General features: G+C 41.4%; 4 protein-coding genes across 4 annotated transcripts; all 4 read right to left on the bottom strand.

The window, feature by feature from the left end:
- Positions 1-6,807: 6,807 nt before the first annotated feature.
- slc35f1 (solute carrier family 35 member F1) lies at positions 6,808-19,058 on the bottom strand. Its single transcript, XM_084378087.1, has 8 exons — positions 18,723-19,058; positions 16,320-16,495; positions 12,184-12,311; positions 11,137-11,296; positions 10,854-11,010; positions 9,586-9,638; positions 8,846-9,000; positions 6,808-7,807 (listed from the first exon to the last, which is right to left on the bottom strand). Exons 1-8 carry the CDS (start codon positions 18,815-18,817, stop codon positions 7,574-7,576), a joined length of 1,158 nt encoding a protein of 385 aa, XP_084234213.1. The 5' UTR covers positions 18,818-19,058; the 3' UTR covers positions 6,808-7,573.
- A 3,623-nt stretch (positions 19,059-22,681) lies between these two features.
- nus1 (NUS1 dehydrodolichyl diphosphate synthase subunit) lies at positions 22,682-29,687 on the bottom strand. Its single transcript, XM_084377653.1, has 5 exons — positions 29,142-29,687; positions 27,707-27,835; positions 25,605-25,757; positions 24,139-24,238; positions 22,682-23,935 (listed from the first exon to the last, which is right to left on the bottom strand). The coding sequence occupies exons 1-5, from the start codon at positions 29,539-29,541 to the stop codon at positions 23,845-23,847; spliced, it is 873 nt and encodes a 290-aa protein (XP_084233779.1). The 5' UTR covers positions 29,542-29,687; the 3' UTR covers positions 22,682-23,844.
- Positions 29,688-33,393: 3,706 nt separating this feature from the next.
- Positions 33,394-45,588, bottom strand: serinc1 (serine incorporator 1). The gene is made up of 10 exons (XM_084377539.1): positions 45,433-45,588; positions 42,909-43,070; positions 41,520-41,713; positions 40,630-40,709; positions 40,178-40,315; positions 39,678-39,847; positions 38,507-38,597; positions 36,579-36,720; positions 36,165-36,389; positions 33,394-34,571 (listed from the first exon to the last, which is right to left on the bottom strand). The coding sequence occupies exons 1-10, from the start codon at positions 45,469-45,471 to the stop codon at positions 34,433-34,435; spliced, it is 1,380 nt and encodes a 459-aa protein (XP_084233665.1). The 5' UTR covers positions 45,472-45,588; the 3' UTR covers positions 33,394-34,432.
- Positions 45,589-46,979: 1,391 nt separating this feature from the next.
- Positions 46,980-64,372, bottom strand: hsf2 (heat shock transcription factor 2). Its single transcript, XM_084377128.1, has 12 exons — positions 64,188-64,372; positions 63,448-63,556; positions 60,693-60,820; positions 59,414-59,538; positions 58,783-58,858; positions 58,168-58,229; positions 57,373-57,451; positions 55,883-56,016; positions 53,901-54,179; positions 52,664-52,766; positions 50,404-50,470; positions 46,980-49,940 (listed from the first exon to the last, which is right to left on the bottom strand). The coding sequence occupies exons 1-12, from the start codon at positions 64,278-64,280 to the stop codon at positions 49,621-49,623; spliced, it is 1,575 nt and encodes a 524-aa protein (XP_084233254.1). The 5' UTR covers positions 64,281-64,372; the 3' UTR covers positions 46,980-49,620.
- Positions 64,373-72,089: the final 7,717 nt, after the last annotated feature.

Here is a 72,089-nt window from a genome sequence, read left to right as displayed (position 1 = left end):
ATGTTTCTTCATGGAGATTAATGTTCATGAAATAAAATAGAAAATGAATGAAGGGCTAATATAAATGTTCAATAATTGTGCCATGAAACAAGAGTAAAACAATCTGTGGAGGGCAGCAGCAGCAACACACAGAGGGACAGAGCAGCTGATGCTATAACAAGGCACATACGCATCTTAAATTATGTGAGATTTGATATTTCTTAAACCACCAAAAACCTGTTGAACTCTTATATACCAACTTATAGCCAACTTCCTGTCCACTTATAGCAGCTTAAAAAAGTAACCATTATGGGAGATAACATTAAACACCACTGAACATTTCACATTATCATATTTAGATTAGTGATCATCATGTAGTTATACTAAGAGCAGATAGCTTTCACCAGCAGTACTAAAGTTAGAAAGCTTAGATGCTCTTACAGCTGATAGGCCGTATAAACACATAAGAAGACAGATTGCATTCACTAGCACTGGCAGCACACTGGCTCAGTTGACAGCAGTCAGGTTTTACCATGAATCAAGGATTCCATCTAGTGGCCAATGATGACATTTTCAGAAATGTTTTTCAGCTCCTCCTGTGATGAACTGCTAAAGGGGTCATAACTCTCATTAAGGGGAGATAATCCTGTTACTACAACCCAGATTCAAGACGTTGGAAAACAATACAACATTTTCAACCTGTACTCAATTGTATGAAGTACAAAGACAAGATATTTAATGTTCAAACTGATAAAACATTGTTTTGTATATATGCTTACTGCTAATTGGCAACTAATTATGTCATATTGGGTATGAAAGGGAAATCCTCCAAAGGCTCAGTCCTTTACAAACAAGGACAGGATGAGATTCAACACTTAGCAAAATGCTAAACAGTTTAAGAGCAATATTTTTCAACACAAGTGGAAGAACTTTAAGGATTTCACAATCTAAAAACCATAACATCATTAAAAGATTCAGAGAATGTGTAGAACTTTCTGCACATAAAGGCCAAAATCAGCAATAATAATCACAGGATACCTGTGATCCTCAGTGCCTCAGGCAGCACTGCATTAAATTGGACATGTTTGTGTAGGATAACACCACATTAGCTCTGAAATATTTCAGAAAACCATTGTTGGCAAGTATAGTTTGCCAACAATGCATCTACAAATGCAAGATTCTGCCAGAAAAAATGAGACATATCAACAACATCCAGAAACACTGCCAACTTCTCATGTGTGTGAGGCATGATTTAACTAACATCAGTTTAGCTATGTGGCAGTGTCCTCAGGCAGATTTGACAATGTATAGATGAGTTAAAAATACAACTATTCAGTAAATGATAAAAGGACTGCATTTAGTGTTTTAGTCAACATCACATTCACCCATTCACACACACATTCATACACTGGTGGCAGAGGCTGCCATGCAAGGTGCCGACCTGTTCGCCAAGAGCGATACAGCTTCCAAACCAGAGTGCCCCACGGTATTTCTATACTCACACACACTCACAAACACAATTGGAACAGCCATCGGGAACAAATTAGGGCTCAGTATCTTGCACAAGGATACTTCAACGTGCAGCTGGGGGATCCAGGGATTGAACCACCAACCTTCTGATTAGTGACCCCGCTCTACCTCCTGAGCCATAGCCGGCACCAATACATATTGAAGAATCTATATTTTACACAAATGGGAAAATATCTCAAAAGTACATTGGAGGTCCACAGTAGAGCATGGGTCCCCAACCTAATGACCTAATAACCCAAACCTGGTCGAGTTTGGTCACTTCATATGACATGGTGCTTTCAAGTTCTTTATGTGAAAATATAACGTTAAAATAAATAAAGACTGTAAAGATGACTGATGAGTGATATTAGATGATAGCTGATAAGAAGTGATAGAACTACTGTCTGTGTTAGTTGCTAGATGTCCCTTAAAGCTATTGGATTTGTTATTTACAGGACAATGCGTTTAACGCAACACAGAGGCTATTTGTTATATGTATTATTTGCCCCTTCATTGGTTACTACTTGGTTGGTTACTACTTGGTTTGGACAGAGCTGCACTCTATTCCACACCTGGTCGGTGTAGAATGATGATGGTCCACTTGGCACGTGTTCACTTTACATTTCAAACTTCAACACTAGTCACAAACCTGTTGGGCTGGGTGTTCTGACAAAGACACTTTATTTTATTATAAGTAACACTTTAGTTAGTACATTGACAATGATCCAATGCACTACATCAACCAGAATACAAAAGCCAATGAAAAGAGCAGAGTAATGAAAGTCCTTTGTAAATAATTCAGACAGGGAATCATAAGCAGTCATAAACTGAACAAAGAACCAGACCAAACCAACTATACAGTTTTATCGTAGGTCCAGTCCATTTCTCATGTAAATCAAAGGGCAACAGGAAAATACATCGCTTGCAACATTACGTTTGAACAGTGCTTCAATTAGGACTCATACAGTAAATACAGACAAACATTACATGAGGCCATATAATGCTCTCAGTCTGCACACGGTGTCTGTCTGGCTTCACTGTGTTGGTGTTGTTCCTTAAACATCATAATTAATGTTGTTCCAGGACTGTCATTACAACTGACCAATCACACTGTCATGATGTCATCGCTCTGTGACTAGTGTTGGTGTTGTTCCAAACCTATCATTTGTAATTACAAAAAAAGTTATGTCTGGTTAGAAAACAAAAAATACTTGGTAGGCAAACATGGTTTGTGTTATAATAGACAATTTCAAAAAGGTTTAACACATGTTACAAAGGAGAATTTCTCTAATGTACGTATTTTGCAACATCAGTTATGATGTCCCAGGAACAATGGCCAAACGGCTATTAGCTCATGCTGCAAACTGAGCAGGAAAGACCAGCCAAGGTTTTACCCACTTATCTATTGGAATTTGGATGGTAAGGCATCCCAGTACTGTCTCTTGAAAACAAACACTAAAGACATGGCATGTCACTGCATGTGGTTCTGTTCACAGCAGTGCTTTCAGACAGGATTGTGTTGTAAGACTTGGCTGTACACATTGAAACAGCGAAACAATAAGAAAATGAATAAAGCTTGTCTTTCTTCTTCCTTTTCAACTGACAAACAGCAAAAATGTGGAGAGGGCAGGTTAAAGTTGGCCAATTTTTACTGATTTTGTGCTATCAATAAGGAAAAAATAGATAGAAGTCCAATAAAAACATCAACCCTTATATCAGAATGTTACCTATCAAATGAAATCATAAGAATACATCGATGACAAAGGGCCCTGGAAATATGACTTTAAAAAAAGGTTTCCTGTGGCTGAACTTGGTACAGATTGGGGTACATTTATCTGAATCTGAGTATGAGTAAGTTGAGTGATGTGGGGGAACAACAACTAATCGGAATCTTTAAATTCATCCTCAGCATAATTTTAATAAATAATCTACCTCTTTCAAAAAGAGTAATTGAATCATAAATTTTCCTTTTCCAAGAAGCTAACTTGAACATCACAGAACCAACCAAACAGAGCTTAATATTAAGAATCTTTTGATGTTGCCACTGGTGAAACAATCTGTAAGAGCAGCCGTAGTTAAAGCAGCTACAGGGAGTTCTTCCTGATGTCTCTTTATGACATACACAAGCAAATGAGACCATCTGTCAGATGATTGGCTATTTCTATGCAGTTAGTCTTAATTCCTGTCAGCGCTCTGCAAAATCAGACAAAACAATTTATAACATGCAGACCAGAAGAGTCTGCTTACGTTTTCCCAGGGAATTTTTGCAGTGTGTAGTACAATAGCCAGGAGAAATTTATTTCTGATGGCAGAACAGCGACAGCATACAGTCAAAAACACAAATAATCAGTCATTCAATAGATGGAGAGGATTGTGGAATTTGAAAGGATTCGAAAAATTATCCTGAAAAAGGATCCTTTCATTCAAGACAGGAAGGTAATATACTAATGTATACAGTCCATGGATGGATGGGGACAGTGGACATTAGGGTGATACAACTGGCTATAACATAACATTTTATGTTGGCCTAGCTACCAAGCTGTTACTGTTATTGGCCCATTATTATGAAGACGTTCACACTCCCATCTAGTCAAATATGAGAAATTGGTCAGCGGCCTTAAGCTTCAAACTATGATGCTCTACTCCTCAAGCGTCAGTTTTGCATGCAAAGGGATCTGTGGTCAAGTTAGCAGTAATACATAATATACAAAAAACATGTATACATAAGTAACATACTGTATTAATAAAAGTGGCCGATTCCAGTCCCTGGCAGGTCGATTGGTGCGTCTCTAGATTTATACATTGGCAAAGTACCAACATGATTAACACACACTTTTAGTGTGACACAACAGTCGTTATCCCCGACAGGCAGACGATGTACTTTTACAAGCAAAAACATTTGTTTTTTGAAAATAAATGATAACTATTTCTGCCATGTGCCTCTATCCATCACAGCTAGACAGAGATGTTGGCTACGTTTTTTCAATATATGGTCACATGACAATAAATGTGCACAGTTGCCTAGAAACAGGAGATGGCTCATCTTACTCCACTCCCCTGTTGCAGTTTCTGCCAGTATGAGGGTGGAATACAGAGGGTGTATCACACAGCACATATTAAACCTCCATCCTGTCACTTCCTGATCAGTGGTGTTGTTTGATTGAATAAGTTGGATTATCATTAGTGTGGTATCCATTGTTTATAAGTTTGGCCCTTAGTAGAGTCTGAATGTCTGATGGTCAGACCAAGTCTTATGAAGCTTTGGGGATTTCTGAAGCGTCAGAGCTTAAAACTCAGTAAACACAGTGACCTCTTGTGGCTCGTAAAACTTATAGCAGCTCTTTAAAACTGGGGCCTACGCACCACCACACTTATCTATAATGGTTGTAGTCTCATGTGTGCAATGTGTTGGAGAAGTTTTAATGGATCTGCATGCTTTTGTGCTGCATTCAATTTGGATGTTCAATATTTTACATTAAAATAATTATTCATTGTCCAACTGGCCTAGATATAATATAGTTTCTGACATGAACCATCAATGTACATTTTTGGTGTATTTGCAATGCGACACTGGTCATATTTTTAAGCCTCCTGGTCATGGTTGATATTTAGGCCATCTGACATCTCATATAAGTGGCAATGTGATGGGACTGGAATGACATTTGCCTACTTTATTTATTAGATCATTACTTGGTATCACAAGGAAATGCCACTATGATTATTTCTCTAATGTACATAAATTAACTGCATACAGTTTGGTCAAAAAGTCTGAGACCACTAGATAAATACTTCTACTTTGCTTTTTTTTTTTATGTAATGCTATTTTCATTACGAATGATAATATCAGCTTAACAATATGAGCTAAACATTCTTTCTAAATGTCCATGAATGTCAGACTATCTCAGTATTTGGTTCGCCCCTCTTCTGCTTTCATGACAGCATTGCACTGGCTGCATGGACTCCACAAGTTAGTGTTAAACCTGCTGACTCATGTTATCCCAGCCTGATTTGACAGTGTTCCACAAAGCTTCTGTGCTCAGCTTTCTCAGTCTTCAAGTGCCCCATACATGGTGAATGTGGTTGAGGACAGGGGACTGTGGAGGACAGTCCAGGATAGTCAGGACTCCTTGGTCTTCTTTGGTCTTCAGTAGTTGTGTCAAAGCTTTGAGGTTTTGGCTCATTATCCTGCTGCAGGATGAACCCTTCTCCACAAAGATCAAACCAGAGGGTGGGGCATGTCTCTGAAGAATGGAGTGGTGCTTCTCCCTGGTCAGGGTAGAGTCAGTTCTGTGCAGGAGTCTGAAAACATCTTCCACCACTATGTTTCACTGTGGCGTTGAAACACTGTGGTATCATTCTCTGTCCTGTTCGTCTCCCTATATACATCCTTCTGTTACTGACACTAATCAATCACTGTGATTCATCGGTAAATAGACTTTTTTCATCATCCACTGTGAAATTCTGGCATTTCTGAGCCCACCTCAAGTGTCTGTCCTTGTTTCCCTCCTGAGAAGTGGTTTAGAAACTGCTGCTCGCCCTCTGAGACACTACAAGTCAGCCTTCTTTGACAGAACGACTGCTGATTGGACTCTTGTGTTGTTTATTTAGTCAATTCTGTATCTGTGCTTTTTTTTTATCTCTCAGGGAACTAAGCTTGATATATTGATCTTCTGATGCTCTGCCTGATTGTCCAGCTTCTGCAAATAATCTCTTTTGAGTTTCATGCACTGCCCCCTGAGAAACGTTTAGTCTCTCCATGATTTGAAGCTGAGAAAGCCCCTCTTTGCTTCGAATAACAATTTGACTTCTGACACTGTGATTTACTTTCTGAATCATAAAGTTTCTGATTATTTCCAGGTTTACATGACAATATCAGAGAATTTCAATGTGCTGTCAAACCTTTGGACCTCCCTGTAGTTAAGCTGTAAAACTTTCAAAACTATCAAACTGAACGAAGCGCTTTCCAAAGCAGCAGTTGTGTTTGAAGCTTCGGACGTCATCAGTGATGTGATATTCTTCATTTGACACAAGCTCTGGAACAGTGGATTCAAACAGTGTGCTTCACAGGAGTGAAACAAGCTTCAGTAACATCTGCCCATCTCTAGTTAGAAGTACTCTAAACATGATGTGATTAACCTTCTCCCAGCCTGAGGAGGAGCAAATCTAACAAACGTGTGTGAAAATCCAGTCTTAAACATACAGTGTGCATCCTGACTTCAATCATTTTTTCTTTACAGGAAGAACAAATACAGGGTCACAGCCACGAGTCAAACTCCCGCAAAGGCAGCTCCCTCCCACCACTCCACCAGACTCCAAACATAATGTCTCTAATTTTCTTTTATTATTATTCAGATCTTTCATCAGTTCATGTATGTTTTTCTGTAGATTCTATTTCTCAGGATGAAGGTGTTAATGTTGGTCTTAAGCCTTCATAACTCTGTCATAATGACATTCTGGAGGATTAATACTGATTGTTTTTTTGTTTTTTTTGGTGTAAAAATAGTCACAGAAATTTTAAATGCATTTAAATTCTCCTACTACAATGTATTATTTGACTCCAGTCTGTGTCTCACTTACCAAGCCTGTCACTGAATTTGAGCAGGTGGATTTAGAAACACTGTAGAAATGAAATGAATACAACTTTAGCATATAAACAGGTATGAAGCACAGACATTCTTTACAGATAGAAAAAGAAAGCAAGAGATGTAATAAAATTACAATACCTCACACAAATGATCATTTTCAGTCCCTTCTGTCTGCTCACAGTCTTTGTTCACAGTGAACCCAACATTTTCACTCATGATGCTGTTTGTTTTAAGTACATTTTCTTCATTCATTTTTCAGGTACATATTTGGGTACGTGAATTTGTCTTAATTTTTTTTTCACTGAAGGGTTGGAGGCTCTGTCTATTGATACAGGCCATAAATCAAAACCTAAACCTACTTGGGTGATCAGCCAGCTGCCCTGTACAGACTGGGTCCCATCAGCTCTGTTTCTCTGTATACAACTGTGGGTAGAATCTGGAGGCTGCAGCTGACTCACTGATCCACCTGGCCGACAGACAGAAGTCCCTACCACATCATCTTAGGCTACACGTACAGGAAGCTCCTCCCCTGCCTCAGGGCCCAGGCTGGTGTAGGTGACAGAGGGCTCCAGGACGCCAGGACTAAGTGGCGGCTGGTCGGTGGCCGCCTGGCCGCCTGTGTTCCTGAACTGCTTGTAGACTCTCGGGTCCTGGGCCACATAGGTAGACGAGGAGGAGTAAAGGACCAGGCCCAAGATAATAATGAGGAAAGACAACAGGTAGAGGCCCGAGAACTGCAACACAGAGACAGACAGACTTAAACCTAACAGCTGAAATCCTATCTAAATATAAATGAATATAAATCACTATGCCCCTCGTGTAGTGGTGATGTCAGTGTTCCCCAGGGATCTATTCTAGGTACACCGTATATTCATTGACAGACAGGAGGTGGGTTGGTATTGCTGGATCGGCTTTGGGTTCTCCAGGGTTCTGTCCTGGGTCCGATGTTGTTTGATTTGTATTTACTTTCCTTCATTTATGTATATATATATATATATATATATATATATATATATATACATATATATATAAATGGCAAAACTTACACTTCCAAGTGTGAATTTGGTACTGCAGTGAAGCCATTGGATGACGGCATCATAGTGTGTGTCTGTCTATTAGCCAACCTAAAATTAACTTCACTGCCGTGAACTCCGTATCAATCCATCCTTCAGCCTGAGTTTTAAAGTGCATCCTGCTTTTTACATTGCTGGCCCTCATTAAGCAAGCAGCTCAAAGTAAAATGGATGGCAGACAAAGAGAATTCAAATAAAGCACATTATTCATAATATGCTAAAACATTTCTGATGCTAATGATGGTATTCCTAAAAATGTTGTAGCAGAACGTGACACTGGTGTCAATGAAACCAGTATACTGCACACCCCTACTGAGAATGTAATAATTATAAATTACCGCAAGCATCCTTTTCTTCATTTTGTTGTGTAAATAAAGAGTGCATCATTTAACATATAACCTAACCCATCCTGTCAGGAGACTCTAGTTAACAGGGAACATATTGTCTGTTAAAGCTGGACAGTGTAGAACAGATTCATCAGTGCACTCCTGCAGTATAACATAGTCGAGCTATGATGGCAAGTTAAAAAAAGATCGATACAGCAGATACCTACATTTTTACTCCAGTTGGTCTTTTTCCTAGTAAAAAACTGTAGCACCTACATTACCCACCATGCAACTTGATTGCCGATTGTCGATTTCTAGACATCTTTTAACCTGCACATCTACAAAGGAACGCTCCCTGGCAGTGTGATATTACCTTGTAGTGGAAGAGGAAGAGGCCACAGAAGAGGCTGTACAGGTCAGCTGTGAGCAGAGACAGATTGACTGAGGTGGCACTTGTTCTCTTCATCACCACTGGCATGAAGCTGTAAAGGCTGAACATGAAGGCACTGAAACCAACATAGAAAAGACCTGCAAAAACACATAAGGAGCAAATGATTTTACATTACATTTACACCGATCAGCCCAAACATTGAAACCACTGACAGCTGATGTAATTGACAGTGATCATCTCATTACAAAGCAATGTTCTGCTGGGAAACATTGGGTCCTGGTATTCATGTGGATGCCACTTGACACACACCACCCATCCAAACACCGCTGTGGACCAAGTACACCGCCTCATCGCAATGGCACTCCTTGATGGACAAAGGGCCCTGGCACACCACAAAAACTGCTCAGAAGCAGAGAGAGCTTAAGGTGTTGACCTGGCCTCCAAATTCTCCAGATCCAAATCGGACTTGACCACCTATCGGATGTGCTGGAACAAGTCTGATCCATGGAGGCCCCACCCCCCAACATACAGGACCCAAAGGATCCACAACAAAGTTCTTGGTGCCAGACACCACAGGACACCCCCAGAGGTCTTCAGACCATGCCTTGACCGGAGCTGTTTTTGCTGCACAAGGGAAACCTGCACAATGTTAAGCAGGTGGTTTTAATGTTGAGGCTGATTGGTGTATACTGCTTTAAAAGCAATTTCTGGTCCATGCTCACCTATCTGCCAGTCCCAGGGAACCTTCAGTAGCTCCTTGTGTTCCATGATGGCCCTGCAACAGAGCACATACACAGAAATGACAACAGCTATTTCCACAGTCCCTGAACAATGAGGTCCTCAGGGCTCCAGGGTGGCACATGCACCCGGCATTCTGTCAAGTGTGAGTAAACATTTTCTTTCTAATATTCAGCAGGTCTGATTCAAGAAATGTACACCAGCTGTATCGACAGTTGCCTTTGAGCAAATATTAACCTATAAACAAATTTTTTTGTAGATTACGTTCATCAGGATTTTGTGCCATGCATGTCTGTGTGGGTGTGCATGTTTGACAACGCGCCCTGTACTGCGACCACAGTCCTTACATATGAACGAGACAAATTGTGAGGCATCACAACCATAAAACACAGTTCTCCTCATTTTGAATGGGCTATTGATTATTTTTTGGCATGTAAAATGCTGCGGTACTCGAGTGGAGCGCCTGGATGTGGGCGGGAGAGGCGGCCCGCGACAAGATCGTCATTGTTTATAAAGGATATGCAGGATACAGCCGCTTCATACACCAGACATAGGCTTTATAACGTGGCCTCGTTCATGTGAGTCAGCTATCACTCTTAATCTTCCAGCTGCTGAATGTTGTCATGTGTCCAACAGTTTGCTCTTTGAATTCTATTATCTCCTCTTCTAGTGCCTGGCACAATGGTGTCCTCAGTGTGGCTGTTGAAGAGGGCTGGTCAAGGATGTGTGGATATGGGAGGATGAAGCTGTAGTGCTGGTAGCCGAAGGCTGGGCGGCCGAGTCCGATGGAGCTGTTGCTGTCGCGTAAGGCGCAGAGGCCCTTTTCCCATGCAGCTTCTCAAGACCAAGGTCAGCTAAATTATGTGTTGTTACAACTGCTGGAAGAGTAAGCCACATTGTTTCTGATCTTCCACTGTCTTGGAGCCTGAGGAGAATATGTAGGTAACTGTATGCATTTTGCTATGTTATGAATGAAAAACTGTCTACGACAAAACGCTTGATTACTTATCCCCCTCGTACCGTCATGTCAGCTTCTCTGTGACTTGATGTATTAAAGGCCTCAATTTAGACTTCACGTGTGCTCCGGACCAGGTGTAAGATTTCTGACAAGTGGGTGAAAAGAAGGCTTAAGCCCTGTAGGTGCAACTGTACCTCAGTATAGTGGATCACCAGATTATCTAGACTCGCAGTTCGTAGTTACTTAGATACCTAGCTGTCACAGGGTGTATCTCACACCACCACACAAACTCACAGCTGGATGCCGCTGAAGAAGGATCCAAAGAGTCCCATCATGCCGAGGAACTCCACACGGCTCAGGTTCTTCACAATGAACTCCTCACAGACGTTGGAGATCCCGTACAGCGTAGCTCCTCCCAGAACCATAAGATCCCCAAACAGCTTCTGCTCTCCTGGACAGATGAGGGACAACAAGAGACAAAGAGAGATGGAAAGATGCATCCACATATACCTGCATCCTGAGCTTCAACATGTACTTACACATACATATAGTACATATGCCAAATGAAGGTACTCACCAAGGCCTTGCTGCCGACCAAGAAAGACGTCAGCTCCCACCATGCAGCCGACACCCAGCAGACACAGTACTGTCCCAAAAAAGTGGACAGCCTTGTACCTCACCAAGAGAAAGAACCAGGACAGCAGCAGAACCACTGGGATGACAAAGCAGTCTAACAGCTAAGAGGGAAGACCGAGACACAGAGACAAAAACGTTTTTAGTAAGTTGTTCGGAGCCAGGCCTTTCTCCTCTCAGAGGCTGCTGCTGTCCCTGGCAACTGCTGACCTCCACTGGAAGACTGTACAGCTGCACAGAGACTCAAAGCACACCTGGGTCTTGTTCATACAGGTTAGTCTGTTTGATTTATTAAGGGTGCAGTTTTGGGTTTAAGGTGATGTATTTTTTTTTAAGTTGCTAAGCTGTGGATTTGTTGTCTCCTGTCGGTAATAAGAAAGGGCTTGCCTCAGGGTGGGGCAAACACACTACACATGCAGACTAGAAGCTTCATAGAAGACAGAGTGGTGTAAACAGTTAATCGTTTGGACCATTTGGATTGTCTAAAATAGCCATAGGTCTGGTGATTTTGAGTTTTTAATTAATTTGGGATCTCTAGTGGATGGTCTTTTAAATGACTTATACCAAATGAGCATGGGCACACACATTGCCAGCACCAGCTTCAATACAGTGACAGAGTATGGTGAGCATCTGCTCATGTTTCAGTTTGTCTGTTTACATGCATACCATTTTGCATTTAGCAGTTAGTCTTTGTAAAATTATTGCTGCCTCACAAGATGCATTAGCTAAAAAAGCGGCTGGCATACGTAATGTGTATAACTTTATTTCTCTGAAAACCAAGTTAAAGATTTCTGTTCTGCCAGATTTGTTTGAGAGATTTTGAAAAATAATTGGGTTCCTGAAGAATTGGGTTTATTTTTCCTTTGGTCATTTTCAAATATACACACATCCACTGTTGTAACCTTAGAGTAGAACCTTGGAGCTGGAGGGGAAATGTCTGTGTAAACACACCATTAGGGTAAATCAGGTTTTCACATACACACACACTGACCTGCACACTGGAGAGTGTAGTGTACTGGTAAGCTTTAAGGACCAGATAGTTGGCCTCGATGTCTATCAAACCCAGAATCATGTATTTCCACCAGCGCTGCTTCAGAATAGCCAGCAAGTTGCCTTCCCCTGGACAAACAGAGACAGAGAAGATACAGAGATACTGAAGCATCAGTGTGTTGAGTATACATCATCAGTACAGAGAGGACACACGATATACTGTATATATTTTAATCAGCTTTATATATTCAGGGGAGTTTCACTGAGAGCAATGCTCTCTCTTTCAGGACGCCCTGATGACATTCACACAGTTCACTGCTCAGTGCAACCACAGTCTGACCTGCCAGCCACTGATAATATAAAATATACTCAAATATGCATAGTTTAGGTCAGAAGTTTATGACACTTAGGATGAAGTCATTGAAACTCATTTTTAACCAACTCACAGAATTTGTTTAACTACAGTATTGGCAAGTCTAACTAAGTGTATGTAAACTGAAATAAAAGCTGAGATAAATCAATAGCTCTACTATTATTCTGACATTAAATATTCTTAAATTAAGGTGACCTAAGACAGGGAAAAGGTTAACTAGAATTAAATGTCAGGAAATGTGAAAAACTGAGTTTAGGTGTGTTTGTATGTATGTATGTATGTAAACTTCCAACCTCAAATGCAGCTTTCCCTCTTGAAACACCTCTGCTGTATGTTAAGTCCTTCACTGCTTCCAATTTTGGGTCGAGAATCATCTTCATCAGCAATAATCTCACCACATCAACAGCAAATCAAACCAACATAAAGAAGCAAACAACCAGAGAAGGACTGTGAACCACAGACCAAGGGGTGAAGATGAAACTAGCGCTCCAGTGTTTCTCCACCTGTATGTGTCAGGTGATTCCAGTGGAAGATGTAACTGTCCTGACACCTTCTGACCGCTCAAAAACCTGGTAACTATGAAAGTGCCATGTCTTCATGCAGACACCAGTTGTTCAGTGAGCTCTGGCTGTTGCCTTTTTTTTCTTGTTTGTTTAATTTATATTTTGACAGGACAATAGAACAAAACAGATGCTATAGTATCTTATATCAATGGAAAGTCATGATGTTTACTGTCCCTGTTGTTTGTTCCTTACAGAGATTTCACCCCTTAAATAAAACCAGGCCTCAGCGTTCTCTAACGGTGTATGGGAAAGCCTTTTATCTTTCCAGCCCAAGCTTTTGTTCTTCTCCTATGTATTACTGTTTGTTGCTTATTTCAGTGGTATCATTTATTGCCATGCTGTCTTGTCTTGTGTTATCTTCAGTGTGTTATGAATATTTTGTTTGGAAATCTCTATCCCTGTATTTATGTATTTAGAGGACCTCTTTATCAAATGCACAGGCTGAACAAGGCAATAAATAGATACAGAGAAAAAGATACTGTACTTCTGTACTGTATGTATATGTTGATGAGGACCATCTTGAGTTACTGAATAAAAACACGCTTGCATTTCAAGGCTATTGAGCAACACATTCTAAGTGACGTCAAATACACAGTGTATATACACTCAAATACACAGTGTATATACACTCGAATACACAGTGTATATACACTCGAATACACAGTGTACATACACTCGAATACACAGTGTATATACACTCGAATACACAGTGTACATACACTCGAATACACAGTGTATTCGACGTCCACAGATAAACATAGTTTTAATTAAGCAATATTACACAAGAGGGTGTGCTTTACCATCATTATTGGCACGACAGTGATGCGGTCGGGACTGGGGTGCTTGAGTGTAATATGATTACAAAACAGTTGGCAAAAAAAGATATAATCAAACTGTATTCATGCTGTGGGGCAATTAGCTCTCAAAACAAAATTAAAAACTTCCTGCTGGTTTTCTCTGCTTCCCCGGAGTTACATGGGGTATGACTAATAACTGGATCAGTCATGTCAGTAGACTTCTATGTAAGGGCAGCCAACTTGAGCTGATGTCAATGTTGTTTCAAGAGATCATGGGATTTCACAAACTGATGAAATACCACACACATAAACTCAAAACTGCCTTGCTAGCTTGATCTTGATTTGGCTACTACGCCATGAACATTATATGCACCTAGCAGCATGAACCTAGGTGGTCTGCGATCTGCCAATATACACAAAGGGGAAGAAGCAAACGCTTGCTTCATCAACACATAGCATAGCAGTCCACTTCCGTGTTTTGGTACAGTTGCTTTCACACCTTATGCGGACCATACGCGAGTACATGTGAACTGTACTCGAGACCACCTCTTCAAATGGATGGTTTGCAAGCCGTGCCAAGTACGGTACACTTGCATTCACACTAATCAAAGGAACTGGACTCAGGTCAACTGTACTGGGCTCCGGGCCTGGATCCTGGATGTGAAAGCACCCTAAAAGCCTCATAAATGGTATTCATTAAAGGCAGTTACAAAGAGCAGTATTTCTAGTGATGAGCTTGATGTGCTGTCATGCTGATTTGTTCTTATCTGATAAATCAATCAGATTACTTGGTCAGAATGACTTGCTGTATAATATGGCTTGTTTCCCTGTCAGTAACACCATTATCATGGTGATGTTAACTGAGAGAATGAGAGTGTTGTGTGTTGTTACTGATATGTTCATGGAATAATGTCACACTGGAGAATTTGCTCCTGAATCGCAGACACATAAAGTGTCTAGTTTTCTCTAATGCACAATTTCTACTTTTAGGTTTAATGTAGTCGTAAGTCTCAGTCAGAAACAGTCGGCCAGGCACCAGATATGGGTTTATTTCTGTAAGGCTCTCCGCCACACTGACAGCTCAACAGTCATGTAATGAAAAACTATCCTGAGAGTTGCTGTCGTGTTTGGTGTCATTTACATATCGACAAAGATATTTCTATGCTTCTCTTCTCTGCTGTCTGTGTTGGAGTTTGAAAAACACACACACACACACACACACACACACACACACACACACACACACACACACAAGCCCTTTCAGACAGAGATTCCGCAATATCGCCACAACGAAGGCTCGCCTCCACAACACCTTTATTTGTTCACACTGAACCAAGCAGCTCCAGTGTGTCAGTTCATACAGCATGCCGGGGTTGCAGAAACAAAAGAGGCGTAATGGTACACATCATAACGTTGAGATCTGTGTGTTTTTTTTATTGTGTTCCCACCTGTAAATCTAAAAATGTCTCAGCAAACTATTTATAACGGATCCTGTCATATGGTGTTATAATGTGTCGTGATTGAGATCCTGATCCACCATGCATCGTGGAAAGTGACAAAGATACATTTCTTGCCTTAAATGACATCACATAATCACCATCAGTAAATAGCAAACCCTGTCCAGCTCTCACTTGTGGAGGGAGATGCTGTTTTCCAGGGGGAAGTTCACTGACGTGTCTGTACGGAGGGCTGACCGTCTCGCCTACATCTGCCATCACTTGTTCTTTAACCACAGCACTCCTAACCCATGACCTTAAATAAAAATCAGATGCAGACCATTGAGTAATATGTTTGAGAACCCCTGATCTATACAATCTCCACCGTTCCAAGGGTCAGCAATTCAGTATCTGACCAAGAGTTATGGCGTTGAATGACCAATTCAAAAGTGTTTTGTGAGGTCACAGTGACCCCTGACCTTTGACCAGGAAATTCTGATCAGTTCATCATGTAATGACATATTCTCCAGGCTTTCCTGAGATATCGCGCTCACAAGAATGGGAAAGTGATATGAGCTGTTGCCGGCACAGAATCCAGATATGTGAAGTACAAAATGAAGATGAACAGTTGTAAAAAGCCTCTCTCTCTGGTTTCCTGCACAGACATGAGTTGAGTTTCACAACATAGGCTTGTTTAAGGGAGAGACGGTGGTCGCCACAAGCTGGCCGCAGTAGTGAGACGTCACCACAGCCCGCTCGGAGGTGTGGCCTTACTTACTTTGGCCCTGCTCTTGAGAGGGTCCATCTCGGGGGTTGGCTCAACTCGTTAAACTAGTAATGGAAACTCAAATCAACATGGCACTGTTTGATTCAGTATGGCCAAAAGTGCTGCCCTAATCCCACTAGTTTCAGCATACTTGTAGTACTCTACACACACACACACACACACACACTGTGTCCGTCTGTACCTTGCCGAACTGCCAGCGTGGTGGTGTAGACCAGAAACAGCAGGATGTAGTTGAGGAAGCTCTGGAACACCGGCGTGTTAGCGTGGAAGTCATCCGCCAGGTACTTGCTGGTCAGACTGATAGCGCAGATCAATAAGGACAGGGCCTGACCCAGGGCCAGGGTCACCAACAGGTCCCTGCAGAGGACAAGAGACATGGACAAAGTGTCATCAGTGTTTCATTAAAGATGATTTCAGATCATAATCATAAGCAATGTTTGTGCTTATGATTACATCATGTGGCTTATGCTCTGTGTTCCCATACACACATAACCTTCTGAATCCTATTTAAACTGGCAACAGATAACTTCTTTGCTTTAACTTGTCATTCTGATGTAAACACTGATTCGAAGTATAACAGCTATAGTAAAATGACACCATCTACGTATAGATTGGTTCTCTATAAACCTTGCTTTCACTATGCTATCCACCAGGCTGGATGTTGGGTGCAAAAATGAAGGTAGCGTTACAGCAAAAACAGGAATCGTGTCTGCCATACCAAAATAAGAAGAGGTATTGTTTTAACCCTAACCCTCTAACCCAGGTAGTGGTAGAACAACTAAACAGACGGCCATTCACGGGTGTCAAAGTCTGGAGTTGCTATTCTTGTGCAGAAAGGCACAAAATAAAAACTGATGGAAAGCAACGAATGCTGCATGCTGCAATTTTAATGTTAGGGGTTTGGTGCCTTGCCCAGGGGCACCTCGACAGTGCCCAGGAAGTGAACTGGCACCTCTCCAGCTACCAGCCCACACTCTGTACTGACTGGTCTAGGTTGGTCAAGAACCAGCAAATGAACTGAGCTGGATCATTCTGGCCTTCACAGCAGTAAATGAGCTGCAGCTACTTCTTAGCTGGCTAGTTAACCCGGCCAGGGGGGTGGTGTTTTCACCCGTGTCTGTTGTTTGTCGGTTGGTTTGTCAGCAGGACTACACTAACTAATGAGTGGATTTCCATGAAACTAGGATGGAGGATGGGTCTCGACTCAGAATAGACCCCATTAACCTTCAGTGTTGATCTTTTTTCACTTCCTTTAACATTGTGAGATTGGGTGTTTTGCATGGATCTTGATGCAAAACATCAGCTGTATTTTGCTGGCTGGTATCATGAGTGACCACAACTTGATGCAGATACAGGGGACTGTTGGGCCTTGGCCAAGGTATGCGTTCTAAGAGTGTCAATCTAGTTATGAATGGAAGTCTTTGAACACATCTGACCAACTGGAATAATGTGCAGCCTCTTTACTGCCTAGTTAACTGTGACTGAGAGATCAACCCATTACAGTGGTCATATTTATCATATTCTTCGTGGACATGGACTGTGTTGGCTTTGTATTCTGACAACTTGCTTGACGTGTTGTGTTCTTTGCTTGTATGTGATCCTGCTCTGCTCGGTCTGCCTACTTTCGAGGTGCAATCTGTATTTTTGGTGAAAAAATGTTAATGAGAAGAGAAAGATGTTCATTGGCTGATTTCTTTCTGCCTAAAAATAATCAAACTCTCTTTGTTTTCATGACTGAATAAAGTGAATAAACACACTGACCTTAAAGGACAACACAGTTTCATATCGCAAATGTTGCATCATGACCTCATGACCAAAATCCTGAGTTTGAAAATCCTTCTCCAAAATTACACAGCGCTCCTTTAATAATTACAGAAACATTCCTCTGTGGCAGCAACAATAGCATCACCATGCACACACACACACACACACGCACAGACACACACACTGACATGGGACTAATATGATGGTCTCAAATTCAGTTTGCAGCCAAGTATCCAGTCCAACAGCCCCAGGCTCCACAGTCACAGGAGAAGCCAGGCATCAAAGACAAGGAGATGGCAGGAATGAAAGGGTAGGGGAGGAGGTGTGTGTGTGTGTGTGTGTGTGTGTGTGTGTGTGTGTGTGTGTGCTCATCCAAGAGTACATGTCTGACTGAGGTGTGAGGCAGCTTGAGAGAAACAGGGAGAGCAGCCATTGTGCAGCGCAGCACAGCCACAGTACAGGCTGATGAGGCAGCCATGGCATCCTCCTGTGCCAGCAGGCACCAGACCAGCGCACCGTGCCCAGGCTGAGCTCCAGCAGCTCAGGGTGCAAGATGCCCCGACTCAAACACACACACACCCCCACACACACATACATGATGTGGTGTTCTGCAAAGGTAAGATGCTGCAAGGTTGTAACGCTGACATCTGTTGCACCACATGCTCCCTGCAGCAGCAGGCTGATATGACGGTGTTACAGGTTGTGTATGAAACAAAAGGACAGCGGGCTCCCTGACCGCAGTGATGCTGCTGCTCTCACTGAGCGGAGAGTGGATGGAGCCTCTGCTCCACTCAGATTAGCGCCGTCATCATCATCTTACCTGGTGAAGACCCTCCTGATCCGCTGGTAAAGGCTCGGAGCCGGGGTGCCCGTACCTCTGGGAGCGCTCTCCACAGTGGAGACGACAGAAATCATCCTTCCACAGACGGAGCGCAGATCAGCGCATTGTGCTCCGAGGAGGACCGGAGGAGGAGAGGGGGGAGAGGCAGCAGCGCGGCGGACCCTCCTGCTCTCTGATGCGGGCAGCAGAGCACAGCACAGCAGCCCCGGGAGCGACGGTGACACGGACCTGCTGCTGAGCGTCCTCCCTGATGACAAACCTGACTGGGAACCTGGAGCTGCATTTAACAGAGAGGCTGATGTGGCCACAAGGCGGCGTCCTTTCACCCAGGCAGCCTCAAGGGATGAAGACGTAATGGCTGATCAGCACACACACGTGTCTACAGAGCATGGGGGGTTTGCGCTGTGCACACTGAGGCCTCGTCAGACAACTAAAGATATCACTTTATCATTTGACCTCGTGTTTAAAACTGGAATCATGTTTGTGTTTGAAACAAAGTCAGAGCCTGAATTATGTCATTGTGTCAGCCTCACCCACTGTTTTCTTCTTCCAAATGATTTATCAAACAAACTCCACTGACACAATATTCACAGTATGTATTTTTGTATGGTTAGAGGAGGTGGTAATTACCAGGTAACACATTTGAAATTTCTTTAAAGTTATCCCCAAATGACCACAATAATTACCTCAAAACATACCGAAAATGATCCCGATATGATTTTTCTGATATTTTCCAATCTATTTTCCTACTTCCAACTGCTTTCTGCTTAACTTCTAGTGAACTGAATTTCAACAAGCTCAGAAGTAACAAAAGGCTAGTACACAATGCTTTTACACTGCAGCACCTTTATTATGTTTTCCAACATACAGTAGCCTACAGTCTGCTGCATTAACAGACAAACACTGTAAATCGATGCTTGTTGGAAAAGAATTTAAGAGGCTTAGTCTGAGAATAGGTACAAACAATTTTAAAATGACAACCTTGGCCCCTCTGCCTGTTCTCAGAACAGTATTCAGAAACATTTAACACTTGAAGAGAAGATTTACAGAGATCAACGTCAGTGCGCTCAGATAAACTGTGCAATGCCATTTTCCAAAAGTATGATTTTAAAGTGAGACAGCTTTTCAAGACACATGAAGTGCAGTTATTCCCCTATCACATCTGGGTTGTAGAGAATGGTTAGACAATAATTCTACGGTGGCCCTGAGAGCTCAGCGCCCTGCAACTTAAGGAAACACAGAAATCAACAAAGTACAAGCAAACACAGAAAGCTTTGTCACCAATAAGACAACACACTGGCAGCGTTTAGAAAAAACACTGCAAACAGAGAAAACTGGTGGAGATGCGTCCTTCATGTCCTTATGTTTTGTTTGTGTGTTTTCTTACGTCGCCGTTACGTTACCATAGAACTGATTTTGTTATGGTCACCTAAAGTTTGGTTTGGGAACCATTATAATAACAATACATAATATGCAGTTGTGGTTTCATGTTATACATTTGAAGAAGGACACTTGGTGCATTCATGTGCTGTTGGAATAATTGGAGAAACCCATTCACATGAACAGAGTTCTCGTTTGGTACACGTTTTCCAACTTCAGCATCATACATGCAGAAGCATGGTGGACAAAAGTGAATGTTTAGTCCTTAGGTCCTTTTGCAAGTCAAAAAAGTCAGTTTGTCATAAAGGTAGTGAAGTACCATTAAGTTTTGTGTAAAATCGCTCGTGTGACAATTCAAACAGCATATAAACAATAATAAGTCTCTAGCCACTCAATACCATACATATGTTTTCTGAAATAATATCCCATGGCGGTCTGCTAGAAGTCTATTCACATATAGCATAAATGTATATATAAGTATTACTTACATATAATTTGTGATGTGGTTGTTTAGTTGCTTTTCATATAGAGTGACCTACTAGTTGAAAAAGTTGTTTATTAACAGCTTCCATTTCATGGAGAATTTGTATTAACTATGACTTTAAGTATGAAGGCAGCTATAAAAGCTTTTAAAATAAAAACAGACAAACATACTTGATTCAGTGTAGCAGAGATGAGGAAGGCTTTGGGTATTACAGGCTCAATCCTTTCCTCTGAAAAACACATTTTGAATTACAATTTAAAAAAATTAAATAGAGAAACTATGAAAAACTAAACAAATAAACAGAGTACAGCAACATATTTGCTTTGATCATTTCAGGATATTAAATGTCAATTAATAACCCTAATGTTATGTTTCAGTTTGTTTCTGATTTCCTGTTTTATTTTGAAGTTTTGCCCTCATGTGTCGTGTGTTGCTTTTCAGTCCCTCCCTTTGTGTGATTCTCCACTCTTTTTCTGTGTCCACCTGTGTCTTGTCTGTCAATCAGCACTGTGTGTATATAGTCTGTATGCTCCCTGATGTCTTTGTCAGTCTGTCCTGTGTTGTTCATCTGAGCCTGTTCCTGTGTCTCCCCATTCCTCCTCATGGTACGTTTCTGGTTTTGTGTTTTCTCAATTTATTCCTCATGTTTTTCCTGATTTGAACTTAGCTTTTGGTTGTGCTTTGTTTAGCTTTTGTGTTGCTACTTTGTTTTGTGGTATTTAAGTCCTTATCCTGCCTTCCTCCTGAGTTTTTTGCATCTGGGTCCTCAACAATTTTGCCTAACGTCACAGAACAAACTGACCAAAGTGGACCCAGCAGACACCAGCACGCAATTTATGGATATATGGGACAATATGTTTTCCCTTTTTCAGAATAACACGCCACGTTAGGAGGGCAGTTAAAGGGGCACTGTGTAGCTTTGGAGAATAAATTCACACTCTGATTTCTTTTTTATTTGCAATATTAATGAGGTAATAATACAACCTCAAAAAAAAAAGTTGCCATAACTGAAAAAACAAGCTGCTCTCAGAGGAAAATAAAGTCCCAGAACACTGTCAGTGAAGATCTTTCTCTTCTGATCAAAATTTCTTCCCAACACTACATAGTGCACCTTTTTAAAATGCTTTTCAGTTTCATCAGAACTAAGGTCTTATTTTAATAGTTTCGTCTCAGTAATAATCACATTTTGTCGACTAAGTCAGACAAGGCCAGATTGAGCAGTAGGGTAAACTGGAAGGAATCCAAGTGAAACTCTCTGTTGGCAAATAAATGAGGTCAGTCACGGTACGAGTTAATCGACCATGTTTTATTTTGCATCCAATTATCATATTGGTAGCAGCATGCAATGTGTGACCATAACTGTATCACAATTTCCTGACCCACCATCGCTATCATGATGATCTAGCTAGCTTCATGGAAAGTTAAGGTAATAATTTAACCTCTCCATCAGATTAGTTTGGAGGATTAGTTTTAACCTGTCAGACTTTTAACATCGCTGTGTTCCAAGATTGGTGGGTCCAAAGTCAATATTACTGACATGTTTCTTAAAACTATGAAAATAGGACTCTAGTTGAGTGTGGAGGATCGTTCAAATAGTAGGTTGACAAAACAAAACAAACTCAAGGTCCACCTTCTAGCTTTTTTAGTTTCATCATTTATCAGACATCATCTCAGGGTCTGCATCGGCGGATGGAGATAGCCAAGTTGTCAACAAGAGACACAGTACCATGATAACTGACACTAAGTTAGTCAACATCAGTTAATATGCAGGAGAGTTGAGATTACCAGCCGTACCAGTATTCTCTTCACATTGTGAGTCTGTGTTTTTCATTATAGCACAATGTGGTCCTAGAGACACCTCTTCAAGGCAGTTCTTTTTCAGATTTTTTTTTTTAACAGAAAAATCAAAAACTCAAGAGGGCAATAGACAGTAATGTTAGTATTTCACATGCACCACCGTTAGTAACCACATGTAGACCACCTGTAGTTGCTATCCAGGGGCTGGAAAGCAAGGGGGTGAACTTGACAGAATGTTTTACAACACAGTCTATTTATAATAAAGCGTAACGCAACCTGTGTTTCAAGGTTCATTTATTTGTCAATTTACAACACAGGGAACTCCACAGAAGCAGTTTTGAGTTCTTGACACTACTACTCCTGGTGTTTATATGTCTGTCAACATAAGCACTAGAAGAAGGAGAGTAGGACTAGGGGAGGAGGTCATTGCCCCCCATCCCTCAATTTACGCCCCTGGCCCACAACTGTTTAGAAGCGTCATGAAACGTTACAGGTGTGTAGTTGAAATCAAAATTAAGGCTGAGTTCGAAGATTGGTGCAGTCTGACCCATGAGCACTGAGTAATCATATAGTAATGACTCATGGGTCAACATGGTGATGAGTATCACGGCTGGTATGATCCCATCAAAAGATGGACTCTACTTTGCCATGTAATTATAGAAAAACTCCATTTTGCGTCTCTTAAGAATGAGAGCTGTCAGCAGACACACAAACAGTGCATTTCTTTATTTCAGAGCTTGGTCAGTCTAACAGGAGCTTTAAACAAACCTCTGTATGTGTCTGAAGCAACACTACACATGAACTCAAGACTGAAGCTGGAGGCCACGGGGACAAACACAGAGCCACATAAATTTCTAATATTTACACATTATTAACCACTCTGTCCCAATGCTCAACTTCAGCTGTTCAGCTCCTGTGTTGATAGTTGAGCTTCTCCCTAACATGCAGCTATATTTCCCAGGATGCCTCACGAGGACGGGTACAAAGCCTTGTTTCTTCTTTGATATCTGCTGAGTGAAGGCAGTAAACAGCAGCTGGAGACTGAACACTGAAACAGTGACCCGGAGGGTTTGAGAGGACAGAACAGGGTTTGTGGAACACTGAATCTGCGCAGACAGTCTTCTCATGTCAGAATGTGTCTCTGATGTGCTATTGTCTCTTGGCTTGGAGAGTATGTTCCAGAAGTCCTGGAATGCGAGTTTATCATAAGACAAGAGCTGGTGGCAGGAAGTGAGCTGGCTGGCTGTGTCTCCTGGTTTCCTCGTCTTTTAGCTGTCTCAGTCTGTTAGAGATCCAGGAGATGGACAGAGTTGGGGGGGGTTGGGAGAGAGTTGGGAGAGACAGTGGGCCACGGAAGGTTCCCCACCTCTCCAAACACCCCTCTGACTGTGAATCCCACACTTCTCTCTATATATTAAGAACCGGACGCTGGCCTGCACCTCACTGGCCAAGCCGCTGTTGACAGGCGCCGTACTGCTGCAGGACGCCTAACAAGTCCTCGTAGGAGACATTTCTGTGGGAGGGTAGGGAGCTGAGGACAGAGCAGGACACGCATTTCAGACACAGGAAATATTACACTCTACACAAGTGAACACAGCCAAAGAGAAAAACACTGGCACTGAGAGCTCGACAGTGCCATCTGCTGTTAATGTTGAAGGTTGATGCAGCGCCTCAGTCGTCAGTAAATGAAGTGACACATCAAACACATGGACCCAAAGACACACAGCAGCTTACATGAATTCAGTGAGTCTGATGTGCCAGGGGAGGAAGCCCAGTGTGCTGTCCACAGGTCCAAACTTCAACACCAGCTCAGGGTCTGGGATGTTCTTTGACTCTGAAACAAGCACAAAGACACACAGCATGTCTTCAACTCTTTATCCAGATGGACTTAAACACAATGACTTCAAACACAATAAAGAGGTCAACAGTTTAAACATCAAACATGTGAAACCTGCATGTAACCCTCAGAAACATAGACAGCTGCCAGCTAAAAATAGCTACTGTTCTAAAATGTTGAATAACTTTTAAACCGTTGATCCTCTCAACGCGCAAACTCGTGTGAAGTTTTGTAAAGAGTTTCTCAGCTTTTCACTTATCACACGTCTTGTTTGGGCATTCAGAGGCTCCGTAGGGAACGTGATTACACGGTCACGCTCTGCAGCATTGATTCGTCAGTGAAACCAACAGTTTCCTCTTGTGGTTCAGCAGGCAATGGTTGTAGACAAGCTACTTTTTTTTGTTCATGTTAAATGAATATAATATTCCTCTAATAAAAAAATCACTACTTACTGCTTACATGGTCAGTAAAGGAAATATAGGTTGTCACCTGTTTTTCACTGAAAAACGCAGAGGAATATAATAAACGGCTGTTACTGTATTGGAAAAGGTCAGCTGTAGGCAAAACGTCATCCTTTTAAATAATAATAATCAAAAAGAAATAAACTTCCTGAGGTTTGGTCTGAGTTCACAGTAAAAAAGAAAAAAATACAAGTTCAGATAAATTCATTCATTCTCAGACAAAGCAAAAGTCAAATTGAGACGTGACAGGTTCCCCTGAATCAAATGACGTATGGCACTTGAGTTGATGAGTTGATGAGTTCCCCTCCCCCAGACAGCTTAACAACCTAGCCCTAGCAACCCACATGAAGGCTGGTTGGGTCAACGGCCCACAAGCGGCCCTAATGGTGCTGAAACTCAGAGCTCACACGTGTCCTTAACGACTCTGTAAGGACACTCCCACACAGAGTTTAAAAGCCTGCAACTCCCCTCCAGTTAGTTAGAACTGAAGAAGCCTCATGGATGAGAGGTGAAACGACTTCAAGAAACTGAAACAAGCCCAGTTGCCTACGAAACAGCACTTAGAATTACCATGACCTGGCTGAGAACCTTCATCAACGTGGCATTTGATGCTGACTGCTGAATATGGTAGGAAAAATAACCAAAGGCAGGAGAGTCTGGCAACCCATCAAACTGTGATGAGGCCTACGTACAGTGGGTGCCCATCAGTAGTATGTGTGTAGCAATGACCTGAGAGCTGTATGCTCTGTTTTCATATGAAGAATGTAGAGAAATATAAAGCTAAGACATGTTGGACTTCATGTCTGAGTGATCACAACACACTGCATCCCACACACAAGACACATTGATTGTCTGCCAGACAAATGAAAAACAATAACATGTGACACCTAACACACACACACCTCTGAGCAGTATGTCCAGCATGGAGACGCTGATGTCCTGGGAGCTCCTCTCTTTGTTCTCCACAGAGCGGCAGAGCTGCTGCGCTGCCTGGACGATGCTCTGCTTCCCGTCCTCTGGAGACAACACCTTCACTGTGGGCCTGCAGGACACCACTGACACACACACACACACAGACACACACACACACACTGACTGTTACTGATGCACCTTTCCATAAAAAAGAACATCCACTCCTCATATTTTTAAATATAAAAATAGAGAGTGGTGTTTCTTCTCTATGAAACCATGTTTTAGTGAAACATAAAAACAGCTGCATGGAAAATGCAGAACATATTTTTAAAAAGGAAATCATGCAGTAAAGTTTTTACACTACTAGAAATAGTGGCAGCTCTGTGTGGACACATGAGGGGATGCAACGTCCTTAAATAATACATGAAACAAACAAATGTCATGTTTCTGTCACGCTATCTTCATTGAACATATATGTGCCCTCTTCTGCAACTCCTTAATGGAATCTAACTAGAGAAATAGCATTCTCAAAGTGTTTTTCAAGGCGCTTAACTTCTGACATTCACATCGCAGCTGTGGATGGCAACCGCAACAGGGTCGAGCAGTCGTCCACAATTTGAAAGGTGCTCCGATCCCCGGCCTCTCTGAACCGCACGTCTGTGTGTACTTGGGCAAAATGCTGAACCAAATTAATCTCGGCGGCTCTTCCATTTAGCTAGTAGTGAGTGTGTGTATGAAGGATTATTGCTCCTGATGAACAGGTGGCACACTGCATAGTAACCTGCGTCACCACTGTGTGCGATTGGGTGAATGCTGAAGATGCAGAGGTCTTGAGAGGTCAGTAAGACTTTAAGTGTGCAAGTAAAAGCAGCACATTTACCATTTGTCTTCAATCCTTCATCTCCTACCTTGATGAATAACTGATATATAATCCAGAGAGATACCTTTTTAGGGATGTTATTATACTGAACTAGTGTGAGATAGAATCCTGTGGTTATGGGTTTCTGTCAGCTACCTGGCTGGGTAAGTTTCTGTCTTTTGTGTCACTGGAAGAATGGCCTGAAAAACTAGTCTACCACCACGTGGAGAAATGCAACACCTTTGTCCTGGCTTTCATCCAGTGAAAATTCACTACACTGAGCCTGTTCTTACATGTTCTGCTCATGCTGCAGTCTCTCTCCCACTCAAGACACAGTCGTTTGTTAAAGGACAAAGATTTGAGGAGCTTTATGTCATTTAATCCAAAATATCTTGAGGAGATGATGTCATGCAGATGCCAACATTGTGTCCACCAGTTTATTAAATTTAGCACTTCAGTGGCACATAGTAGATACAAATCAACTCTCAGGTAGTGACAGCGTGTGAAACAGAATCTAGTCTTGAAGTGGACTGGTATTTAGCTCTCTATAACAACAGCCACCATGCTGTTTAACATGTGATGTTTCAGTGTACGGTGAGCTGATGTGCCAAAGCAGAGTTAATAAAACTGATATTAGAGATAATGTGGATGAATTGTAAAATCTAACCATTAAAGTATGAAAAGCAGTTTTACTGCTGCTGTTACTTCAGAGTGATATTCCACTGGTTGTGACTTCAGGCCTTCAGTTGTGTGACTGGGAGCAGTGGGCAACAGATCATCAGATTGTGATGTTTACCGACACCTCTGACATCATCTACTGCCGTTCTTACGACACACAGCTTTGCTCTCAGTGGAGCAGCTCCAGTCTCAGACAGTGCTGTGGGGGGGACGATGTGCGAGGCTACAGAGTGATGCCATGGATGTATTACAAAAGAGCTTATAAAGCAATACTTAATAATATTATTTTTATAAATGTATTGATTTTTTTTTATTAATACATCTATGGTGGTTACTTAAGATGAAAAGAGGCAGAGAGTAGCACCTTTTTTAATTAATGCAATCCTGACCTGAAGTTGTTTTTTCTTTTTGCTGATCTGAAAATGATCCAACCTGTGACTTGAAACCTGTGATACTTTCAGAACTGTGAGTTTTGTGACCTGTTGCACGCCTACTTAAGTAAATGTATGCACACTGATTGAAAGAACAGGAGAGCCAGCTTTGCTAAGTCCTTACCGTGGCGCTGGTGTTCATCTGTACCATTGGTCAGGAACTCCACATTGCATTTGGATCCGTCTACACCCAGCAAGTCTTGCTGTCTTACTATCTCCTCCAGCATACGGGAGTTGTTCTTCCGGAAAATACCTGAGGGAAGAGAACAATGAGGATGATAAGCACATCATTCAATCCAGAGTAAAATAAAATATAGTTTTATTTGTTCCAATAAGATATTGGAGGAGGAAGTAGCAGTTCTCACAGAAGTACATACTGTAAGTGATCAATAAAATGTCATCCACATTCAGAAAAAGAACGGCTCCGGGATGTTCCAGGATGAACATCACTGTCCCCAACAGTCAGCCAAGAACAAGCATATGAAAAGAGGAACCAGCATCAAGAGCTTGGCACTAATATGAGTTTATTACTCTGCAGTTCTAGTTTCTTCCTTTTATCAGTTTTAATCAAAATCTACTGTAAAGGTTATTGAGCAGAGCTAGTTCTTAGTTAGACAGAAACAGGACAGAGGTACAGAGGAGACGAGTTGATGATTGAATTGACGAACACGCACCAAACGATATTCATATAAAGGAAACAATGAAACAGGTTTACATTTGATCAGATTATATTACTTCAGCTCTTTTAAGCGGGATTAAGTTGTTTTGGAATGATCTCATTTATTCTGATCAGTCTCTCTTTCAGCCCCGAGGGATCCCTGTTGAGAACACAGCTTGTGTTTTAAACCAGGAACATGTAGTCTACGTGTGTGTGCATGGTCATCACTCGCACAAGGTTCCATATCTGACCAGGCCCAGTCTCGGCCTGATGGTACAACTGAGCCTCGTAATGTGGAACAAACTAATATAACCTCTCCAGTCACATGACATGACTGAAATAAGCCCCAGGAGGTGGATCATCTTCCTGGTGGGAGGGAGGATCCTTTTTCTACTTGTATAAATAATGTTGCTATAAGTAGTGAAACATTGCGAAAGTCAAACAAACTTATCAAGTCACACTAATCAAACACAAAGCTGCTCTTAATAATGATAAGATAAGAAAAGAACTGTGCAATTCAGCCTTGTAAACTTCACCATGAAGATCACTGTTCATTGGCAGCGAGCCTGTGTGTGATCACCGCTGGACTCAGCTGCAGCTCTGCACACTGGACGTTCAGAGGAGGACTTTCTTTAAAACACAAGTCAAATCACAGACTTGAGGACTCTCTGTCTGCAGCTCCCTGCCATACATGTAGGTTTTATCTGATTTTTGAAAACCCACGTCTTCTTTCATTAGTTTTATCCTCTGGATTTAAAATGGTTCTTGTTAAAAGTTCCTTTGTGGGAAGTTGAAGCAGTCAGCAGCAGAAACAACATCAGTGTTATATTATTGGAGAAAGGTTATTTGATAGAGACTGCCCTGGCTAGCACCACAGTCAGGTGAAGAGTAAAATGGTTACCGTGATGATCATACACGCTGACATAAGATATTCCGACAGCCATACACCAGACCACCAGGTTTGCGATGTCCGTGTAGCTGAGCTCTTCTTCCGCTACCAACAGGCCGATGTGTACCGGCAGCTTCTCCAGAGATCTGCCGTCAGACAGCCACCGTGACCGGCGATTGGCAGTGCGCTTCCCAGTCACCGGGTTGGCGTTAGCATCAGGGTTACGATTTAACTTCTTCTGCTGGTCCGGGAACCCGGCCAGAGCCAGAGGCAGGAGCAGAGCGGCCACTGCCCGCTCCCACAGCCGGCCCTTCCAGCTCCGTAGCCGGACACGGAGCCAGGAGACGAGCGCTCTATTGACGTGGACCAAAAGCAGCAGAAGCCGCCATAACAAGCCGTACAGCAGCGCCATTAGTGTCCCTACTTCGAAGAAGTAAGGTGTACAGGGATAGCGTTCCGACTTGGCAGTACAGGAGCTTTAATCTTCTGTATTATCTGCCTGCTGAATCAGTGTCGGCGTTGCTCGCAGCTCAGTCTGCCTGCCGCCATCTTCCTCTATACTTGACAACCCCTGACCCTCAGCGTGGTACACGTAGCACGCTGATTGGACGATGTAAGAGTGACGCGGCTGCTCCTTCTTCTTCTTCCGTGTTTGACGGAAATTGGCATCGTTCATGTTGCATTACTGCCTCCTTCTGGTTTCATCCGCTTTACATTTCCTAAAGTCTGTTAATTGCTGTGTTACTTTCAGAAACTCCAGTATCACTTTGCGAATGCAAATATTTAATGCAAGAAAGTCTAAGTCAAATCAAATCAAATCAAATCAAATTTTATTTGTATAGCCCAAATTCACAAATCACAGTTTGCCTCAGAGGGCTTTACAATCTGTACAGAGACGACACCCTCTGTCCTTCGACCCTCGATTCGAGTGAGGAAAAACTTGCCCCAAAAAAGGCCCTTTTAACAGGGAAAAAAAATGCGGAAGAAACCTCAGGGAGAGCCACAGAGGAGGGATCCCTCTCCCAGGACGGACAGACGTGCAATAGATGTCGCATGTACAGAGCAGATCAACGAGATCACAATGTATTCAATTATAAGCGATGGTTGACAGGAGTGAAAGTACATAAAGATGTATTACAGCAATAATAATGAAATGCACATGGAAATGTGATTACTAGTGATAACAGTAGTAATGATCAATGGCAAGGATGGTATGTAGCAATGCAGTACGATAATAGTAGTGGAACGTATGTAACAGAGATGTGACTAATATTAGCGACAGTAGTGGTGGGTGTCAGGCAGGGTCATGGCAGTAGGCGCATCCACGATCAGGCAGGGCCATAGCAGTGGGCGCATCCACGATCAGGCAGGGCCATAGCAGTGGGCGCATCCACGATCCACGACCCGGGCGCGGCCAGGATCCAAGGGAGCCTGTAGGACTAGAAAGCACAAGGACTCCGGGGAAGAAGCAAGTCAGTGACATGCAGAGATGGGGCATGTATACAGGCATAATGTATACAGATGGAGAGGAGAGGAGAGGGGAGGAGAGAGAAGCTCAGTGTGTCATTGTCCCCCGGACTAGGCCTATAGCAGCATAACTAAGAGCTGGTCCAGGACAGGCCTGGGCCTGTCCTGGACCAGCCCTAACTATAAGCTCTATCGAGTCATAGAGTTTTCAAGTCATAAGTCATGAAAACTAAGTCAAGTCAGGTCTTCCATCAGTGTTAGTCAAGTCACGTGAGTCCTCCACCTCTGATAGGCAGGTACTTGATTGCAAATATAAACTTATTATTCATTTATTTGCTAATGTTATCTCAAATTGTAAAAAGAGTGACATATAACTTGAGTGGGGGTGAAGACAGCATTATTTGGCCTCTATAGGAACTAAGTAGTTGAGCTTTTAAAATAGTCACATGATTCTTATATAAAATTGTATGTGTTGGTAATTAGCGATTCATGGTGTCTAACTAATAGCCCCCCCAAAAAAGACATTTAGGAAAATTGTTCCAAAGTTGGACTGATCTGCTGAAGAGATGATATTTGTGAAAATATAAACGGTTAAAAAAATTCAACAACTCACTTCAATTTAGTGGCCTGATGAGGAGAAGTTAGACAGAAACTAGTTACAAATGTGTGTGCAGCATTTTACAGTTGTGGTAATGGAGCTGAGGAGCTACTTTTAATCACTTCATAGAGAGGTCTGTATTTTAGCCAATGGCTCCCAGACACCTGGTTTAACCCCCAGGGTCACAAAATAAATGTGAGGTCTTGAGACAGTTTAATGGTAGGAAAGCAGAAAAAAACTACAAGTTCTGTATCACATATTTGTAATCCTCTTCTGGACATGTCTTTTCTTTTCTAGTTCTTGTGTGAAATGTTGCCATTTCAGGCATCAAATGGTTCCTTGATGGAACTGCTAAACCCAATCAGCAGAATAAATGTTGCCAATGTTTGTTTCTGCAGACCACGGATATAAGTTGACCATTTTTTAAATAAAAAAAAGTAAAATAAGTCAATTAATTAAGTGCCTCAGAGTTTTTTATTTTTTATTTTTGTTTTACATTTATTTATGTTCCAACTTTGCATTTCATTAGGTTCAATTTATAGAAAACATTAAATGTCCACATTTTATCCTGATGACTTTATGCTGCTAACTCGTATCATCTATGCATATATATATCTTTCTCTCTCTCTATAGATAGATAGATAGATAGATAGATAGATATCTATATATAGAGATCTCTCTCTATCCATCTCTCTCTCTTTCTCTCTCTCTCTCTATATATATATATCTATATATAGAGAGAGGGAGATATCTCTATATATAGAGATATATCTCTAGAGAGATGGATAGAGAGAGATCTCTATATATAGAGATATCTCTCTCTCTCTTTCTCTCTCTATATATAGAGCGGGAGATATCTCTCTATACAGATATATATCTTTCTCTCTTTCTCTCTATATATAGAGGGAGATATCTCTATATATAGATATATCTCTGTCTCTTTCCCTGTCTCTCTCTCTATATATAGAGAGGGAGATATATCCATATATACAGATATATCTCTCTTTCTCTCTCTATATATATATAGAGGGAGATATCTCTCTATATAGAAATATATCTCTATATAGTTATATAGATATACTGTGTATCTATCTATCTATCTATCTATCTATATGATGTTGATCTATCTATCTATCTATCTCTCTATCTATCTATATATATATATGATGTTGATCTATCTATCTATCTATCTATCTATCTATCTATCTAGATAGAGATATATCTCTATATATAGATATCTCTCTCTATTTATATATATATATATAGAGAGAGAGAAAGAATATCTATCTATATATATATGATGTTGATCTATCTATCTATCTCTCTCTCTAGAGATATATCTCTATATATAGATATCTCTCTATTTATATATATATATAGAGAGAGAGAGAAAGAATATCTATCTATCTATCTATCTATCTATCTATCTATCTGTCTGTCTGTCTGTCTGTCTGTCTATCTATCTATCTCTGAGACAGAGAGCATGTGTACGCATACAGAAGGGGGCGAGGCCGTAGACTGAATGGGAGTGAAAGACACTTTACGTTATGAAACGTTAGAGATAGCTCTCTACACACACACACAGGACAGAAGCCCTATCTATGAAGTAGATCGGCACTGGATCGCCTGAATTTTCTTTTACAGGCGATCCAGTGTGAACTAAATGATTTTCTCTCCTGTTTATGCCTTGTGATCTGGAGGATCTGTGATCTCTCCATCTGTGGAAACATGTAAAACTGAGGAAAACAAAATATCTTTTTTCAGTAGAAAAAAAAAATGTGTGAAACTGAGCAGAATCTTTAACAAACAAAAAAGATTCATCATAAGCACAGGAGAGAAAGTCATTTACATCACACTTAGAAAATTGATCACCAGAAAAAGAATTCTCACTTGCCTGGTTCCGTAGTTTGTGTCTGTTTGTTGACAGATTTTTGTCAGCATAGCATCACAACAGTATAGATACAGTCACAAAACTTTACAGGTGTGCAGTTGAAATCAATCAATTTGGAGTTCTACTGATATTTTCACCTTTCAAACAGTGCAAAGTGAATATTAGAACACAGCTGCCGCCTTCGTGAAATATGCATGGCTTGATCATGGCATGATCAACGACAATAATCCACAGGACACACGGCAAAGATTTTTAATTCCAATAGCCGGCACAGGGCCCAGCAACACAGAGGCAAGAAACAAAACACATTGACTTTTTTTGGGTCAGTTTTATTAAACGATTTACAATATACTTTTACATGTCAAGAGAAAAATCATACTAGAATGAAAGCACAGGTGAGACACAGGTGAGAGCAAACGTCTAGCCACAATATGTCTGCCAAGTCTGGGAGGAACTACATGCTAATGCTAAACAGGTACCAAATAACTTATCTAGAAGTTTTCAAACAATCAATTTCAATTGTACATTTGAAGTCATAATTAAACGCAAATCAGAAGCAACAAAAACAGGAATGCCTTTGTTGTGTATGTGCTCAAGAGTGTGCAAGCTCCAGAGTAAATACATGATAGCAGATAACTAAAATACCACCTGCACAGCGCTACACAGCACCGCTCACGCCTGGTGATGGTACAAGTTAGTGAACAACAGTGAGTCGCTCTGCTGCGCTCACCTGTCAGTGCCACAGCTGGAGTCCTGCCATACACAGTTCAGATCAAAGCATTTTCTCCCTTGTTTTACAAGTAACAGCATTTTCATATGTAATACTACAGTCAGATTTAAACTGCTGCTGCCCACAGGGGGCACCCATCTAAGCCATCATCATCCTCAGAAAGTCTTAAGATACAGCTACTGTTAATGTCACATCAAGTTTGAAAGGAAAAGCATGCAGCTCTGTCTTTATAGAAAGAAAACAAAACCATCCACGAGGAAAACACAGGATATTTACAATGACACCGGCATGGGGAACCACGACAACAGTCTGCTGAGGATTCACAATGATATTACACCAGAAGAGACCGGGCTGCCATCAGAGCTGGGGCAAGACACATTTTAACAGCCTTGTTAGCTCTCTTTTCATCAGCCCTGCAGTGAGGGAGCTCCAACAGACTATAGACAACAACACCTAACAAACAGTCCTGAAGCATTCCAGCCAATCTGAGTGCAGCCCTGGCCCCTCCAGCAATAAATGATGCAGGGTTAGCCATCTACTGTTTTACTGACTGATGAAACATAACACAGGTGAAGCAGAGCATTAATGAGTGTATGAGCTGAGGGACAATGTGCATTTCAGTCAAAGTCTCTGTTGATCAGGACCAGTGGAGCCACCAGCGTCCACACGTACAGGGCAATGCAGATCCAGCTGGAGGAGATCTTCACCCACACCGATGGCCACTTGCTGGTCATGGCCTCGTAGTTGGAGTCAGGGCTGCAGGGAGAACAGACAACAGAGACACACATCAGCTGACAGAACTCTACTCAATTCCAACTAAATTGAAAAAAACATTAAGTGCTGTACTAAAAAATAATAAAAAGCAAAAAGAGAAAACCTCACTGAGGCAGAAATATGAAATATTCGACTGAGTCCACGCACATACATGTGGCCATCATTATTTTTTTTGGAAGAGTAAAGCATGAGCAAAGCAGAGAGTTAACTTGAATCAGTAAATGTCAGGCCAAACCTAAAGGAGACATATTCTGCTCATTTTCAGGTTGATCATTTTATTTTGGGTTGGAACACTTGTCTTGGTTTACACATTTAGTGCTCAAATACACGTTTTCTCATAATATCCAGTGCAGCAGATTGTCCAGTTGCTGGACCTTAGATGTGTAATGGCAGGGATAAACCTGTAGTGTTGGGATGGAGGCAGAAATCTGGACAAAAAACAAAACCATCTGCAGGTATAGATACACCTCAAGGGACACTTAAAAAAATTGTTATTTTCTTTGTGGGTGTTCTGGCAATCTCTGGACAGACCATCATTCTCTGTGACTTAAACATTCAAGTGACAGTCGCTGAAGCCACAGGGAGTTTTTAGCAGGGGGAAGAAAAATAAAACTAAGCAGGTATAAAGCCACTCCAGAGGAGGACAGACTTTGCTTGTTGTGTGAGCGAGGTGAAATGGAGATTGAGGTTCATCTCTTGTTTTGCTGTCCTGTCTGTGACGATGTTAAAGATGTACCTAAAATGTCCTCTATCTATGCTGATGTCTTTTGGCTGGACGATTATAAAAAACTTGAGCTGTGCTTCAGGAAGGGAACCTTTTCTGTGGCAGATTTTCTCTGTCAAGCTCAGGAGAGAAAGCAGAATATTTTGTTTCAGACCCAGCTGCGAAATAATGTGTAATTCGTAATGAAATTAAATGTAATGAACTGTTTGACCCCTGCAGCTGTACTTTTGGTGTCTTATGAACCCATGATGAGGGTTGTGCACTCTATGTGCATGATGCGAAAATAAAAAAATGAATCAATCTTTGAACCAGTGCTTAAATGAAAACTTGATGGTAAATGCGGTCCTGTTCCTCTGTGCCATGAAGCTTCTTTGTATTTCATACACATCAATGAGCCACATCATTGCACTGGGTGACCTGTTCCTCCATTAACAATGCACTGCCCACACTGTTTATATTTGTACATATTATGTATATACAAGTCTATTTCTACTTCTTACCTTTTTATTATATTGTTTATATTTTACTATTATTATTGTTTATCGTAATATTACTGTCCTTTGGCTGCTGTGATGCACAAATTTCCCTGTTTGCAGGTCTAATAAAGGAATTCTGATTCTGAAAACCATAAACACACACAAGTTTATTTTGACTCAGTCCCACACACCACTCACCACCTGCTACCCCAAATACTCATATGACAAAAATGCGCTAAATCAAAAATGCACTACTTCCTCCTGTTTGCTGATCTTTTTCTTCTTCTTTATGTTAACCCTCTAACTGAATCACTTCTGACTGTGTGGCAGTGATGCGATGTACAAACAGCAGCTCCTCTGCAGTGTGAAGCCTACCTGTACCAGTTGGTAAGTGTCATCATGATGTAGAGCGACGCCAGGAACAGCATGAAATGGAAGAAAGAGTAGGAGTAGGTGACGGCCTCCTTCTCATTGTCCACAGCTCTGTTGACACCGTTGCCCTCCTCGAAGCTGTCAGTCTGAGGCCCGTCCTCGATCAGAGCCGACTCGTCGCTGGTCAGGGTCAGCTTGTTCACCTGGGAGTTGGAAGAATTGCGAATGCTGATGGACAAAAAGGGGAAGAGAGAGAAGACAGAGAACATGCTGCCATCAACTGCCTTATCAAACAACACGAGACAGAGTCATTTTAGGCACCAACTATCTCTCAGCCTGCAGGCTGGTCTGTAGTGTTAATAATCTGTTAGTTTCCCGAGGTGATAACTACAGAGATACTTAAAATGACTTCCTCACCTGGAGTAGAGGACACACATGAGGAAGAGGATCAATCCCACGATCCCCTGGGCATCCCACCACTGAACCACATGTTCCTGACCTGCAGGAGTGGTGCTGTTCAGCCCAATAATACCCAGAAGGCTTGGGTTACATTTCCTGTCTGTGAGACACAAGAAAACAGTTACTCCCTGCTGATCTGTATTCACTATTCATTATATGTATATGTACATCATTGATGGGTTACTGTAGGCGCATGTAGGTTTTGGGGCCCCGACACACCAGCCAGGGTGAGTGTGTGTGGCCCTAGGTGCTGTTGTGTGTCTCACAGCCTTGGCACTCATCATCCCTTGGTGGCTGAAAATTCTGCTTATTATAACAATGGTTTCCATATCTGCCGCCCTGAGCCTCCCTGTTCCCTCTTTTGAATGACAAATACAGAGAACCACATCTGGTGATATGGAGAGTTATTTCCTCTCACGCAGGTGCAGAACGTTCAAGCTAGTTGGCCGTTAGCTGTACTCTTTGAGGTGTCCGGACCCGTAGTTATCTCCTCTTGTGTCACAAAGAGCTCATAGTCAAATAGATGGTTATGAGCATTATAAATCGAGACTGCAATTTAATCTCATATATCATGCCAGATAGCTAGAAACAGTGCGTCACATATTAAGTCATGGTATATCATCATCACCACAGTTATTCCACTTTTTCCACCATTATCCGGGATTAGCAACCAGGGGAAAAAATACCTCATCCTATTTTGATTGCGCAATGGCAAACACGCTTCCTTTGTGCCATAACGCCTTCACTTTTGTGAGAAACACCCGTCCCTGCCAGCCATTACACTGTGAAACCAGGATCACTTCAGAATGAGAAGTAGAAGCAAAAACATTGTCTATTACCAGGTCCATTGCTAAGTTAAAGAAACCTACTTTCTGTAACCCAAGTAGAGGGGAGAACAGAATCCTGATTTCCCCTGCTAAAGGTCACCAGAGGAAAGACCATTTCTCGATCATGTATACAGGTAACTATCTTTCTAATCAGCTGGTGTTGGTCACAGTACACAGCAAGGCTCCTCAGTCAGTATCTCTTTTTGAACATCTCCAGAACTGTTCATCCAATCAACTTGGCAGGTTTGTTGCTTACGACCCAAGGAAGTGAAGTGGAGAATCTGGTGCAATTTGGACACACGACACCCTCAACATCAGTTCATTTTGAATAAACAGCAGACACCGATCTGTGCTGCAGTGGGGCGTGGCTTCAGTGCTCTGCAGACTGAAGCTGGACTCACACCTGACCCCTCTCGCATGATCTCATGTGGAAGCAGTCGAAACAAAATGGAGAGTAGCGTGGTGCAACAACTTGCTGTAGTAACGAGTTGCAGTGAGAAAAAAACAAAAGCAAAAGGTTCAACGAGTCTGGATCAGTGAAGAGACACAGTCAACGTGACTTTTCTTTTCTTAAGTGAGAACTGGAGGTGAGATTTGAAGATTCTGTCAACAATAGTGTGCTAGCTAACATTAGCCTCAAGGGCTTGGCAGTGCCATCTCTCTCACTGGTTGTTTATCAAACATGTTTGATATTATGAGGGCGGCCCCGATGAGTCTTTGAGCCATTCAGGAGGCTTCAGACTGGATCTGTAAACCCCCACATTACCAGATCATCTGGGCGCAACAGCATGTTTGTAACAGGCAGTGCACTAGTGTACAAAAATACAACTAAAGTTTAAAGATCAGTGGTGATGCACCGACTTATTCCAAATTGTTTTACTGGTCCAACTGAAACTGAAACTAATAGTAAGTTAGTTGTTTACTTAGACATTTCACTATAATTAGTTTATATTCACCTGATCAAAACTAAGAGCTCAGCACAGATTGCTCATGTTATTTGGAAACAGGGATGCATAAAAGCTCTCCTGTAGACAGTATATAGTGTGAATGTCATCTTACCAGGTTCATTGGTCATGGCAGACCAGGTGAGGTACATGGTGTACAGGGTAACCAGGGAGGACTGCAGCAGGCCGGACCTGGGCTGGGACTCCTTCACACAGAGAGCAGCAGGCATTAGAAAGAGCATTTATAAAAGACTGATGATTCGTCATCTTTTCCTCACACTGCCCTGTGGTCCATTCTATGTGCTTTTATCATCACGGGTTTGCATTCTGTCAATCACAACTTGCCTCATATGACCAGCTCAATGTGATGCTGAACCACATTTGTACATCAGTAGCATTCTAAAGCTTCAGACCTTTAGACTGAAATATTAAAAAGTGAAAATTAGAGATGCACCAACTGAACGGACAGGGACCGGCATTGCTCAGTTGACAGCATGACCAGCTGGGCAGCACCAGATATATCCAAGTCTGTTCGTAGTCACATTTACACACATGCTGGACCGCCAGCCTAAACTGAAAGGAAGAAACTAAATATTGTATGTTATTTACCTAATCTATGTGCACTCCTTTCATCTCAGTTCAGTGAGAGTCTTTACTGCATTTTACTGTCATTTACAGTGGTGTCTCCTAACGCCTTTCTCCTTTCCTCTGCTGCCCGTCTGTGTGTTTCACTGCAAGAGCAGAGTCGACACAGACAGCAAAGCTGAGACATTATGTAATTTCAAAACAAGGTGTGCTGTTCCAAAGATCTGTTGCACCGGTTTTCTTTGGGAAAAGTAAAACATTGTAGCCGAAGGTTGTGAACCACGCATTTATTTTGAGAATAAGGATCCACTGTCCGAACGCTTTAGACCACTGACATGTCATTTGCAGCGCATTACAGACTTCTGTATTTACCTTTCACAATAAGAGTCCTGGATATACCAGTATACACTGCATAAATGCTTATAGGAGGGAGCTACAAGACATTTTGGTAACAGGTCGCTCAGCTAACTCACTTGTCATCGTCAGGTCAGACTTTAATCAGAATTGGCCAAGAAAAAGTCCAATCGGTGCATCTCCAGTGATAATGCCAAAGTTTCTTAGGTTTATGTTAAGTACAGTCCATATATCTGCATAAACTGAAAATCCTCCTGATGAGGCCACCCATGGCTTATTTCCCTGTCTCCAGCTGAGTCATGCACATTATTGCTCAAACATAAATGTAAAAGAGAAGTGGTGCGAACCTGGATCTGAGGCAGGATGGACAATACGGAGGCGGCGACACAGAGGAGCATGTTGATGCTGATGAAGACCTTGTTCTCAGTGCAACCATCAGAGTGGGTGTAGTAGACGTAGAACAGGACCAGAGACACCAGAGACAACAAGTAGTTCAGTGCTGTGACCGACAGCAGGGCTGTGGACACAAAACACAACTTCATTATATATGTGCCTGGCAGGCTGATGGGACAGGCTTACAGGTGACTGTATTAAAAAATACACATCTTAAAAGAACTACTGACATTGATTTTCTTGTGATGTCATTTTTGCTTATTGTTGTTACACTTCACAGTAAAAAACGGCTGTTAAAAGAGACAAGATTTTCCATTTTCTACTTTAAGTCCTTTTCAATACATTTGAGGTATTGTTTAAGTCTATCACTGTGACATAAAACAGCTCTTCTTAGATTGTTATTCATCAAGTTTTCTTCCATATGTTTAGCCTCATAGGAACACTGTCACCATACCTGCATACCAGCAGCGAGAATTGCCTTCCTCCATCTTCTCCACCCAGGATTCATTCCAGGAATGGGCGAAGTCAATGAGTAAAACCAGCTGGATGAGAATGAAGCAGAAGGCTCCAGCCATGCCGGCATAGAACCACACTGTGGAACACATACATAGAGGGTACTTTACTTCATCGTCACAATATCTGCAGGTGTCCATACCGCCAGAATCCAAGACATTAGAGAACATTATTACTGCCACCTTAAACTGAATTAAAAACCAGAATGAAGACACAAATATATTGAAACGTGTTCTGTGGAAACTACGTTGGCCAGCAATAGCTTACTCTTGGTTGACATGACAGAGTCAAACCTTGATATTGGCTAATTCCTGTAACATGTGTAAGTGCCAGTGCAATTTATGTTGCATTTCATTTGAGATGAAAAACACAAGAATGGAGAGGAGTGGTTACCAGTGGTGAAGGGACCTTCTGTGATGAAAAATGATCCGATAGTCAGGGCAGCAGCTGCAGCGAACTTAAAGAACCAAAACCTGCAATAAAGGACAAAAAATCTAAATAGTCTGAAAGAGTTCCCTGGCAATCACTTCCAACAGTTCTTATATCAGTCTCTGAAAAGAATCAATAAACCAAAGAATTTCTCAACCGGTTAATACTCTCATGACAAACCCGGTGTAACTGATTACACCGGACTATCTGTAGAGTGCTGTACTGAGTTACGGCTACTGCAAACACGAGTTGACTTTAATTATGATGTAGGCTAGTCACCGGAGATGCAATGTGAGTTCAGCACTAACAATAACAACAGTTATTTAGAGTATTTGCCGACAGGATCAGTTTGAAATATGAAATATGTTAATTTCTCAGTGAGGCAACAACTCCTTTTTCCACAATAACATCATCAGTTTCATGGTAACATCAGTGCAGCAGCTGCACAGCACACGAGAGTGATGCACCATCTAGTGACTTCGAGGCTCGCCTATTTTTTTTCGACATCGTGTGTAGTTCTCTGCAGCAATGGACAGTGAAAATGATCTATAGATAGTCATATCGACATCATCACGGTGTGTCACTACAGTTTCCATGTCCTGCAGAACATACATACATACAGACATCAAAAAACATTCAAACATCAGGTGAAGGGTAGTCTTGTTCCAGTGCTCTCTTTCCCTCTCCCTCTCTAAATGAGGGTAAACAACGACCATGTGATCATCTTTATAGATCAAACCCCATTTAGTAAGATAGCTGGCAGTAGCAGCACTGCTGCAGAAACAGCATCTGTGTGGAAACAACGGCAGGGTGTCCCAGGCATGAGGTTGTAGGGTGGATGGATTCTGACTCACCCATTGTGAAGCGCAGCTCGGGGGTCCTGGCTGCTCTTGACTTTGATCATGAGCAGAGAGAAGAGCAGGAAGAACATGGCCATGCCAAAGCAAACGCGGTACACAGCCTTGTAGCCAACCAGCACATCGCAGTTCACGTGACCCTCAACACCAGGAATAGACGAGCCCATCCCTCCTTCACAGAAACCTGGAATCTACAGCGGCACACAGAACAGAAGCCATGACACAGCAGCAGGAAACCGTTTTATGCAAAATCACCTTATATGAGAGCTGGCAGAACAGTGTCCCACGTGCACTAAGAGCTGGATCATGATGTGGTTGAATATTATTTCTAGCCTACATGATTCAAGTAATTTTATGATAGAGTAATTGTTTTACACGTTCATAATAAGTTTTACAATGTCACGTCCATATTGCAATGAATTGTGAGTAATTAAATTAGCGAAGTCTGGTGAAGTCAGCACCCAAAGTGGACTCTCTTGAAGTCTGCAGAACGTCCACTCGCAGACTTCCCACCTGCAAAATTGGGACTTCCTGCCTGCAAAATCTGCAGTCTAAAAGGCCGGTACATTTGAATGCAGCTTAACAATTTTAACGAAGGAAACTATATTAAATCCTTCACTTCACAAAAACCTCAACTGATACGGTGTCTCCCTGATGACTCTGAAATACTTCAATGATCTTTGATTTAATTTCTAAAAAACGGATACACGAATATAAATTAAACATCTGCAAAACGTCACACATCAGATTGTTTTAATGCATAGTGCCATCACTACTATCAAATCACAGTAATTCTTGAGGGCAGAGGACCAGTACAACAGGCACTCTGACTGCAGTTATGGCTATGCGGTTTTTGCTGCAGATGTAGAAATTTAGCATCAACATTGGGGTAGATCAAACTTTAAAAGCCCCTGTTGGCAAATCTGATTGTTGCAGGAGGAAATAATAAACGGAATGAGAAATGAGAAAAAGAAACGTAAACGAGTGTTGTAGTCTGCAGTCCTAAAACCCAGATATCAGTTAGCACATTAGCACATCCTGTTCCTGTGTCTCAAAGTCTGAGTTTTTTTAAATGTGTTTTCTGTTAAATGTCTGAAATAATGTCCCACAATTTAATTATAAAGCTCTTACATGTCTTAAAAATGGCGGTAGCTATAGTGTCTTAATGAGACTACAGAGGTTGTCAGGGACGTTAAACGTCATCACTGCAAACACAGAGTCTCAACTACTCACTAGTCCGTCTCTGATCAGCAGTATCAATAATGTAAAATTTGGCAGGAGAGATCCAGACCATACAGTCGTTCTCATGTAGTTGTGTCCTGTGCAGTAATAATTCACTGACCACTTGATATATTGCATGTATGTTATATGAGGAATCCTACGTACCTTCTTAAGCTGCCCCTCCATGCCAGGCATCAACATAATACAGGCAATACCCACTCCCAGCAGCAGGAAGAAGGCGTAGATGAGGCGAGTCACTGTGGAATTATTTCCACTGGGACAGCATCGACACAGCAGGCAGGGGGCGCTGCCGCACAGGCATGGGATCTACATAAACAAACCAGTATTAGTATTAATAACTTCGTCATTACTGTTATTACTAGGCAGATAGACAGAAACAGACAGACAGACATCGAACCACTGACCCTCTACGACCACTCTACCTCCTGAGCGACAGTCACCTGTGTTAGTCAATGTGACGTAAACCTAACGGCACTAATCAGTAACAATTATTATTATTTTACAAATTTTGGCAGGCAATATTGTGATATTGGCAAATGCAGTATTGTGGTCCAAATACACAACATATTGTATTGTGTTGACACTGACACTACTGTGATTTACACCTCTCATTATAATTCTGGGTAACGCTTCATTCTATAGGTCTGGAAATATCATGGTAAGTACTTGGTTATTACCAAGCACTGTGTTTGGAATTTCTTTGACATTATCCCCAAATTACCACATAGTTGTATTTATCAGGTTATAACACCTCCGGCCACTCGGTGGGGCCATTCGTCTACTTTAATGGAAGCAGACTGAACGGACGCTCATCAACCCCTATTTCTGTCATTTTTTCTGTGTAACGACGCCGTTGATCGGCAACAACATGATATGATTACTTGCCTGACTGGACATAGTATTTCGGATCCTAATACCAAAAAAGATATATGGTTTTCTTATTTTATGCTGTTAAATTAGTAAAGTCGTCAGAATTTATATTGACCGCCATTCAAATTGGAAGGATTGTTTTCACCCAAAAGGGGGCGGGGCCCAGACGCAAGGGCAAATTACCCGGATGGGTTGCACTGAGCTGTCACTCGAACAAACATTAGCCAATGAGGACAAAACCAACTCTAAGTTTTTTCTTTAGAGATGACTTTTTTTTGCTTCTGTGAGATTTATTTTCTCTCAAATTCTTATTTTTATTTGATTCTTATTGGCACATATCTAATTCCATAACTAATTACCTCAAAATGTATTGAAGCTGTTAGCAGCATAAGCAGTAAATAAACAGCTGGTAATTTCTGATGAAGGTTCTCAGTCATTCAGGTCATGGTAATACCAAGTGCTATATCTTAGCCAACTGGATTTATTTCAGTTTTTTGAGGACGTTTCACCTCTAATGCAAGAGGCTTCTTCAGTTCATAAAACACAGTCCAGTTGCCTATGATATAGCACTTAGAAGCTGGTAATTTCTTTAACACACTTCCAGGAAACTTCCAACTGGTTTCTGCTTAACTTGTGCCTTTAAAAGCCATTTACATTCTCATCAATTATTATAATGTACTGTTATCTCAAAATATGAGGAGTGACATTAGACTGTGGGGTGAAGACAGTATGGTAACAAAAATAAAAATAAGATAAAAAAAATACTTCAGTTGACCGACCTGCAAAAGTTAGACAGAAACTAGTTGGAAGTTTCCTGGAAATATATTTAAGAAATTACCAGCTACTGATGCATTGATTATTGGAAAATAGCAGGCTCATTTTATTTAATCATACTGGGGTCATTTTCAATACATTTTGAAGTAATTATTGTGGTCATTTTTACCACCTGCTTACCATGGAATTTGCGGACCTGTTAAAAGTGTTATCTCACTCAGTTTATTTTTATCTTGGTTAAGCTTCGGTGTCCTTGTTTGTTGTCTGACTGTGTGTCCCTACAAACTGTTCTTGGAACAGTGTTTCAGTAGATTGAGGGTAACTTAAAACTTGAGTCGAATTCTTGCACACACACTTGGCTCTGCAGGCTGATTCAGGCAGCTCGTTGGGCCTGAGTGTATGTTGATGCCCTCTCTGAGTAGATCTGCTGTCTGTTTGCCAGTCTGCCGTCTTATGTCGCAATAGGAGCAGCCTGCTGACTGCAGCTTATGTATTTCTGTCCCTGTTTACATGACGGCAGTGTTGTCACTGCTGCTTTGTTGACGTCATCTCCTGCTGCATGTTTACAATCTTCAAAAACATGGAGCAGAGAGCACTCACACACACACACACACACACACACACACACACACACACATGCTGTAGACTGCCGTCAGTACACATTTGTCAGGACTAACTACGTCATCAACAACAGCGGATACATGGAGCCTGTCTGTCTGTCTGTCTGTGGTTATTGAGGTTAGCTGGTGTCCGGACAAAGGCAGCCGTCATGTAGTCAGAGTTTTCTTCCGCCATTACATGACACCAGCATCTATTCAAATTCTTCACTAAACCCGTTGTAAGAAGATGAAAAACAGCCGGTAAGCGAATGATAACCAGCTCTGTTGTTTATGTCTGTCTGCGCCACCGTCGCTCAGCCCGGCGGCCTGCTGCTTTGTGTTATTGCGCAGTCATGACCGCGTTTGTTGAGTCGAAGCAGACACACACACAAACTGTGAGCACCGTCCGAGTAAAGGCTACTTACCCAGCTCGCCATGGAGCACAGTCCCAGAACGGCTCCCATGATGGCCGATGTTTGTTCTTCTTAATGTAAGGTGAGGCCAGATGACTGCTGCTCCTCAGGCTCTGATGTGTTGTGTTCCCAGAAGATGGATGATGCGATCCCCTCACTTCTTCTTGTGCAAGGTCCGCTGGTTTAGGTGTACATACGCTGGTTGCTGCCCTCCACAGGACGACTGAAGAACTGCACTCTCTGTCTTCACCACATAAGCTGCCTGCCATAAATGTATAGTCGGCTAAAAAAGTCTAAGGCCACTACTTAAATACCCGTTCCAGTTTATCATTATTATTATTATCATTATTATTATCATTATTATTATTATTATCTGTCTTATGAAGCGGCTCAAATTGCTGTGAGCTGGAATGAGCTAGAAACATCAAAATTTGCACAATAACTGTATGGTGTGCACATGAGAGAAATATGAGCCATATCTGCCACATGGTGGCGCTATTAATAACAACAATATTCACAGTATAATAATAAACACAGTAAATCCAACTGACTTGAAATAAGACACACAAGTCCAGGTGTAGGTGCTCTACAAAATATACTCTTGGATCCTTAATGTAATGTCCTTGCTTGGACCATGTAGGTCCGCCATGTTTGATTTTGTGCTAATGAGCATAAACTGAAGAACAGTAAAGTGACATCTCCTTTTTCAAATTTGATTCAATAAACATCAGTTTGGGTATACTGTATTGTGGGAATACAATACACATTTATTTAACAAATGAGCAAGATCGGTCGAAAACAGGGCTGCTATCAATCAAAACATCAAACAAGTGAATAACCGAGCTGGTCTCAGAGGAAAATAAGGTCTCAGAACACTGTCTGAAGCTAGAAAGGTAAGAAAGTAAAACAGTATAAATGATGTTGTCCTTTAAGGTCAGTTTGTTTATTCAGTCATGAAAACAAAGACAGTTTGTTTATTCATTTGTTAAGGCAAAAATTCAGCCAATGAAGATCTTTCTCTTCTCATTAACATTTACTCCCTAAAACTACAGAATGCTCCTTTAAAGAGCTTCTTTGAGGTGTGTTTGTGGTCATTATCCTGTTGCAGTAGAAATGCAAGTCTAGGATAGGCTAAATTTTTGTAAGGGGGCAGAGAAACTTGATCAGTTGTATCCAAGTGTGACCACACTATTGGAAGTTCAATACATCAAGCTTAGTTCCCTAAAGAGACAGAAAAGTAACTTCATCTGTATTGTATACTGCATACTGTATATGTTAAATCCATCTTTCTGAAAAGGAACAGACCTATACAGCTGACAGTGATTGGAGACCGACGACTGATGCCATTTGTGATTCTATCTAGATGCTCTCTTAAAAGGCAAGAAATCACTTGTAGGTTTCATGTGACTTCTTCAAACACTAATTCTTATCAATGTGTTACAACAAAATTATTGTTGTTTAACAAATTGGGGCAACATATCACCAGAGTAACTGCTGACTTCTGCCCATAACAGCATCACAGCACCACCTGAATGTAATAAGAAGCATTAAAACTACAATTGAAGTTCTTAACATTTTTATTGTAACTGCAAGACTTGCAACAATGACAGACAGCTTGTGGGATGTGAGCAGGGCACAGAGAAGTCATGTGACCTCTGTGACGTGTACCGCAGACTATAAACAGCATTTGTGTGACTCTACTAGGGTTAACAGACAAAGGATGCAGGCACTTCTATATCAGAGAAGAGACAAGAGGAGTTTCCCTTTATCAAATTATATACGACAAATAGTGAGGCTACCTAACAGCACCAGCTCTACACCAGAAAACTGAGGGGGAATCATTTACAGATATTCCACACGAAACAGTGACTTCTTGATTCTGTTTTCTGTTGTTCCCAAACTGTGAACTCTGCTGACTTGAACAGAGATTGAGGAGGTTTGGATATTTGAGGAACAACTGACAGAATCAGGAAATGTTTGTAGATGTGTTTTCGTGGTTGGTTTCATCCATGACAACTGGGACAACCTTCAAGTATGTTGCCATGCATGCCCAGATATACTATACAACTTACTGTTGACACAGCTAATTAATTACTGTACATGTGTCACATCCCATCACCATGACCTATGAAGATTTTTGTTGTTTCATGACTCATATCAAGCATGTGAAAAACGTCTGATGCTTTAACAGTGTGACTCTTGATTACCTCAAGTTAACAAATGTGAACAATCTGACTCTTACTTATGCTGGATACTCATACAGCAAGTCTGCCGTAATAATTCAAAGGGACAGTTCAGATTAAATAGAAGAAGTGGGGTTGTATGAAGTACTTATCCATAAGCAGTGTATCACTTACATTAGAGGGTGAGCCACCAAAGAGCTTTGATGAAAACAGTCATTTTACCTCACTCCACACGGGAGGTGTTGGTCTTCCCCTGCCTTGATCGGTTAGCTTGTTAAAGTTATTGTGTGACTTTAGTGTTTTAAATGGTTCGTTTGGATTCAGCAAAGTCACACAATTACACAAACAAACTGAATTATCTACTGAGTGGTAGACCAGCATCTCCTGTGTTCTGCAGGGTAAAATGGCTGTTTTATTCAAAGGAGTCTGTTGTCTCTTGAGAGAGCAATATAACGGTACAAAAGAAAACAACTCCAATGATGCCTTTAATGGCATTCTTACTCCCTCATACTTCTTTTACTCTGACCATTCAGTTATATTATTGTAATGCTAAAGCAATGCAGACAGTTACTGGTGTTCAGATCAGATCTGATGTGGTGTTGTGTTTGCAGATGGACACAGATGTTTCATCAATCCCCACAGTCAGTTATCCATGCTGAGTGAAGTGAAGCCTGAGAGCTGCGTTTATCAGGCTACACAAACCAACACTTATGTGGACGCTGTGAAACAACTTTTGGTAATCTGACTCTTGTTTAACAGGTTAATGTACAGTCTTTAGTGAAGATCATGTTTCGTCCCAGTTCTCTAGAAGGATGCTTTCATTAAACAAATTGAAAAAAAATCACTGCCCCCTAAACCCATCGGAAGGAATGTTGCTTTGTGAAGAGTCTCAGCTATGTGGACAGAATGTAGCAAAAGATAAACAAAAGTCAAAATAAGTACATTTTAACAAGCACATACAAAGATTCAGTCTCAATACAGGTCAGGTGAGGATGCCTCCTCACTGATGTCGCAAAACCAGACGTGTTGCGATGCTTTGTGAGACTGTGGGCTTTTGTCTTCAGAACCAAGAGATGGAGAAGCTGTGTGGGTGAAATCAAGGTCCAGGTGTCCTGTGCTTACACCAGCCACAGCCTGTGCCTCTCATGTCATTTTTACATAGGAGACCATTGCGTTGAAGAAACATAGGAGACCATTGCGTTGAAGAAACATAGGAGACCATTGCGTTGAAGAAACCAAACCTTGGTGACCCTCAAAAAGAAAAGGATTCACTTTCAAACACGAGCCAGTCAAATCTTTTTAACCTATACTCACGATGGATGAGCTGAATATTTTTTCTACTACAACTTTATTCCATGAGACAAGACTGTTTTGTGTTTTGGTACAAAAATGAGTTAGCATTTTTGCACTTTCTGTTCCCTCGTCTTGAATCAATGGGTTTTCAGTTAAATGCCTTCAATAAGGTCTGTGGTTAACATAGGATTAAGAGATTTTCAGTGATACAACATTAAATATGTTAATCAATATCCCATGTTTGAATGATCAAGCGCTTATGTCTTTTAAAAGGCAGCTGCTAACAAGTGGCTCAATCAGACTACAGTGGTTGTCGAGGGCATTCAACGCCATTACACTGAACATGGAAACTCCTCATTTTCTCTGATTTCTGAGAGGTCTCTGGACGTTAATTCTTCTCTATGAACAGATATTACGATACTGTATATATAAGATGTGTGTGCATTCTGTTTTGACTGAGTTATGACTCTGAGACGAAAAGACGCAATTAAGGGTTAATAACCTGCAAGTGGTAGTTAATCTAGTATTATTATTCTATTTGAAGAAAACATGGCTTCTTTCTGTAACTCAAATGTTATCTTCAGTGCAAAAGTCATCCATTTAAAAATGCGTACATGGCACAAACCACAGCTCTTCTTCCACCTGCCTGGTGCTTTCTTCAGTTCTGTTCATGCTTCTCAACAAACGTACACCTCAGTACTGTTCTTTCTCGCACTCTGTCTAGCTAAGTGGACTCTCGGGTCTCAGGTCCAGCAGGACTGAGTTCACACAGGTAGAAGAGTGTCTCTGCGCTGGCCTCGGCCTCTGTCAGAGGCTCCAGGCGGATCAGGGAGCTGCAAGGTCGCTGCTTCAACTCCAGGCTGGTGTCCAGCAGCTCTGAGGGTGGCTCAGCCTCCACCCGAGCATCAGCGCTGGAAGAGAGCTCAAGGTGAGTGGAGCAGTCGGCGCTGCTGCTGCTGGTGGCTAGATCCAGCTCTGGAGGAGGGGTACAGCCATCGAGGAAAGCCAGCAGGGGGCAGGTGGTGTACTGGATCAACTGCTTATCTGAGCACAGGACAGAGGGGGAATCAGCCTGGACTGTGTCCAATTCAACAAAGAAGAACATAAACCCAATTATCACTTTCTTTTAATGTGAACAATATTCACCATTTGCTGTAATGACAAACAGCTCAAACACTTGTTACAACAGCCCGCCATCACCATCATGTTCTAGAAGAATGCTGTTCATCCCTCCGGTACAGTTTCTTACATAAATAGTAACATAAATCTTTTCAGGTATGGGGAAAGGAAAAGTAGTGGACTTATGAGTTACCAGTCTGCATAACCATGCAGGCTACGATAGGGCTGCAACTAACAATTTACTAACGCATTAATCAGTTGATGACTTCTCCAAGTAATCAGTCAGTCAGTAAATACTTCGTAAGGCGATTGAAGGTGATGTCTTTGTATGTTCTTGTTCCAGGTAAGTTAAGGCAGTAGTGTGACTGTGTGAGTATCCTCCACTTACCTGTGTTGTGTTCCTCTGTCCTGCCTCTGTTGAGCTGTGCAGTGTTCTCTTTGGAGGACAAACTCTCCTGGAAACACAAGGAGAACAACTGATGAGTACACGACTGGCTTCGAACCCAACAGAAAATAACAGTTTTAAAAATATAGATGGGGATTAAAGCATAGGTTTACATTTTCTGAGAACTCTTACAAACTAAACTGATGAAGCCATGTTTGGTCAAGAAACAGCCAATTATCAGTGTAATCTTTCCATCTGTTCACATTGGCCATCAAATGTAACAGACGGAGTGCTTGTTCCAAAGCTCAGCTGAGACTCATGAGGCTTCAGCAGTCTTAGTTACACAAATCAAGTGGGTATTTTGCAAATACCTTTATTTTTACAGCATAAATCACATTTATGCTTGGATGACTAACACATCTTTCTATCTGGCTACCTTCAGCTTAGTTAATGAGTAAGATATGTTGTTCTGTCTCTACTGTGTTCTGCTCTTCTCTCTGGGAGCTGAAACATGATATCAACCCTTAATGTTTCAGATTGCCACAACTCTAGCTGCTACTAAGCTATCATTAAAGCAGTGTGAAAAAATACTGGTCATACTGTCAATAGTAGGTTTGTCAGCTTATCAAAAGGGCTGAAATCCACCCAATTAAACATGTACAGTTTGAGGAGGTATTTGAGGGGTGTACTACAAGTGAAATTGATAGGTTAGTGAGATATGTTGAGCTTAAAGCCACAGTTTTCAATGTCATGAAGGCGGCTCTCTTTAACCTGGCTAGATCACCATGGTAACATATGCTTCACATCTATTCAGAGGTCCAGAGGAGCCTGTGCGCAGACACTGTCCCATAACAAAAGCACCTCCCTTTAACTAATTATTTTCCTGACAATATTCTCTGTGAGCGATATAGATTCTCATCTGGGGGAATATGTTATTTATGCAACTTGTTGAGAAACACATTAGTAATGTCACAGAATAATGCCATGTAAACTGTAAGCATCTCATATTTCTGTTGCCACAGCAACCTACATGCAGTCAGTTTTTCATTTACATTTCAAAACATATCATCCATACACTGAAAGGATCATGAAAGGATCTACAAACCACTTTTTTGTTTTTAAGCTTGGTCCTGATTTGCAGTCAAGTCCATTATACAATGCTGGTATTGCAGCTAATAGACACCTGAAAACTGATTAGAGTAAATGTACTTATCACAGATATTATTCAAATCAATAAAATTTTTTAGCTGAAAGCTGAAGTGATTTTCACATACATATGTCCTCCATTATGAGTCAGTGTGAGACCTACCGAGACGGCGTGTCGAAATACTTTTAATTTGCTAATTTTCAGAATGTAATACTATTTTGTCATTACAAATCAGCTGAACAATTCAGGTAAAAAGTTTGAAAAACTGAAAAATGTCAGTGTATGTCAGAATATCTAAGTATTTGATTTGTCCCATTCAGGCTGCATGGAAAGTTAGTGCAAAACCTGCTGACTCATATTTTCCCAGCATGATGTGTCACTTTTCCACAAAGATCCTTGTGAAGTTGCGACTGTTTGGCTTTCTCAGTCTTCAAGTGCCCCTATAAATGCAGAATGGGGTTGAGGTCAGACGAGTCCACGACAGTCAGGACTCCTTGGTCTTCTTTGGTCTTCAAGTAAGTTTTACAAAGTTCTGAGGTGTGTTTGGGGCTGGGATGACATGACTCATCATATTAAACTACAATATATATATAAATATAACTTTTTGACTAGTGGCCTCAGACTTTTTGACCCTACTGTATATGTAATTCTTGTGTATTAGATATGCTTTATCAAGTTTACAATTGAAGATCTCGAAATGTGCAGGTGTCACGTTAGAAATAAACTGTAGGCAGTGAGTGATAAAACACACTGTGATATATTTCTGCCAACTTTCCTCTCATACTGCCTTATTTGCAGCAACAGTGTTGCTTTTTTCCTGTAAGAACGGTTATATTATTGTTCATAGCTCTACTTTTTAACAACCTGTTCCTCTTGGCTGACATAGGTGGATCACAACCAGTCCTTTATGTGCAGAAAAAGATTAAAATGATGCACCACCTTAATGGGAAAGTGCACAGAACCTCATGAAGAAACCCTGGGTTAACAATGAATGTTTTTTAGGTTTTGTCAAGCGAGTTCACGCAGAGAGAGACTGGATATGTCAAACATGCTTTGTAGTACACCCCTCAGGTGAGCAGTTGGTTTTGGTTTAGTGTCTATGTAGGATAATTTTACCTCTAAGGGATCAAAATCCATGCTGAACTGTTTTCCATAAAGCATGGCCTGGAAATCCTCCAGACTGCAATCAATACTGTCCAGATAGTCCATCAGCTCCACCCTGAGAAGACACACACACACACACACACACACACACACACACACACACACACACACACACACACTCAATCAATCAATAACCAATGACTAGTATCATCCCATGAAAGACCTGACTGACATGTCAGAGGACTAGCTTGTCAGAAACATTGGTTGTTTGCTTTGCTCTAGAACAGAATGAATGATGACTGGCAATTAAATGCCAATCTGGGTAAGCAGCTGAGGTTTCAAGAGCACATTGCCCCAACAACACTCTGTCCAGATACGATCATCCTCTCTAATGCCACCAAGAACCGAAACACTTGATTACACAAGGTTACATCACTGATGATGCATCCCAGCGCATCCAAAGGATGTATTGTTAAAGTAAGGTACCACCTCCATCATGATAAAAGTCATTTCAGCACCGCATCATCTAACGTTGTTATTTGGTCGTTCTATAAACTGTACCGACTTGAACATCCAAGTATGAGTGAGAAAATGGCTTAAACTGAAGCGACAGACTGTCATTCATTTCAACTTTTCCCCTGCTCCACATCAATGTCAACACACATTTGCAGGTGCATCTTACTTCAGTGTTGAAATAAATCCATGTCATACACATTTAGTATATGTAAATGTAATGCTGCCATAGACATATAGTGATTAAATTGCTTTGTGTGTCACAGCAATCCTTTTGAATTTCAGAAGTCCAGGTCTATTATTATCATTAATTTCATAATACAGCAGTGACATGGATGTAAGTCAATGATTAGATGGTTGAATAAAACATTAAAATATAAATTTAACACATTTTTGATATCTATTTTGGTTAAATTAATTGTAATATTAATCCAGTAATAAATACATTAAAAAATCAATACATTCATTTCTCAGAAAAGAATGGTTAGATTAATGAATAAAGCCCCAAACTACATTATACCAGTGTGGAGTGTGAAGTAGTTTGGATGAACAGTTCTCGAGAAAGCTGCAAGCAGCAATACCAGAAGCCAAGCGACCGGGCCGCTCTATACAGGCACTGCACCAGTATAAATGACTGCATTGTTTGTGTTTTACACAGCTCCACACTTTCTTTTTAAAAAAATCATTGTTTTGTGTATTTCTAATTAACAGAATCAGAATTACGGTTCACACTTACTTGCCCAGCAGGTTGATGTTCTGCGATATTGCTCCGTTCTCATTTAATATGGAGTCCATCATCTTGACAGGGTCCTCTAGACTCAGGACAGAGGGTTTATTGAGCTGCAGGGCGCTGGTTGTTTCGCTGCTGTCTAAAGTCCTGCTCCTCTGGCTGTCGTCTGCTGCTGAGCCACCAGCCTCCGCCTGTTTGATGTCAGCTGTGCAGCTGGTGCTCACCTCCGTCTCAGCTGGCTGCACCGCGCAGCTTTCCAGCTCTACTTCCATGATTTCCACATCTCTGAGGGAGGATAGGGGATATTTTCAAAAGCATGTCATTAAGAAAGATACTGCTGACAATTTAAAAGACTGAATTGACGAGATTGCCATAATCACACACTGTAATTTGTCTGGGGGGATATGAATCTTTGGCACAACTATCAATCACAAACTTACAAATTTACATGTACAGTGTTTTTATCACGCTTTTAGGGGGGCTATATGTGAGTGGATTATAACACAAAGTGAAAAATGAGCCTGTGGATGATTAGTTGAAGATGTTTATTGCTGCTGGACTGCAGATTTCTTTGTGAAGGACTTTGGTTGGACTTTCCATGACAGTCCAAAGGATGTGACTTAAAGCATGTTCTTGAGTGCCTCCTCTAACTTCGGTATTAGTATTATTAGTATTCCTAGCTTGCTGCATTGTCACAGAGCTGAAAACAGGGTTGTTTTTCTGAGTTCATCAAACATTTAGATGATGATGATGTTCTCATATGATGCAATGTTGTAGATTAAACTGTCAAACAGTATATAAAGTAGTTAAAATTAGCTGAACCTCAAACAATTACAGCATTAACACAGAACATACACATTAATGCAGCAGTGTTATCAGTCCAAAAACATCAAATAAAGTAGTAAAAGACTGACACATTGTTTTATGGGGTTTTTTTTCAACTTGTATGGTGTCTTACAGTAAACCTGTCTATTCACAATCACACACTGACAGAGCAGGGCAGACATGGTAGTGTAGAAATGTATAAGAAATTATATGAACAAAATTATTTTTACTTTTTACTTTTTGCTCACTGTCCCAATGGACAGACTGGCTATGTTCTGGCTCAATTCTACATTTTAATGGCTTTAGACCACTGGGCAAACCTTAGTGGTTGAACCTGACTTGGTATTTATAGCATAAGTTAGTCCATTTGGTAACACTTCAGTTTACATGTTCCCCAGTTTTTAAATACAAAAGTTTCCTAAAGGGCCAAGCATAAGGGCTGAGACAAATATCCTATCCCACACACTTGTGTCTGTCCGACAGACAGCTTTGCCAGCTTTGTCTTTCTACATTGAGTTGGCATATGTTGCCTCGCCACTTCGTTGAAATGGAGAGAAAGAAAGAAAGAAGAGAACGTGCCAGAAAAAAAATTTAATTAAAAAATACCGCCCCTGTCTGTGACATGTTCTACAGATGACTTGGTAATGGACTTGCATTTCTATCGTGCTTTACCAGTCTACTGACCGCTCAAAGACACACATTCAACCGTTCACACACACATTCATACACTGATGGCCGAGGCCATGCAAGCTGCCAACTGCTCATTGGGAGCAATTTGGGGTTCAGTATCTTGCTCAAGGACACTTTGACATGCAGCTCGGATATGCAGCTCTGATTACTAGACGACACGCTCTACCTCCTGAGCTACAGCTGCCCAGATACAGACATTTAAACTGTAGTGATGGTTTTATGCTGATTTTATTGGTATGATGTTGATATGACGGGTGGTGGAAAAAGGTGGCAAGACTCCAAATCTCTAAACGGCACTCCTGCAGCCTCGCATGCGGCACACAACAACCACCTTGCTTGCTCCGGTTGTGTCGGCTACTCTAACCTGCTTTCATGGGCAGTGAAATAAAAATTGCAACGCACATCTGCCGCTCACGCAGGACATGAGTTAGAACAGCGCAAATGTCAAAAAGGTTCAAGGTAAACAGTCTCACCCTTGCTCGAAGGCTCTGGGTGAACTCTCTGTGATTTCAGCTGACACTTCAGCATCATTCTCAGTCAGATTACAGATGATAACTTCATCTGATGTGTCTGAGACCTTCACACCATTCAGACTGTTGACAGATGACTAAACGGAATACAAACCATCAAAATCAGAACACTTCCTATAGAACACATCACACATTCAACATGATTTATTGTAAACAAAAACATGAAGGCTTAAAATTAAACTATGAGAAGTAACTGATCAGGTCAGGAATACCCTGATTCTCAAGTATTCACTATCAGTAATACTTTCCATGTGTATGTCATAGTGCCATTATCATGGATCCCACCTACGCTCTCACAAGACCTGCCCTACTCCGCCTCTGATTGGTTGGCTTTGTTGGTTGAGTTCTCTATTAACTTAGCAGGTCATTGTTACCAGACTGGTAGTGTCTGTTATTGGCAAGTCTGAGCTGTAGTCTTGCGGGGATACACACCAACTTAATCGGCCTCTCTCCGGTCTTCTGCTGCTCCTTTTTGGGGTACTCATCCTCAGGGCCACTTTACACTGTCAGAGTGTCGCTGGGCTTGTTAGGTTGAGCCCAGAGACACTGCAGCTGCGACAGCCAGTTGTGGTAGTGTGTTTCCTTTGGCTACTACAGCACACAGTCTGCTGCATCAGCTCCACTGCTGACTGTTTGTTTTAAACAACTGCGAGCAAAAAACAAGCAGTCTATTAACACCAGATAGCCTCTAAACATACAGTTAGGAAAAGCACGTTAGAGAGCTAATTCTTGTCTTTTTTGTTGTCTGATTAAAGAGTACATTTTTTGTGTCCCACTGAGCTCCCTCGCTCTGTCTGGTTGTACAGTGGACTATCAGGTCAGACAGGGCGGTGTGGACACAGGAGAACAGCCAAAAACAGGCAATCGGCTGTGGGCGCAGGTCCCACAGATCTCCCTCTCACTTAGTGGACTACCGTGGCCCCGAAAAACTTTGTCAGTGTAACTGACATGTTATTATTTCCTAACTGTATGTTCAGTGGCTGCCTGGTGATAAGGGGCTGTGCTTGATGTTCTCAGGGTTGTTTAAAACAGCTAGCGGTGGAGCTGATGTAGCGGACTGTGAGCCGTAGAGCCCCAGTAAACACACCATCACGACTGGCTGTCACAGCTGCAGTGTCTCTGGGCTCGTTTGGTAGAGAGGACTGGCCGGGTGGTGACGCAGTGGCAGGGTAGCACAGCGGCAGAGACAGTGAGGTGCAGCACCAGAGCATGAGTGATCCAGACAGGAGTGGCAGAAGACCAGGAGAGAGGCTCAAGAGGTCGATATGTTTACCTGCAAAACTACAGTCATAACCCGGCTACCGTGTGTGTTAAAAGTTTAAGTCGAGCATAGAGACACAACCAACAAAGCCAACCAATCAGAGGCAGAGCAGGGCAAGTCCTGCGAGAACATATGTGATTCCTAATAACGCGTCATAGGACCATTTACTGACCTGCTCCACACACACTTTCTCATCATAGATCTGATCAATGTATTTGGGCTTTTTTCCATTGCTGTTCATAAGAACTGGCCTGTCAAAAAGATGGTGACACATTAATATTTCAAGGACGAGAGTCTGCATTATGAGAGTGTTGAAACTGTTAGTTGTTCTACCATGATGCTGTTCAAGACAAAAATGCAACAATAACAACTCAAATAAAAGATTAATAAAGTCCAAGTGATTACATGATGAAAACAATCATTAGCTGCAGCTTCATTATTTACATTTCATTAAAAACCAACAATAGTTACAGTTGAAGTGAATTTCGAACTAAACACTCAACCAAACAACTGATGTCTGTAATGCAGCCTGTGGGAGTGATTCAGCTTCATTCAGTCATTTAACATGTTAATATGAAACAGTCCACAAGGTTTGTGATTATTCGGTCAACATAACTCATACCACAGTGTTAGAAATCAAATGAGCCATCAATTTCGCAAACATTTTGTAGTGAAATACTGTAAATGTGACAGGTCTTTGTATTTCATGAGGCAACTCATTTGGTGATGGCTTATTAAGAATACAAATTAATTCAATCAGATAGTTGTCTAATTTCTAATTTGTTCAAACTTGATTTTTGGAAAAAGTGACAGCCCTAATACTGACCCACTGAATATAAATAGTGACCACTTCACCAATGCCTCTCTGACAGGTACAAGGACTGTGTGTTTCGAGGGTTAATCATTTAAAAGGAGCAGCACTCTTACTCTAATCCCAGCTGAAAGATATAACACAGTGTGAACTCACCTTTTGCGCTTTAAATTCAGGATGTGGTTGTTCTGTACCAATGTGACGATGAAATGTATCAGCTGAAAAAAGAACAGACTTAGATTGAGCAAAAAATCATTAGCTCAGATGCCAATGATGAACAAAATCTTATGACTTTGATTACATTAGACATTTTAAAACAAAAGAACAGCTGTGTTCAACACTTAATAGAAAGTACAAAAATAACAATTGAAGCCGTCAGTGAGCAAGGTCATATGTGTAATATATATCAAATTTTCATTCTAAGCAAAGGCGGCTTTCTTAGCGTCAAATCATCGCTAGATTAATGTTTCCAAGTGGACCAAGTGCTTGGAACTCTAACCCCCAGATTCCGCTCGTGTATTTCCACTAGCTGCCGACGCTACATGGTAACCATAGTACAGTGCTATAGCGTAGGGCCACTGACCAGGCTGCTGTATTGACACAATGGAAATGACAATGGGCTGGAATGATTTTAGATACCACTATGCATTGCTATAAAATTTCTTTCAGAAAATTTAAATAAATCAAAAAAATCCTTATTAGGAGGTGTTTACAGGAGGCGTGTATGTGAACATGGATAGTATGAATGGATGAATCCAGTGTTGTGCTCACCTTTTTGATGAGCTGTTGTTGGTGTGAATGTTTCTGTCTGAGATCTGAGATCTCCCTCCAGAGGGCTTCATTCTCCCTAAACGACAAAACAAGTTATATTTTCAGTCGAGAGCTTGACTGCAGAAACAACCCCATCTCCTATGATTCCCGTAGCATCATTCTCATTTTGTTCACTGACAATGCTCAGTACTAATCAGATTCTGTTCACACATGAAATCAGAAATGTGTTTTGGTGGTGGTGTTTTATTCTACTGCTTTATATTAACAGGAATATCTAACACTCTGTCCCTCTCATGCCAGGGAACATAACTTTAGAAAGACCTGAATGTGATAATGTATGCAGGCAGCTAACATTATGGCTAGTTAGAAATTAAGTTTCTGCCATAAACACCAGGAAATAGGTGAAACTGTAGACATGTGGGACTTTAATCAGGGTTACACATTCTTTCACAGTTCAGAAAGAGATTGCATTTGACTCCTGGACAGAAAAAGTTTAGTCACAACAAGTTCAGTCTTGAACTTAGCTAAACTTAACGAGCTTAAGCCTGGCTTAAACAAGAATACAGACTTAAAAAGTCCAGACTTTGGAAAACACATTTGTTCATGCTGTTGGAATGAGATTTACACTCACCTTTTGAGTGTTGCTAGCCTGACATCAATATTCTCCTGTTTGCTATGAACACTCTGAACACTTGCCAAGATCTTAGACAGGTCTTCTTGTCTAATCTTTGGGTCCTCTGGCCGAGTGTTAGAAACCTGAAAGACAGAACTACAATCAAATCTTCTGTTTACAGTATCTAAACACTGAAAGCATAAAGGAATGAAAAACTAGGATCTTGAGGAATATTTAAGAGTTTTTGCACATATGTGAAAATGAACAGATAGAGGAGTCAAAGGTCTTGATGCACAAAGAATATTTAGGGAACAACAAGCTTTAATTTGTCTTGGCAAGCACTTCGTCTCAATAGTCATTTATTTCATCACAATCACAATCTGTCTTAACTCTGTATAAATACAAACTAGAAGATATTATTGATTAATTATTGGGGCACACACACATCAGAAAGTATCTTGTTACAAATTACAGATACTTGCTTATCAAATATATCAAAACAGATTACTGGTGTGAGAAAATGTATCTAATTAAAATACAGGTAATTTGACATTTAAAAAATATAAAAAAGACATTCTATACAAACTGATATTATTACATTTTAGCCATTTAGCAGCCTCAGTATGGGTTGGATTTCGTTAGGCCAGTTGATGAGTAGCACCAAACAGCCACTCCGCAATTAAAATGAACTCATCATTTTTTGTCATTTAGTTTTCATCATTCAAGTTAGTTGATGTTTACTTTATCTGTTATTTTAACTCCTGATGTAGCCTACTCTTTGCATCAAATATGGATCAAGTCAGCCCATAAATGACTTTCTTATTAGAAAAACATCCATAATATTTCATATATTATTAATGATTACCCAATAATCGTTTTTCAAGCAAAGAAACTGCATAAAATGTGCATCTCTGAACGAACATATCACATTTGATTCATAAAATGTGGAGTAACACACTACTGGGTTGGCAGAGTGTCTCTACATTTCCGATAAATCTTTGATAGGAGTGTTCCCCTGCATCAAATCTTTAAGCTAAACAAGGCTTAACAAGTCTGCACCTTGATGTGTCCTGAATATAAAGATATGAAATGGACATTGATCATCCTGTCTAACTCTGGGATCAGTGTCAAAACTAGTGTTTCCCAAAACGTCACAGTGAACTGCTCAAAGAACGGCTGAGCAGATTGCTCATATGACATTTCTGGCAGGTGGATGACTCTCCGCCTTCAGCATTTCCATTTCTAAAATATTCAACCTTTGGATGACTGAAAAGAGATATCAGAGAGATGACTCCACCTTCCTCTTGATGTTCTCCAGAAGGTCGTCCTGTCCATGCTTGAAGTAGGGGTGCTGAAACTCCACTGGACCGTCCCTCTCCTGTTTCACTATTCCTGTGTCAATGTGCATCACTTTACGAAATCCATCTGAGCGCATGCAAGCACGCACATAGACACGCACATACGCACACACACACACACACACACACACACAGATAACATTATTTTAACAAGAGCAAAAACAGACTTAAAGCTGCAAAGAGGCGTTGAGTGGGCCCTCCAACCCTGCACACAGAGGCATGCAGTTGCCGCTGCCTTACTGCCGAACATTGATCAGTCGAGACACAACTCTGAATTTTCATAAATTTAAAGCACTGCACAAAGGATTTCCAGGTGACTCCCTGTGTCCACTATGTAACATGATAGAGAGATAATTCAGTAATTAATTGTTGACTATATGACTATACCTCCGAATGGCATGTAGATGTCTTAAGGCTGGGAATGTAATCAAACACACAATTGGGAAATTTGGACAATGTACACTCAATAGTATAGTATTAAAGATTAGGTTGTTGATTTACAACGATGGTACAGACCTGAGATAGTGAAGAATTGTATGATGTCATCAGCCATAACATGGCAAAACAAGTGGATGGAATGTTTATAGTATAGAGCTGCAAGGAATATTGTGTGTATACAACACATGGTCCAAGATATTACTTCCTCTGGTGGAGATCTGGATGTATGGTGGTGATTTTAATCAAACAGCCCTCAAAACTGTTTTACTTAAATTTCACCAGTATGTCCAGATCCCCACCAGAAGAAGAAATATCCTGAACCATGTGTATACAAATATTCCCGGCAGCCCCAAAGCCAGTGCACAGACTGGTGCATGTTCAGAGATGCTACCACTAAGGATAACAACATCAGACTTGAGGAATGTACATTTTTAGTGACATAATATATCAGCAAATGTTCTGATGATGTGGTGTTCACAAAGACAGTCAGATCATTCCCCATTAAGAAGGTCTGGATGAATCGACAGGTGAGGGCTCTATCCAGAGCCAAAAAAGCTGCCTTTCAGTCAGGTGACAAGGAAGCACACAACACCGCCAGAGCAAGAATGAAATCTTGTATCAAGGAGGCAAAGTGGAGACATCGGCAGAGACTGGAGAGAGACCTCAACAGCAACAACAACAGATTGTTAACCAAACACTCTAGGCTTGAGCACCACACTCTGCAACTGAATATCGGACTTCCTCATAGACAGAGTGGACTGGCACCTTACTTTGGTGCTCAACACCCCCTAGGGCTGTGTGCTCAGCTGACTCCTGTTCACATTGTACACCCATGACTGCACTCCCAGACAGCAAGAGAACTCAATTGTGATATATGCAGGCAAAACCACCATCATCGGCTGCATTATAAATAACGATGAGAGTTCATACCGGGAGGAAATCAACAATCTTGCAGAGGGGTGCAGAGAACAAACTACTACTCAACGTCAGCAAAACCAAGGAGCTGATTGTTGATTTCAGCAAAGACACACACCCTTGTCTACATCGGTGGAGCAGGTGAACATTTTTAGCTTCCTGGGAATTAACATCACATTTCTACCAGTTAAGAAAGAAAAAGCCCAGAAACCGCTTTATTTCGTAAGGAAACTTAGGACAGCAAGTTTCAGTACCAAGTCCTCATCAACCTTTACAAAGGAGCAATAGAAAGCATCCTGATCCTGATACCACTATCAGAAATGGCCAGAGTCGGTATCAGCAGGTCCACGAGTCTATGCACTGATCCGATACCACATAATTTATTTATTGCGAAAGGGAACCTGCTACTTCCCAGCAGCATCCAGTACACAACTTGAGAGATTTTTTACTGTACAAGTCGCCAACATCCATAACGTACATGCAACACATAAAGGGTTAGAAATATACAGCTGTTAAAAACATAACAATATATATACTAGGGGTGTAACGATACATTGATCCAGAACAATATATCGAGTCAATTCTCCAACGATCAAATAGCATCAATGCAAAGTGAAAACATCTATTATTTAGAAATTCCCACGGCACGCCTGTGTCACCGTTTCCGTCCATGCACTACTCCTTTCTAAACGGTGCTTTCTTTTTTATAAAAAAGGATGGATTGTTTTCCATTTAAATGTCTGGAACCACTGATAAAATTATATTTCCACTGGATAGTTTGGTAATAAAATTGTCATATCATAGTTTAGTTGCTTTTTGTGAGTTGGTATAAATTTGTGTGCCGATTGTGTTAAATGGGCACATGATATCATCTCATATCGATCGCAGGCCCCTGTACTGAATTGAATCGAAATCATATCGTGGCAGACTTTGTGATATCGGCAAGTAACTTACCATGGTTTCCACAGCATTTGCTCCTGGTTACCATGTTCTCCTGTATATACTGAGCACTGTTTAACACTGAAAAAACCCTGGTTCTAGGGTTGCAATGATAAGTGAAAAAGGCAACCATTTTTGAAAAATCAATTACTTTAAAATTGGGTTGGGCTCTAATCATTAGTGGCTAGGGCTGTGCGATATGGCCTCAAATCAATATCACGATATATTGAGCAACTCACCTCGATAACGATAAATGAACGATAAGTAAAAAACAGTCACCTGCAGGGCGAGTTGCAGACAACTCTGAATCTGTAAACTGTGAAGCACTGACTAAAGGCAGAACGTGTGTGCTCTTATTGGAACAACTAGAAACAGAGACAAGGTAAAGTGGGGATGTCTTACACATATTGAGCTGCCTGATGAAACTGGCCATGTTGTTGTGCTTGAAGAACTTCGGGAGGATCTCCTTTGCAAAGCGCTGCTCATCCAGCACGAGGAAGCTGTTGCCCTCCTGGGAACAACAAACACCACAATGACAATCAGAACTGCATGTCATTTTACCACACACACACACACACACACACACACACACACACAATATTTCTAATGTGATGTGTCACACCCTCTCTATGGTGAATATGAGTGGTCACCATCAGGACGGAGGTACAGGGGACCATTTTTGTGAGCTTCCCTTGGCCACAGATCCTTTGTACCTTGTAGTATAGCTCAGTTAAACAGAACCTTTTGATAGTGTGTCACTTGCAGTTTTGAGTATTTAGATTATATTCTTTATTGTAGGCCATGATGTGAGGCACTTTGTTGTTATATGTTTGTCTTTGACTCTTACAGTTGTAATGCAATGGTAAATGCTGGCAGGACACACAGACCAGATTTGGCTGAGCTAACTAACTAACTGGCAACTACACAACAAAAACAACAACTGGCCAACAGCTGATGTTTAGCTCCAGCTAATGCTTGCCGACCGCTGTCTATGCTGAAACGAATAGGGAATGTCGGGGAGAAGTGCTGTTTTAAGTGTTAACGTGTATTGTTATTGACGAGATGTGGCAACATGCTACACTTGTCTGATTTGCGTTAGCTTTTCGAGCTGCATGCTAACAGTAGACCGTCTGTAGCGTTACCTGACTCCAACAAATAAATTCGTTGGTGTCTTCATCCTCGACCAGTGTCCACAGCTTGGTGAGGAAAGCCGGGACGTTAGAGTTGTGTTTCATCTCTCAAATCCAAGGACGAACACAATTTGATTAATAATGCGCAATGTTCGCTGTTTTGTAGCCTGTGCGACCGTCTACGACGAGCCCCTTCTTCGACTACTGCTTCGTCTGCTTCTTCTTCGGGTTTTAATAATCTCATATACGCTTTACCGCCACCTATTGGACTGGAGGGTGGAGCAGTAGCTCAATGTTGATTTACAGGGGTGGTGGGGGGGGATTTATTTTTTTAAATGATGTTTACCATCAGTTTATAATCACCTGAAACAAGCAATTGTTGTATTATTAAATGAGCTCTAAATATCTACAGAGGGAGCGACTTTCATGAGGCATTTAATGCTTGAAGCTTTATGATGTCGTGAACAATATTTTCAATATTATGATTGTTGACCATTTATAATTATCAGAGGACTTTTCTCAAGAAGCTGATGCAATAAAATCTCTTGTCTGTCTCTCCATATTCTAGTCGTCAATACGGCCTGAAAATCACTTTGTAACTGTTTATCTGTTTTATTCTACATGATGTATTTATCCATAATAAAATCTGACATTATGATTCATGCCTCATCTCTCCTGTACTGGACTCCTGCAGGATGTCATGGAGCTTCAGGTGAACTGATCTGCTTGTTCTCATTAGAGTCCTAAAGAGAGAAACTGGCTATGATGGTGCGTGTCACACTGTCTGTTTTCCTGTCTCTTTCTCTCTCTCTGTCTTCCCACCGGTCTTTGTGAGCCAACTAGAGAGGAAGAAAATTAACTGTCTTATCCTTCCTGCCTTTCCTCAGCTTCCCAGTATTGTTTGATGGCCTAGAGCAAATGAGTAACACAGACACAGCAAAGTGTAACATTCTGTTGTGGAGCAGTGGAACAAGTAGATTACTTAAAGGATACGTGATGATGTAGAAGGGCTTGGTTATTTATTGTGCGTGAATGATTCATGTCGTACTGCCCTGATGTCACATCCTGGTGCCTGCTGGTAAACGCTTTAAACTACAGAACCTTATTTAAGATTTAGGACTGTAATATTGAATAAAATTCACTGTAAACTCAAATAAATAAGCATAACTCAAAAAAAATGAGGCAATCAGTTGCCACAAATTCATAAACTTGAAAGTCTTGGATATCAGAGCTTTGATATTTGGAGTTAGATTTACATACTTTTTGATTACAGTTATATCAAATTACTGATTAAAGCTAAAGTTGGTAATCCTGTTCAGAAACACTTTTTGTTATACTGGGTGAAATGGTCCTTCCACCCTGAGAGTAGTCCATACATAATGTGTTCAGAAAAAGGAACAAAATAAATCAGACCTCTGTGGCAGCTGCAGGCCTGTAAAGACTCTGACCAATCCCTCCCTCTCGGTGCCAGTGGAAAGAACCAATCAGATGCCTTCATGTCTCGTCCTGCCCACGCCTCCCTCTGTCCCCCCCTCCTCCCTGCGTGCACTCATCACGTGTCACCGTTGCCGTAAATATTCAGCACACTCCATACCGGGTTAGCAGGAGAGAACAAAGGCAGAGAAAATGCAGCAACCTGCAGGTTGTCATTAGAGAGCTAGCTGCTAATGGTAGCTGCTAATGGTAAATTAAGTATCAGGTTAACTATTTACCGTTAGCAGCTAGCTGGCTGCTAGCACTACCTAGTGCTATATTGATTCAGATGACTGATTAGCTAGTCTAGCTAACACAACATCAGCACAACAACCCTTGTTGAAAGTTCACTTCAGGATATTTTATTTGAGGATTTTTATCACCAGTGCTACCACCGGTTGGCGAAATAGCATTACAAAAGCATGCGTTATCCAGATACTGGTCTTATGACATTTGCATCTATGTAGGTTATCAGTGAAGTTATGTTTGCTAGTAATACGTAGCAAGCTAGCAAAGTAGTTACAGCAATGAAACGTCCACAATGCAGGTGATGCACAATACTGAATTTATTTCGTTTGACACTTTAATGGCTGAGAAGAGGAGACTTACCTCTATACTTGGCTTTCTTTTTATCTTCTTCCTTCTTCCGTTTTCGACCCTGTGCACCAGAGGGTTTAGACCGCTTCATTTTGGGAATCAGGTGGAATCAAGGCAGCAGCTGAGCGCTTGCCTAACGTAACGTATTTCGCTTGTCGTTCTAATTCCATGATTAATGGGTAAGGGCAACAAAAAGTTATGGCAACACTAGAGGGCGCCCCCAACACATTTGTCGCACTAGGCAATCGCCTAGTTCGCCTATAGCAATCACCGGCCCTGCATACTGCTATCGCAACTAGAGACTGATGAGGTACAACAAATATGCTACTGCAAGGGGGAGCCAAGATGACAGGTAAAGGGGGATATATCATCATCCAAACTCTCCGAGATTGGGTACCAAATCCCAATAACAACAAGCCCCTATGAAAGTCTGCCATAGGATGTGAATGCTGCAATAATCACCATAAGCCTGCAACTCAATGTGACTCAATACACATGGATACTGGAATGTTTGGAACTGCATAACATCAACAGGATACTAAGAGCTGTTAAGGTTGAGTTTTTATCGGACCCAAATATAGAGATTGGAGAGAGATGTGCAGTCAAAAAATGTTTATTTCAACAAAACTAAGAAGCAGGGCGCAAGTGCAGGCAGGCAAAATGGAGTAGTTTGGTGGCAGCGGGGACAGGTTCCAGAGGTGCAGGTGAAACTGCAGGCTGAGCAGAGAGATGCTGGAGGATCTGCACATGAGGAGAGGGAAAAAAACACAAAGCATGAGACATTGTCCAGGCATAGAAAAAACACTAAAAAATTACTTGAGCAAAATGTAGCTGGTAGTCACTAGCAAAACACTGAATAAATCACTGAAGCTTAAAGAGAGCAGTATATTCACCGAACATGATGGAAAAATCTGGTACTGGAGTGGTAGAGAGACCAGGGTAATGTAGCCGGAGGTGATGAGCTGATGATAGTCAGGCCAGAGTCTCTCTGCTGCAGCAGGAATCAGTAAGCCGCCCACAAACACAGACAGAGACACTGGAAGGAGCAGGTGAGGGAAAAGGAGGTGGGAAACAGGTAGGAGAAAACAATAAGAAAAACAAAACAAGCTGCCTCGGCACATACCGTGACTCAATGGGACTGTGGAAGACAAATCTAGAGGCTAACTATTTGCCAATTGCACAAGTCACCATCAAGTGTGGCATATACCGAGGAGATGATCTGTCCGATCTGTTCTGCATAGGCCTGAAGCCCCTCAGTCAAATCATCGCAAAGAGTAACAGATTGTGGTTGTGGAGCGGAGCAATCATCAGCCACCTCATCTTTATGGATGACATTAAGCTGTATGTCAGGAGTGAGCGAAACACTGACTCACTGATTCACATCACCCGGATCTACAGCAACAACATCAGAATGTCATTCAGACGTAAGTTTGGTCGGATGGTATCGAAGAAGGGGAAGATGATCCAAACTGAAGGGGTTGAACTACCAGAAGGCTACATAGCAGATGTAGACAGCTACAAGTACCTTGGGGTCCCGCAAGCAAATGGAGACCATGAGGAGGTCGCTAGGAAAGCAGCCGCAGTCAAATTCCTACATAGAGTAAGGCAAGTCAATGGCAATAAGTAAGGCAATGGTAAGAACAGGGTCTGAGCAATCAACACCTACGAAGTGCCCTGCTGGTCATCAGATACCCCGCTGGCATAATAAGTTGGCCAAAGGAGGGGATAGAGGCCACTGATATCAAGACAAGAAAGCTCCTCACAATGCATTGAGGGTTGCACCCCAAGTCCAGCGTCCAGAGGTTGAACACTAAGCAGAAGTAACTAAACAGGCATGCAGGGTGTACATGAAGTGCCACAACCAAGTAACTGGCAGTGTACAGGAACATCTGTGCCCAGTATGGGCTGAAAGCCCTGAGGTTAAAATGGGGGACACTTTTGAAGGTGGTAGAGAATGACCAAGCTAAGATCCTGTGGGACTTCCAGATACAGACTGGAAAAAAGACTGTTGATGACTAACCAACCGGACATTGCTGTGGTGGACAAACACCAGAAGGAGGCAGTGTTGATAGATGTAGCAATCCTAAGCGACAGCCACATCTAGAAGAAGGAGAGTGGCTCCAGTAGATTCCATGAACAACTTTCGAGATTTCTGTCCAGAAGAGCGCTGACATTTTTAATTATCTAAACACCTTTGTAATGTAATGTTGTTAAAAGCTTGAGGTTTGTTGAACAGCGTGACTATGGCAGCATGGCGAAGGTCGATGATTCGCCATAAAACAGGAAGTAGTTGTGACTCCACTGTACACGATCAAATCTGCTTATAACTTAAAATGTTTGATAAGAGTCCCAGCTTGAACATTAACATGCCAATATTTGCCTGCACTCATATCCTGAAGTCCTTGATGATGGTACATAGTGAAGATTTTGAACTGTCAGTGGACACTGATGCAGGAATTATTCGCCATGAAACAGGAAGTACTGAACTTCTGTGTTAATGGTCCAATCTTCCACAAATTTCCCACGTATGATCAAAACACTTGTACATGCAAAGAGTGCATGTAGCCTAATGCAGCCTCCGTATTCCTACGCACAAGCGCAGCTGTGTCTGCCGCGCGCTGTATTATGCCGCAGTCGTTTGGGTCATACTTCAGAAGCTGACTTATGGCAATGCAAAGTGCCAAAAATGTTCAAAATATAGCATAACCTTAAACAGTGTGCCTTCTTTTAGGTGGCTAAAATATGTTTTGCTGCCGGTACCCTTTACAGCAGTACAATGCTCTGCTTCCCTGTCGGTGCTACGTGCTGCTTCTCAACATAGGGGGAGAGCTGACGGTCATCTACTGCAGGTAACACACTGACTAGGGATAAATACCTCATACAACCCCACATCAAAAGACCCCAACCATCACTTTAAAGAGCATTCGATACAAGAGTTCATCTGATCCAGCTGGATCTACCCACCAATAATCATACTGTCTCCATCTCCCAGTTTCAAACTACTAACCTAACTACTAACTACTACTAACTACTATACTAAGCACTCTTTTCTTTTTAACTTTACCTGACATAAATCAAATTAGCAACCTTTTGTGAGCATAAAATCAAGATAACATATTGTAATATAAATCAAATTCAACACTATCAACCTATTGTGATCTAAAGTGCTCTCAGGCTGCCAAAACAGCTGGAGAAAATCGAGACAGCAGTCTCAGAACTGCACACTGCATGATTGCGCACTCAAATCTGATTCTGCTCTTAGGAATCCATGCCTGTGCGCTCTCATATGTTGACTTGTAGACTGAATAGTACTCAGAATTAGTTTTGTGCTCTCTCAAACCTTTTGTTGTCAGTATACTTCCAGAACACGCTTGGCATATCAGACATAAACGTTTTGAGTTTTACATAATGAAGAAAGATTTTCTTTCTGTTTAAACGTGAAGTCTTTTTTTGCTTTTGCATTACTTTATCTGAAAAACGAGCACAAACACTAATCCCGATGAGAAGCCCCTCGCAATAGTCATGACAGCTAGGTTAATATGCAGGGACTGATACTGCAAAGTTGTGTGTCAGAGGGGGATTGATAGTTATAAAACACTATAAAACTGTCGTGGATGGCTGCTTCTTCTTCTTTTTTCAAGTGCATCTGAAGCAGCCCAGTAATGCTGGTTACTCCTTCTGGCAAGCCTCTGATACATTTTTGTACTACTTTGTGGAGTTTCCACCATCTATGAAAAATGCAATGCAATGACCGAAGCATTAGTATACCAGGTTCTATTGACGTAGACACACAGTCCCCCTCCACGGATCTTGCTTGCACACATAGGTTTTCTGTCCACACAGAATTATGTTTGCTCGTCCAGCTGTATAGCTGTGTCTGGAATTTTGTTATGAAACCGCATTTCTGTGAGATAATAAACGTAGCAGTTGCTCATTTCTGTGTCTATTAGTAGATCAATTTGTTTTCCAGGGACCGGGCATTAGTAGAGTTTAGGGGAAAGTTGGCCTGTTGAGGTTAGCCTTGAGCCTAGCATGGATCCCTGCCCTATTACCACGTATCCATTTCCTCGGGCACCACCTCCTGTGCTTCCTTACCTGGGCAGTTGCAGCAGGGGGAGGGAAGGTCTACTTCAGTTTAGCTGTGCATAACAGTCTCTGCTGTTATTCTCTTTTACATCTCAGCACCTGCTGGTTCAGTGGGGTGCAGCAGCATGGAACCAGAACTCAGTGGTGACTGCACTGTTATTTGAGTCAAAGTGAAAGGATTCACCTTACTGTTATTATTGTCCTTCTGGAAACTGCTGGGAGGGAGATAACAAAGCTGTCAGGCGCGGCAGATGACTCTTTCCGTCAATAAACAATCTCTGATCTTTGTTGAACATGGCTGTTTAGGCAGATGTGTCAAGTCAAATAAATAAAAGGGAGAGTCCATTAAATCCAGATCTTCTCTGTAAAGGAGACGGCAGCAACAGATGCTGAACCACAAGATGGGAAACATGTTTTTTGCAATGTTTGAATGGATGTTAACATTATAGTTGGGAAGAACTTCACAGTATTTGACAAAGTGCTTGGTGTTCCCATTTTCCAACAGTATTTATGGAATTAGTACAGACTGAACATACTACAGAATTATTCTCTTTTATTTATAAATTGAGTATTATTTCCTTTGTTTTGATATATAGATATAGTGCCAGTTATTGCAAAGATCTCAGAACAGTGATGTCTAGCAGCTCTAGAAACACAGTCAAACTGAAAGTGAGTGCATCTGAAATGTTACAAACTCATTCATTGCACAGGAAAGCAGTGTTCACAAACCTATAATAAGTACAGTAGGTCAAGTAAAGTTTGTAAATTATGATGGATGTCTACAATAGACAGTTCATGTGGTTTTTACTCTTCACCTTTGTTTTCTCTTTCAAATAAGTTTGTCTACCCTGGAGATTTTTTCCAAACAGACTGCTTGAATTTCTTGGCCTGTCAGACTTTCCTTTTTAGTGATAGTTACAGTATTTCCAGATCTTGGCCTGTAACTTGATGAGTACGATGTTATTGCTGATAAAAACAGATGACAAAACTATAACAATAAGCTCCAAATCATAATAATATTATCCTTTATGAAAAAATCCTAAAGATGGAGCAAACAAGTAAACATGTAGTATTATTTTACTTTGCAGCAACATATATGTTCATAAATCAAATCAAATCATTTTTATTTATATAGCCCAAAATCACAATCACATTGCCTCAATGGGCTTTACAATCTGTATAGTGAACGACATCCTCTGTCTTTAGACCCTCGATTCGAGTGAGGAAAAACTTGCCATGTTGATGGAAAAATAAATAAATAAAGAAGATGGAAGAAACCTCAGGAAGAGCCACAGAGGAGGGATCCCTCTCCCAGGACGGACAGACATGCAATAGATGTCGCATGTACAGAACAGAACAACAAAATCACAGTTTACAAGTTGGATTGACAGAATATCTGATACAAATTCTAATATATGTAAAGTGTGTAGATTCCAGGAGACGACTGAGCAGGACGAGGCAAGTGGTGCCCGAGCCACACAACCTCCTGTCCACTGCGGTGACCTGGAAGAGGGCAGAAAAAAACAGAAAAGATCATACTGAAGAGGCATCAAATTTGACAGAAATACAGATATAAGGAGATAGTAAAACAGAGGAGAGCAATGATGCAGTGGAGCCCAGGGTGTGAAGATCCGTAAGCATCAACATGTGAGCCAACAGGAGCCAGGAGAGGTAGATGGACCCAGGGGCTCGTGGTCCATCAGGACCACCATCAGTAACCTGAGTGAAAAGAGAGGAGGAGGAGGAGGAGGAGGAGAA

This window comes from Pagrus pagrus (assembly GCF_965226575.1).
Source record: "Pagrus pagrus genome assembly, chromosome: 16".
NCBI classification, from domain to species: Eukaryota; Metazoa; Chordata; class Actinopteri; order Spariformes; family Sparidae; genus Pagrus; species Pagrus pagrus.
Note: the sequence above shows the minus strand (reverse complement) of the source record. Positions and strands in the feature narration are given on the sequence as shown.

Coding starts and splice junctions, on each gene's coding strand:
- slc35f1 (XM_084378087.1), bottom strand. CDS start 18,817: ATGATTTCTGTCGTCTCCACTGTGGAGAGCGCTCCCAGAGGTACGGGC. Junction 11,011..11,136: donor TGGTCGGCAGCAAGGCCTTG/GTGAGTACCTTC, acceptor TCATCTGTCCAG/GAGAGCAGAAGCTGTTTGGG. Junction 9,639..10,853: donor TTCTTCAGCGGCATCCAGCT/GTGAGTTTGTGT, acceptor GCTCTGTTGCAG/GGCCATCATGGAACACAAGG.
- nus1 (XM_084377653.1), bottom strand. CDS start 29,541: ATGGCGCTGCTGTACGGCTTGTTATGGCGGCTTCTGCTGCTTTTGGTC. Junction 27,836..29,141: donor CAGCGTGTATGATCATCACG/GTAACCATTTTA, acceptor CTCTTCCCTCAG/GTATTTTCCGGAAGAACAAC. Junction 25,758..27,706: donor AGATGAACACCAGCGCCACG/GTAAGGACTTAG, acceptor TGTGTGTGTCAG/TGGTGTCCTGCAGGCCCACA.
- serinc1 (XM_084377539.1), bottom strand. CDS start 45,471: ATGGGAGCCGTTCTGGGACTGTGCTCCATGGCGAGCTGG. Junction 41,714..42,908: donor TGGAGGGGCAGCTTAAGAAG/GTACGTAGGATT, acceptor GTGCCGCTGTAG/ATTCCAGGTTTCTGTGAAGG. Junction 34,572..36,164: donor ACACTTACCAACTGGTACAG/GTAGGCTTCACA, acceptor TTCTCCCTGCAG/CCCTGACTCCAACTACGAGG.
- hsf2 (XM_084377128.1), bottom strand. CDS start 64,280: ATGAAACACAACTCTAACGTCCCGGCTTTCCTCACCAAGCTGTGGACA. Junction 54,180..55,882: donor CCCAGAGCCTTCGAGCAAGG/GTGAGACTGTTT, acceptor ATCCTCCCTCAG/AGATGTGGAAATCATGGAAG. Junction 49,941..50,403: donor GACAGAGGAACACAACACAG/GTAAGTGGAGGA, acceptor TCCTGTGCTCAG/ATAAGCAGTTGATCCAGTAC.